General features: G+C 41.8%; 2 protein-coding genes across 6 annotated transcripts; both read left to right on the top strand.

Moving 5' to 3' along the window:
* Nucleotides 1-16,821: 16,821 nt before the first annotated feature.
* Nucleotides 16,822-45,461, top strand: LOC111252779 (mitochondrial sodium/calcium exchanger protein-like). 2 transcript variants are annotated; one of them, XM_086992547.1, is made up of 4 exons: nucleotides 16,822-17,781; nucleotides 19,562-19,597; nucleotides 43,692-43,874; nucleotides 44,616-45,461. In XM_086992547.1, exons 1-4 carry the CDS (start codon nucleotides 17,086-17,088, stop codon nucleotides 44,619-44,621), a joined length of 921 nt encoding a protein of 306 aa, XP_086848673.1. In that variant the 5' UTR covers nucleotides 16,822-17,085; the 3' UTR covers nucleotides 44,622-45,461. The 2 variants fall into 2 exon arrangements, with proteins under 2 accessions (XP_086848673.1, XP_022666941.1); XM_022811206.2 differs by lacking the exons at nucleotides 43,692-43,874; nucleotides 44,616-45,461 and adding an exon at nucleotides 20,845-22,964 and having other exon boundaries at nucleotides 16,824-17,781.
* A 13,821-nt stretch (nucleotides 45,462-59,282) lies between these two features.
* Nucleotides 59,283-63,021, top strand: LOC111252983 (uncharacterized). 4 transcript variants are annotated; one of them, XM_086992549.1, is made up of 2 exons: nucleotides 59,283-61,381; nucleotides 62,240-63,021. In XM_086992549.1, the coding sequence occupies exons 1-2, from the start codon at nucleotides 61,376-61,378 to the stop codon at nucleotides 62,714-62,716; spliced, it is 483 nt and encodes a 160-aa protein (XP_086848675.1). In that variant the 5' UTR covers nucleotides 59,283-61,375; the 3' UTR covers nucleotides 62,717-63,021. The 4 variants fall into 4 exon arrangements, 3 of the variants coding, with proteins under 3 accessions (XP_086848675.1, XP_086848674.1, XP_022667452.1); XM_086992548.1 differs by lacking the exon at nucleotides 59,283-61,381 and adding an exon at nucleotides 61,521-61,547; XR_015329974.1 differs by lacking the exon at nucleotides 59,283-61,381 and adding an exon at nucleotides 61,554-61,873 and having other exon boundaries at nucleotides 62,240-62,379.
* The last annotated feature ends 9,068 nt before the right edge of the window (nucleotides 63,022-72,089 follow it).

Genomic DNA, 72,089 nt, shown 5'->3' with positions numbered 1-72,089 from the left:
GCTTGGCGCGTTTTCGATCGTTTATGAGTAAATCTGGTCGAATTTTGCGCTCCCTGTGTACTCTGTGGAGGTTTAAGTGATACCGAGGCGATTGACAGCACCGTCGTACAGTGTCAACGTCGATTTGGCCATCCCTCGTCCTGCTTACAGTCGGTCCGCCAAGCTTCTGTGCTAGCGAAGTGTATTTAAGGCATCCGACGACGACGACGACGACGGCGACGGCGACGACGACGACGGCGACGACGACGACGACGACTACTACCACCACAACAACTAAAGGCAACAGCAGCTATACCGCGACGATACGTGTGCAAAGCCCAAGTGCTGTGTGACTGGTGCGTTCCTTATCGTGCTACTTCTCCTAGTGTGCGTGTGTTGTGTGGGTCGCGTACGTAGTTGGGTTTCAGTGGTGCTCGAACCGCGATCGCAGCGTCGTTATTAGGCAACGTCGACAAACAATGACCAAGGAGACCGCGTCACTGGCCCTATGCGAGTCCTGCCACAGTGCAGCGACCGAAACCAGCGCTGATGACGCCTGCGAGGTTTGCGAACTGCGGGCCAAGGCCGCCACTCAGCAGGCTCGTATCGAGGAGCTCGAAACCCAGCTATCGGAGAAAATTGGTGGAAAGGCAAGCATTGAGCGCGAAGGTGATGCGCGCCCACATGTCATGATCATTGGTGACAGCCAGCTCGTTAAAATGCGTCGCCCCCCGCACTCGATGGCCGATCATCTTGGCACCCGAACCCCGCGTATGCTGCCGCGCTGGCAGGCTGGTCAAGGCCTGGATGGTATGCTAAGCTATTTGATGACCGGTCTGGAAGGCGATAAGGCTGAGGGCCGCAAATTCCATGTACTGTGGTTTGGCGGACTCCATGACATCACTCTCGAAGAGTACGAACGGTCGAACTATCTGATTAAACTGCAGGAAGCACTGCAAAAAGTGAAAGAACAGCCCCGCGTTCTCAGTGTCAGTTGGGCCACTTTACCCGAATCGGCACAGAATGCAGAGGTTCGCTACATCAATGAGGCTCTTGTTGCGTGGGCTGCCGAGAATGATTGGCTGCAAGTTCTCGATCTGCGCTACATCTCACGCCGTGACGGAACCATGGAAATTTCGGAGACGATGTGGAACCCAAAAGGAAGCCAGCTAGTGTGCGAATCGCTTAAAAAGTTCCTTATTAAAAAACTCGATTATAGCGACGATGAGCTCAAAGCACTCGAGGCATCTGCCAAACGTAATAAAGAGATTCGTGAAAGCAAGGAGAAGCGTAAGCAGAACAAACGAGGCGGTCAAACAAAGACCAATGGCCAGCCTGTCGGACAGCAACAACAATCTCAGCAACAGCAGCAGCAGAGTGGCGCCAAATCCTCTGCGCCAGCGACGAAGAAAGCCGCACAGAACAATGCCCAGTCCGCGAACAAAAAGTATCCGCCGGTTCAAATCAAAACCAAGGTTGGAGGCACTAAAAATGGTCCGGCTCAAAAACAACAAAAAGTTGGGGGCAAGCCACAGCGCGGACAGCAGAAGTCCGCAGTTAACGCAGCAGCATACAATACCGGCAACAAGCGGGCCTTCCCCAACAGCAACGCTCCGGCATGGGCTGGATCAGCAATCGCTCAGAAGCGCGCCAATGGGCAGCAGTCGAAAAGAGCTCGCATGGATAACGGCGTCTACGGACAGGCAGCCCAGGGTTATGGCCAGACATCTCAGGGTTACAGTCAAGCGTCGCAAGGTTATGCGTCCGGCTACAGTCAGAGCCAGCCGTTGTCACAAGGACAGTCTTATTCGCAGAATGCTTACGGTGGAAAATACAGCAATACCAGTAATGGTGGTAACTACGCTTACGGGAACACTAATGATGCATACAACTCAACTTACTACTAATTTTTTTTCTCCTTACACAACAACAAGAGTAACGACACCACCGCTAAAACAACAATACCCTTTGTACTCATGTACTGACGACGCGTAAGAATTGGCGACATCATTGCAAACATACTGATACAAAAGCATATTGATGGTTCATTAGACTACCCTCCTTCGATCCCTAGCACCTTTTGCATTATCTATCGTATTCGGTGCGTTGTACGTTGTAAAATGACAGATGTTGCTGATCCCGTTCTGCCTCCGTTATGGACTTCTCATACGCTGCGTGTGGTCGCGACCACAGACACGTAGTTACGGCTATCTGTTACTGTCGGCCATAATCGACAGGCCACTTAGTGGCGTCTAGGCAGGCAATCATGATATGCTGTAACTAGTACTACCGAACCGTCGAGGAGCGATAATGCACTCACTAAATGAATGATATGGTGTATTTATGGCTATTGGTAAGGTGGTGCGAGAGAAAAAAAACGAAACCAAAACTATTAGGGAAGATGCAACTGAGTTGCCGACGGAATAAGGCATAGGTAGGTAGTTAACCATGTAGTAGACTTGTGTGTAGATTTTTCCCGCGCACAAATGACGCGCGGGATTTTTGAAATAGAAGAAAAAGATGACGATAACAACACAAAGATAACGGGACGTATGGTAAAAAAAGAAAGCACCCTACGAAACCGAGCGGTGGGGAAAGCGGACCTCGAAGCATGAAGTGGTGAAAACTGGGGCTAGGTCACCCTGTACACGTTCATCCACCATTTGTAAACGGGAACACGAGCATTCAAGCAGACAAACCGACAAAAATGAAGAAAATACTAACTACAACAGACTCATTAACACCCTCAGCTTGTACGAAGGACTGAACATCTCATTTACGTACTGCTATTATTGCTGTCACAATTATTACTGATAATATTTTACATCATACATTTATTACAATGCATCATAACAGTGCTACTACCATTGGTGTTCCTACGATCATCATTATTCTTGTGCTTATTGTATTGAAGCTTATAACGAAACCAGGAAAAGTATAGCATCGCATTGATCGATACATACGGTAATAACAGTTGTATAACAATAACAAGGACACCATATTGATGTGGATGGACACTGCTGAACTAGTTCGAAGCAAAGCACTCTGTGAGCTGCGGCTTAATCTCTTCTTGGTTGCAAGGCACAGTAAAAAACGAACGCCATATATATATATATATATATATATATATATATATATATACAGTACACAACACCATAGGAACAGTTTACGGCCGGAAATTAAATAACTCTACGTTGCTTTTGGAAAAAAAGAGCAAATCGGGGTGGCTGACTGGGATATTCCCAACTCCCACTCACATCATCCGATTCATACGCGGGAAGGCCGCAGACGGACAAGGGATGCAGCACGCTCGATGATGATTTTTTGCTTAATTTAATAAAGCTAACTAATGATATTTTTGTCATTATATGTATTGCCAGGAATGGCATCATTACACTATAATGAGCAAACAGAAAAGGAGAAAGTGTACTGTAACCGCATAACGTACTTTTTACACATGCTTTATTTTTCTTTATTCATTTATTTCTTAAACATATCCATTTACTTCACTAAATCTCCAATCAACGATGATAATTAAGAACAATGTATGGGCATGTACCGCTTCCACTTGCCGCTGCCAACCCTTCCGGAATCTAAGGAGATCTACATAGTGTCTGATATTATATATGAAAAAATATTACGATAGCTATGATAATAATAATAATAATAATAATAATAACAGTAATTAACATAGACGAGACACACAAACATTGCATATATGAAATACTTCAACAACCAATATATGTCCTACTACAACTATTACTAGTGGAATATTTAATCGCATGTACTTGCCATTTTGGGTTGCTCCACAGCTCCAATAGCTGTAACTAATGAAGCCAAAAGTTGCCAGGTAGTCGCAATGACGTAGATAACTTCAAAGGCTATTGGAGTATACTTATACTACAACAACAAGAAAATTACACATCTTTCAACAATTTCGAAGCGATCACCCACTTAGCTAACAGGAATAGAAACTAAACAACATAGAATAGTAAATAATCAATTAAGTAGATCTCTAGTGAAGAACTTGCTATCTGCTTTGTACACGTTAGCTGGGAATCCTAGGATGTTTACACCCTCAGATGTAACGGCAATATGTCAAATTATATTTGAGTACAGAGCTAATTTCATATGAGGTCCACGGTTGAACTGATCTAAGAACGGCGTGATGAACAAAACATTAAAGAGAAACGACTGGAGAGTGAGTAACCTTTTGGCACTACAGCGTTGTACAGTATGTAAAAATAAGTAAAACAAATGCTATTATACAAATATGGCGCGATGATGACGAACGAATAAAAATCTGAGTCACATAACCAGCATATAAATGATGAACCAGCATGATGAGAAATACTGATGATGATAAAGCAAATTGCGACGGGAACGACAATAAGAACATCATCAATAATAATGATGAAAATTAATGACGAACGCTGTTCCCTCATAAGTATTGATAAAATAAATAAACAACAACAAAAAAAAATTAGCTATGACTTTTCTTTCATTCTAATAGGAACTGTTTAATTTTCAATGTTTTATATCTCTGATTCTCTCCGATGACGTGTGTACAGCAACATGTTTCACCCAAAAAATAAGATGTTTTAATGACAAGGATACTGGCCTTATGTCGGAAAATGTCAGCTTTATTACTGTTATAATTGTTTTTATCAGTATTATTTTTATGCGATTGGTGGTCGATCATGTGATCAATCAGCATAAACACTTTATAATGTAAAAAGCTCATACGATTATCGCTACTGTGTTACGCTACGTAGCTTTTCCTAATTCTGTTAAAAACAATATATTTTTTGCTAAATAATTGCTTTTTATTAGGATATTTTTTTAATTTCAATTTTTTTTAGGATAAAAATGACCATAATGTTTAAATTAAGCGGCAACGATTGCAATTGCCAAAGTCCCGGTACATACATACAATCTGAATAACAACGCCGATAGACATAAAAAATCATTTATAGTGTATCATTAAAATTTTATAATAGTTATCTCATTCACTTGAACATTGTTACATTGCAAGTATACGTTGTACTACTATTATAGTTTCAATTCTTAACAGCAAAGTGGTGCCTTTTTAGTACCTTCGGAACGGTAAGAACGCACATTACAAAGTAAGCCTATGCCAACTAGAACTAGGGTAGAGAAGTCTGTAACATCCTATTAAGAATTAAAAAATTATTTTCAGCTTTCGTATTGATGAAAAAGAATAGGTCTGTTCTATGCACTATAAGCCGCGGATTTCGTGATCGCCACGAAGCAACGATTTGCAACAAGCAACGGTTCAGGGCAGCGTTCATCTTACTCTAAGTCACGTGCCTACTGGCCATATTTGGAACTCTGACAACAATAGTCTAATGCGTATTTGTTCATTCTCGTCACATACAGTTCTGTTATTATCGCAAAACAATCTGTAGATAAAAACGGTGGTCCTCAATGTTGGCTTTGGCAGGTTGCAATAACAATACGGAGGAAAGCAATATGGCTGCGCCTACAGCGGCTGAAATTCAAATCATGGCGGTATCTAGTCACGCTGCACTATAAATTTTCAGTAGAGCACTTATATTGCGGCAACCACTGATCTTGAAAACTTCTTTATGCTCTGATACGCTGTTATGGTTATTGGCGGATTTATGTATGTATTTTGACATTTACACTTTCAGGGTATTACTTTGCGACCTGCCCGATCTCAGCTGTAGTCGGGTCAAGAAAGATCATGACCTCATTGGTGGGCGCGATGAAATCTAGTGACCACTCGAACACAATATAGCGTTCGATTTATCACACGACATAACCTGAATATTTTTAAGTTTGTTTAATTGGAGCTTAAACATAGGGCAGCGTTATCTTGGCCTTCACTGATTCTTTAAGGTGAACGTGCCAACACAAACTATTCGTGTGACTATGTTGTGCGGGATAAAACTATACTAAAACGACTCGATGAGATAATTGTTATTTCAATGAATGATACGCAAAATGTATACCGAATGTTTGCTTTTTGTTGATAAATTTGAATATAAATTTGTCTGTAGTATATTTTCGAGGTAGATAATAGAAACGTTAACGTATATGTATAATCATGTTTTTTGTAAACTCTTCGACTGAAAAAATTGAAGAAATTTGGCATTAATTTTTCTTTTGAAATGCATATTTAATAATTAATTAACGATTAATAAAACTATATTGATATTATGTGTTGCCTTATATAAAAATTGAGTATATATTACTTTAACAGAATTATTAAAAAAACTGTCGTATCTATACGTTATTTTTGAGGCATTCGATCCATCTTTGTTATTTTTGTTAAGGTGGTGTATATTGCTTATAAATTGATGATGTTTTTTTGTATTTATTTTATTTAATAATATCTGTCTAGTTTTGTCGTTGTTTTGTCTAAGTTTGATTTTTCTAACGATTGGAAGCTTCTAGGTTTTCTAAATCATTAGGAAACGATGATTCCTACATCAGATAGAAAAAATCTGGGTGTTATACAAGGGAAAATAACAGTCTCTAGTAGTATGGTTGTTGCGTCATAAATATTGCAGCATGTACATAATTAAGCACTAACATTTATAAAGCTAGTCGAGTTCATTGTGTTTCAATCAGTCTCTCATCATCTCATTTTGTACTTTGTTCACAGGACAATACAAATATAGTTCATAAATATTTTGGTTTGTAATTATAGCTTGGCGCTTCCACTGTTTACTCCTTAGAATATGCATACTGTTGCATAGTTCCTATTTAAATTGGATTTTTGTCATTGGTTTTATTACACGCCATTTCAGTACATATAATAGGTAATAATAAATGACTCCGGTGTATCTGGAAATTAAATAAGTAATTGGGCTAAAATGAACCTTGATATGTGTTAGAGAACCTATTCTTTATGTTCTACACACTTATCTGAGTGATTTGACAGCTATTAGACAGACCCATTCCTACCATTTGCGTTCCCATAAGTCATTTTTCTGTCTATAAATATTGATAATGATGAATAAATAAGTTTATAGTGAGTTATGCTTGCTCACCAGCTGCCGTTTTAGGAGATGGAAAGCCGCGTAATCATACCGATAGATCGCAAGGACGAGCGGGTTGAAGCCAACGTTAGATACTGCTTTGCCCAATTCAAGGAATAATTGAAGCATGGTGATGAAGTCTCGCCTTGCCTTAAAGCACCCATATTGCGTACTTTCGATTGCCGTGCTAACGGTATCTTGAGGAGTTCTAGATAACAAACTGCACTTATTATTTCATTGGCGAATATTTCATAGAAGCAGCTGCTTTTGGTGTCCCTTGCAAGTACCACCATCACGTTATGTATGAACCTACCCGACACTGCCATTGAACATTTCTCTCCACGCCGACGCCATTCTCACACCTGGTCCCTCTCCGGCTGGCAGTAGAAAGAGGCAAGTTTTTTTTTTAGTGTTCCGCGGACTGCATATGGAATACACCGTATGTATTTCCAACTAGCCTGGAATCAATTCACGAGGGGCCCATTTTTACCCAGTTTTCGCATTTTCAGTATTTGGGTTATGGTTCTGTAACATGGTGCATGTGCATTTTTTTTCCGACAGAGCTTTTGGACATGAAGCTTTTTTTTTTGGTGAAAAGTCTTTTAAATTGCCACAATGCGTCTTTTTTTTTCGAAATTCAATATCTGGTCACTTGCACACGCTGACCTTTAGCACACCCATCGCCATTCCTAAAACGTTTGCATTACTCATGTACTGTGCTTTCGCTTAAAGCCTTTTTTCTTCTTTTTGTAACCTTTGATTTGCAGCGCAGTGGCCTTCGAAGTACAAAAGTTTTAGCACTACGTGTTGATTTTCAAAAGTATGAGTTTTTTTCATTCTGAATTAATGTTTGGGAATAAGCTCGACCAGTTTTCACTCATAACTTAATTGAAGCGAAATTCGTTTGCTATTGACGGGTGGATCGAAAGTTATTTGATTTTAAAGTTTGTCGTATTCGCGTGTAACAGCTGAATATTTGAACTGTTCCACACCACTTGGAATACTACCAGTGTTTTACTTTCAGTGTTTATATATGTTATTATGTGAATATATATTATGTATCCTAATTAAGATATAACTTACTCTCTTTTATAATGACTTACATTGTGTGAATTTTACCTAGAGTAATTTAATTTTGTTACATAACAAACGGGTAAAAACGTGCTTTGAAAAAAAAAATCGTGATTTGGTGTTACCGAAAAGAGCTTTGGCTGAGCGAAGAAGCACGTCGCACATATTGCTGCCTTGCACCCGTCGTGGATCTGTGAACTCCTATATGGACTGACATTATTAGGGAGCACTAAGTCGTTTGAAGACTTTGTATAACAGCAATAATAATAATCATCATCGCGAAATTAGTCCTTATATTTATGGTCTCTAATACCTTTTGCTGCTTACATTCCTTGGTGTCTTCAGCTGCGACTGCTCCGGCTATTTTACATCTTACAATAGTAATTATACGTTTGAGGGCACTCCTGGAGGCGGATTGGTTGGGCCATAGAGTACGAAGAGCTATTCGATAGCCCAGTCGCTTCTAAGAGCGCAATCATGCTAGTGACATTCACTTTGGCGTCATAGAAATCCTGGTATTCCTTTCCCGTTGCGGACGTCTTTCACGAGGACAAATAAGGCATAAGCAAATGAGAACCCTCTTTGGGGACCTCTCATTTAAGATTCAGTAGGAAAACATGAAGGATACGCCGTTACCGACACAACCAGGCCGAAATCAGTCCACGTCGCAGGTCATGTCCATTATATTGGGAACGTTGCCAACTAAAGCACAAATATCAATCTTTTCTTTGCAACCAGAATTCATAGTTATTATCGCTTGTTATTTATTGTATGCCTTGGTAGGACTGTTTTCTTAAATCAGATCTATGGTGGTATGTATTATCGTCTAATGAAAAACAAGTGGAACTAACATCTATGTACGTAAATATCAATTAAAGTGAATGTCGCTAGTACTTGTTACGCTTAAAAGCCGAAAAAAGTCTACTGCAGTAAACCACTCGGCCTTATTATGCTTTTCAGCCTTGTGTGTGTGCATCTTTTATGTGGTGTTATGTTCATGCCTGTTTTCACCGACAACTGAATTTTGTTATCAATTCTACATATATCTGAGTAAACTTCGTCCACTCTTTTCTAAACTGCGATCATACAACATCGGTGAAATGTTTTTATTTTTTTTTCGCTTTGACCAGTATCATAAAGGTCTGTCTAGCTCGATTCTCAAACGAACCAGTAAGTTCTGACTCGTACTATCAAACGCATGTTAGCTCAACTGTTTATCTCGGATGCGACTGATATCCAAATCTCGTTTACTTCGTTTCACTCTTTGAAATTGTTTTTCGTTTTCGTGCCGTTGAAATCCGTCAGTACGCTGATATGGATTCACTGCTGGAGCTTTTTCTACTATCGTTATATCTTCATACGAAGCAGCTATTTTTACTCGGCCGTCCGAACAAGATAGAAATAGTCAACACGAAAACTGCGGAAATGCTTTCAACACAATGCTAAATCTCTTTTTAACGACTGATTTGGACTATCGATTGAGTAGGAGGCACCCGTTCCCTTATCAAACGCTCGTATAAGTTTGAATTTTCAATCGCTGAGATGGGACAACAGTAGAAGGCATGAGGGAGGGCGAAAAAAACAGGATCAAACTCGAATGAAGCAGTAAAAAAAACTGTAACTGACATTACTATTGGTTCTACAAAAAAAAAAACCTCTTTACTTTTAACTATGGTGTTTTTATTGATTGAATTTCTTTACGTGTTTGCATGTAGCACTTTTGCAGATGTGCGATGGGACCTGTGAATAGAGAATGGTTTGAGAAGTTGAGCTACTGTGCTCGGCAAATAGTGTCAGATGTGTTGTTTATAGAATATTTATGATGTCATTATCACTGGTAGTTATAATGTATTGTGATTTTTCTTAGAGAACGTATACAGGTGTGTACAAATCAATTGCTGATTTGTTCTCGTGTTTCATTTTTAGCTACTCGGTATATAAAAGTAAGTGTTTTGTGAAGCACCGTTTTAAAATAAGCAAAGATTCGCAGAGAAAAAGATAGATTTATATCATTTCAAAAAAATTGCACTTGCGACGCATACTTATTGTTATGAGCATTTTAGAGTTCTGTGTTTATAACTGTTCGTAAGTGTTACATTAATTTGTAATTTTGGAGGATATAGTCTCAATAACGTTATGAATAAAAATCCAATAAGGACATTCGTTTAGGGAACTGTGTATGCGCTGACATAGTATGTGTACCTCTCGACTTGTCGAGGAGTTTTTCATAAATGTACAACGTATGTTTTTATTACATAATGGGGATCTACCGTATATTGAACAAATTTATAATAATGGTGAGCCACAGCTAGTGGGAAGTGAGCAACTTGTTTGTATAGGTAGAAAGGTCAAAGTGTACAAAGCAGCATTCAGGCACTTCACGATTACCTGGCCGAATTTATTCCAACTTAAACAGTATGCTGCAAAATTAGCAGTGCTAGAAACTGTTCAGTCCGTCAAGACATTGCCAAAAAATAAAAGCGGAATCCTCAGTGAAACGGACTTTCGATGCCCCAAGTCTTTGTAGTATCTGATCTTCAGGCAAATATTTTCCTTTTGAGGAACAACGCTGACAATCATTTAGATGAATTACCCATCCGTCCATTTATTCAGTCACCATCTGAGACGTTCACCGACACTTTTCCCTCGAATATACAAATGGATATACACTACATAACACTCCGCGCATTGCAATTAATACCTGTGTCTACCTAAACAAACTGCTCGTTGCTGGCGCTAATTAAGCAGAGGCCCACTCTTTTCATCTGGTCCATAATTCACTGATTAATCGCTTCTGCGCCCTACCCAACGGGTCGTCTCCGTGTTCCACCTATCCTCGATCCCCCCCTCGCAACCGCGCCTACTCGGCGGGTTCAGCCCGGGCTGACTATCCCTCATGATGACGAGGTTTGGGCAAAATTGGGTATTTCCCCTTTTCTCTTTAGGCTGCTGAGGTTAAGCTTACTCTACCTACGAGCCGCTTGTCGGCTGCCGGCCGAGACTTGTCTGGACTTAGCGGCTAAGCGATGCCACCTAGCACCAGCTCGCTGGTGGGGCGGGGCAATTATGGCCGAAATCTCAACTTCCTCTGGGCTTCCTTCCTCTTCTCTCATTCCGCCAACCTTCTCTCATTCCTAATCAGTTATTATTATTAGTGTCGAACTTAGTAAAGCAATTAGCCCGTCCAAGAAGCCAAGACCACCGATTCTACGAATAAGGGCTGCCACTAAACGATTGCAGCGCCACTTGTGCCACGATCATACAGCGATGCTGGCCGTCGGTCCGCAGTATGCAAGCATAGGAGCCTTTACGACGCGCAGAAGCGAGGTTAAATTTCTGCCATATAAATGAATGAAAAAATGAATAAACATAAGCGCACGTGCGTTGCGTGCCTGGGCTAGTACGAATCGTCAGCGGCGGCTGGCGCTACAGCAATCGGTCCCTATTTGTTTGCAGAAGTCGGGCGGTAGTGCGGTACAGTGCGTAAATGCTCTGTCAGGTCAGAAGAAGGTGGCCACGACGTAACCCATTTCTGGGTCTGACGCGAGTGGAGACGACGGCGATGTTTGTGGTGTTGCTATGCTGGAAAAATTGACTGGACTTGAAATAAACATCCCGTTTGAAAGAAGAGGCCAATATAGGAGGAAAACGAAAGGAAGGATGCAGGAGTCGAGCGACGGCCAAGTTAATGAACGAATTTTTCACATGAACTTATTTGGCCGCCGTTCGCCTTCACCAGTAACGAAACTGCCGCGCTAGGAACTCGCCATCGCGGAGTAGCTTGGTTCAATAGCATTGTCCGCAGAGCTTTATCCATGTTCTTAGCTACTATGCAAAAGGACGAACAATCTACTCTAAGTAGACCTCGGCCGTCCGAGGAAGAGTGTTGGAGGAGCGTGTCGGTTGTTGACAATGCTCATCAGGTTACTGTTGCCAGTCAGATGCCATGAGAAATGCATTTTATATCTTGTTTATTTCAGTTTTCCCTTTCGTTCTCTCAATCAAGTTCCGCCAACCCATTTATGTATAGAACGATGATAGCCACGCGAATTCATGACGTGGTAGCTTGGAAAAAAGCAAGCTTGAAGACGAGTTTTTTGACCTGCTTATAACTGGTAGCTGTTTGGGTCGTTAAGTACAAATACAATGGTACTTCTTAAGTTAATTAAAAAATATATTAATATAATAATGTAGTAAATAGTAAATATAATAACTGATGAATTTCAAATAGTGTTACTGGAAAAGAAAAGTTGGCTTGAAAAGGTTTCATTTTTTAAAGCTACCTACTAACTACAAAAAGTCTAGACGACACGTCATAACGAATTAGAAAAATGTTTGTGACAACTCGATTTACCTCCACTGACGGAAATACCTTGGAATATCTTCTTATACTGACAGCATGTATATTGCATGTTTTGTTAGCAGAATACATGCACAACCTGATACCCTAGTTCGTCTCTCAGCGACATACCCAGGAAAACTTGAGAATACCCAGTCAGTGAAAAACATTATCCCTGCCTTATTTAAGATATCCATGATAACATTTTTATTTGGGAAGAGAAAAAAGTAATTCGTTGAAAGATATATTGCAGGCCACTTGTGAGCCCATTTCATGAGTTGTAATCTAGAAGACAAGACAGTATGGCCTTGTAAAAACAAAATTCATTGCGACCCAATTCATAACTATGGTGCACGGTCAGGGACCAAGTAAAATCAGAAATAACCATTTAAATGCGAATATTTTAATTATTTAGGTCCCTTTGGCAGAATCAGCTGCATCCTTAACCATAAAACGTAAGAATGATGAGCTAATGGTAAAACTAAAGCTTGAATTGAAGTCAATTTTAAAAGGAAGGTCCAATCTAATCTAATTTTAATAGCCTGCACTTTTTAATAGCCTTCTTGATAGCGCAGTGGGTCAAGTGTTTGCATGATAAATGTAGAGAAATAGTTTAGGTTCGAATACGGGTATAGAATTGCATCGTTTTCCCGTGAAGTAATTAATATCCAACGACCAGACGTAAGGCACGAAAGACAACCGTTTGCGCGGTTGAAGTTCTTCATGCACTTAGCCCATATTTCACGAAATTTTCGTTCTGGATTTGCGGGAAGTCGTTCCAGGACATAGACTGCTTGTAACTGGTTGCTCTCTAAATTGCTTGAAGATTCGTACATCAGTTTCAAATAAACGGGACGTGTATATATACATACATATACACGTTGTAAACAGCATAAATAATATACAATAAAAGCAACATGCAGGTCTGTGTGTCGTCGTGTACTACGACGAAAGCATATACACACTGGAAAGAAATGTAGTGCCCATCGTTTAATCGTTTCACTATGTCGGTGTCCTACTAACGCTAAGATTGGCTTTTTTAGTCGCACGATTGGAAATGCTCGGTCTATCTCTAGAATACGTAACACTGTCAGGAGATTTATTGTGAAGTGCTTAGATATTGACGTTGCGCTATTATTATAGAGTTTTTTTTTCCCAGCTTCCATACTGTTTTTAGGTGTTGTCGTCTTCCTTACATAGAAATATTTGCCCCTTCACGAAAGAATAAACAAATTTGACAAACGACTGGTACATAGATGTAACAGTTCTCGCGATAGCACCTTTCCTGTAACTATTTAAGCTCCGCACAAACATATAATACCAATAAGCGGTCCGAGCAGATCGAATTTATTATTTATTTTCATGGAGATCGTTCTCGTGGAGGTTCTTTTAACTAACTGTGTTATATGCACCACAGATAATTCCCTTGAACAAAGGTGTTTTTGACTTAATTATCATCAGTATTAGACTACAACGGGCTCTGCAAAAGCAGCTGAAAAAAGATACTCGAGACTCTATAGACCCCTGTTACAATTTTCAAGGTCATACCTCCTTGAAAGTTGATAGAATCTATTAAGCGAAACAAAGTTATATAGCACTACAGCTGCGAGCTGGTTAGACATTCTCTGCTGTTTGATAAATAATGCATAGATCTGGGCAGTATGACGCTATGTTGACGCTTCCTTGCTAATCTTGTACAATGTTATGAGTTCCATAATTTATCCACGCTGTTGTGCGGCAGATTATTTGAACTAGCTATGAAATCTTTCTCAGGCGAGCCACTTACTCACCTTCGATTTTTAATGGCATAGGTTACTCCTTAAAGAATATTTCATTCATTTTTTTTCAAAGTTTGTTCATGTCACGCGCAGTGCTCATACGTGACGATTGTAGACAAGTTTGAGTGTAGCGCAATAGAGATTACAATGGTACCTTTATTACTATCGCTGTGCTTTTTAGTAGGTATAATCTGCGAAACAGATAAAAACAACTTATTATATAATAACAATAGGTATATTATAATAATACAATAGGTAATGATAAATGAAAAGCTGGTTAAGTGAAATTCGGACATCATTTGCCTTTTCATTTCTCTTGCGTTCTTTGTCGTAGAGGTCAAGCAGTATTAACGACTCATTCTTAATTTCATCCATTAGTAGTTCTTCACGGCTTAAAAAAGAAAAGAATATATCTATTAATTTCGCAATTAGACGACCTATAAATTCTTGCTTACGGCTTTCCGTGTCTTCCTTATGTGTGATCCCAAACGGGACATAGCCACGCACCTGATTTCGCCCGCTGCTATCCGCAGACAATCGCCAATGTATTTCGTTTGCTAAAACCTTCCTTCGCGCCTCAACCCACAGCGTGGTCCGCCGCTTTTCTCTGCGTTTTCCCCAATGTTTACATACCTAGTGCCCCCCGCCCTTCGGAGGCCTTTCTTGCTTTTCACTTCCTTCTACGCACCCCTGCTCTGTGCCACCTTGCAAAGTAAATTAGCGTTGCACACTTGAAAAATAAAGAAAGAATGTAGCAGCAGTACCGGAACAGAGAAGCAGGCACCAACTACCCGGTTCCTAATTTTGTCTAACACCGTTGCTCTCTTGGTGGGCTTGCTGCTAGCCCGCAGTCTGGCTAGTTCCTTCGGTTCTCTCTGAGCTTTGCCATTGAAAGCCGCTGTGTTGGGCAGGAAGCCGAAGCCTCTTTTGCATTTTGGGCAAGCGTCAGGCCAAAGGCTAAAATGGAGTAAGCAAGAAAGAAAGATAGCAGTTCAAATAGAGTGGACGCGCAATTCGAACCAAGGAATGGGTTTGGAACAGGGATGTGAGTGCGAGGGAATACGGGCGTAGCGATGGCAAAGAAAATGAAAGCTGAATAGCGTTGCAGCACGAAAGAGAAGTAACAGGCGTAGATAGAAACGAGTGAAAGTTGAGTTTAGGGCAAGCTAGAGCTAGGGGACAGGGGCAAGTTAGTATCGGCACTTGCGTTTAGCGGTGGCGGTCGCCGCGGCCGATCGTTACGGCTCGAGCCTGGTGGAATAAGGCGTGCCGTCGAATTGCCAGGGGAGATTACGAGATTGCTGTGCACACTATAGAGTGTATACGTTTTATTCTTGAAGTTCCATCTTGGGTGTTCCGTGGAAGATAGAAAACAAACAACTCACTTAACAGGCGGATATTTGCAGAACATCGGGCGAGTTCACTATGCATACAGGATGAACCTGGCAAAGGAAGAATAAGTGTTATATTGTATTAAATGCCCATGAACAGTGAAGTGGGACAGCCTATTTAATGTGTAATGTAATATAAATAATGTGTGCGCATCGAACTAGATGAATTACATCGACATAAAACTGGTGATAATACAAATTTGTTGGATGCACGAAAGCGCTACGATACAGAGCACTGCCAATTGCAATAGGATAAAGGACGTTCGTATTTTCATGAGAAACGTGTAAAGAAAACTGGTATCTAGATATGATATAAGTCTAATTCGAACTTAAATTAAAAAAAAAAAATAGGTTTACTGAAGAAAGTTGTCTAAACAAATTTCTTCAGTAAACCTTCATATTTTCAGAAAATTTCCCTAGCTCAACGTGTTGCTACAACCTCTCTCATAAAGCCATGGCTATGACGATTGCGAACATATCTTTCATTAGGTTTCATTCATATTATCGATTTTTTTTCATACTTAAACTATCTGAATATTGATTGCTATGAATCAGCCTGGTCAAATGCATTAACTTGTTTTGAGCTATGGAATCCATAAAAGGAATATGTCTATCGAGCTGTTACCTAAATAAGTGCTTACGACAACAGGGACCTACAATCGAAGTTGCGCCACATACAGACATAAACGCGACGTAGCAGTTCATGCTTGCGTGACGAAACAAACGAAGACATATTGGAAAAGGTATTTTCTGACGACGGACTAATGAGTAAATAAACGTATATTCTTTTCATGATTAAAAGAAAGATTTTCTATCGAATACATTGAAAAATACGTATATGATTGTTTATTTTTGCCTATAATATAATAGCATGTGTTCTTTTATCTGACATCAGAATTTTCCTCGGATATTTCGAGCACTATTTTGCTAACATTTGAGACATGAATTCCCATAAGCATTTCCTATCGATAATTAACAATCTATTTGCAAAATGTCGGATTTTTCAAAACAAGGTACTACGAGGCCAGGTCGCAGTCCATTACGGACATATGAGACTTCGTGCACATGCGGAACGTAGTTCGCTTCCACATGTTCAACGCTGGTGATTCGGGTAGGCTATAGGAATAAGTGCATGTTGGCGCTCGGTTCACCTGTGACACAGTAGAAATGCCGTCTGCTGGACGTGTACGTCATCTTTGTTTTGGTGCAATTTCTTTGCGTCGTCGGACAAAACCACCATGTGGTCGGCGATAGACCGGGTGTTATTGTTCGAAGAGAAGTTAACTTGAGGTGTTCGTCTGGACTAGGCGGACTCCAGCGAATCTTCAACGGTGGCCGCCACGAATAGACAGGAACAAAATCAAAGTGCCGGAAGTAAAAAAAAGCAATAGATTATTCGGTTTAGGCAAATCCCAAGGAGAAAATTAGCTAATTATTCACGTATATAAAAAGCAGAAGTGCTAATAAGTCAAGCCGTGTTTGTCACCAGGATCTTTACCATGACGGAAGACGTTACGTGGCTGTTCGGTCCGGAGCGAGCAGGCACGTTGAATAGCAGTGGATCACGGTGTTCTGACGTTTGGGAGGTACCAGCATCCGACCGTTGTACATTCGCACTTACGGTTGCTGATTGTCGTAGCGGGGAAGCTCTTCTCGACTACGTCGAACTACTTTACTGTCGTTGGCAAGCTTTGCCTGTGCCTCCACTCTTACCATTGATCGGTCTATTCTTGTTGTGTGGTGGATTAGTGTGCGCTTTGGCTGGTGGTTTCGTCTCACCCGCATTGGTCTTGCTCAAAAATCGATTTCAACTCGACGAAGCCAAGGCAGGTGCTACACTCCTGACCCTTGGAAATGGTATACCGGATATTATGGGTGCAATGGCAGCTGTCAATATGGGACACGAGGGCCTTGTTGTTGGCGAGGTCCTAGGCGGGACTTTGTTCGTTGTTGGCGTTATCATAGGAACTCTATACACGGTTGGTGGGCGTGCACCACTTGGTCGCGGATTCGGTGGATTGCTATTCTTCTTCGCCCTAGCCGTTCTTTACGTTGGCCATATTTACGTGACGGGTTCCGTGACCGGGACGCACATCGCCATTGGCGCGACCATCTATGTTGCATACTATGCGTATATCTTCAGTATTCCGTCAAAAAAAGAATCACTGGCGTTAATATTGAGTAACTCGGTCAACGTAAGTTTTTTGCTTTATAGAATCTATACGGTTAAGCGGGTCACATATTAAATAATCGATGATTCTATTTTAAAAAAACAGTTACTCTTTGAGCTATATTGCTTATTATATAAAAAATGGGATGTGTACGTTAAAAAATCTTAAATTAATCTTGGAATCTTACGAATACTTTGCGAGGAACAAGAACGTGAAGAGCTACTTGAAGAAATATGTGTATGTGTAAAGTGTATTTGTAACCCGTTGTAGATTTCACATATACGGAGTGAAACAAGAGTATGCAAACAGTTGAAAAAATTTTCCTATATGTATATATATTTCACACAAGTTGTGTTACGCACATCTGTGAACGTAAAAGCCGACAAGCTTTGGCGGGTTTCTTGTCGTAATGGGCATCCATTTGCCCACCAGACTTGGTATTGGAAAAAGCCTGTTTTTTCTAGAATAGAAATAGAGGGCAGCGAGCTCAATATGGTGGAATATGACGCTCCGTTTTCGCAGTTTGAACAAAAATAAACTGTTATTATTATTGAATTATTTTCCTTTTTCTTTTTTGATGATTTATTTGAATGAATGGAAAACAAAACTATCTTTTTGCCCCTAGTCGACGATTTAAGGTAGTTCAACTTCACATGTGGCTTCTGAGAGATGCAAAGAAGATTTGGTTCGGACAGACCGGAAAAGCTTCAATAAAGCTTAGACATGGAGAGCTCAAAAATTCATCAAAAAAAAACTCAAAAATCAATTTTTTTATACACCTGGTTTTTGGGACAGAAATTAACGGCCGTTTTGAATTGGATCATCTGAGTACCTTCAATGCTTAGTGTTTTGGAGACTTTTGGCGCCTTTTAGACTTTTTTTTACCGCTCTGAGCCCTTGCATTTTTTACTTGAATTTTTGGTCTGCCAGCCTACAATGTCGTTCCGTTGGATTTATTTGTACGCAGCGAAATTGCCCGGCACTTTAACGGTACGAATATCGCTTGTCGCTCGTCAACTTTTAAATATGTATTTGTGGATGGAATTTCCGTGAATAATTAATTATAACCGTCAGGATTGACATTTGTTGTACATGTAAAAATGTCATTAAAATATCTATGTTTACATAGAGACGGAGCATAAGTAAAAATTCCAATTTAGGTTATTATTATAAATATGTATATAATCTGTCATCCATCTTGTTCGATTTTTCATTTCACCACGCATTAATGGCTGATTTCTCTTTTTAATAATGTGCGAATTTGTGTTGGCCGGTGACAGCTATTGTCCTAAATTAGACGCGACAGCAGTCATCAGGTTACGCCCTAGGACCATATAATAGCTTATACCGTTGGTCGCGTATAACGAATGAGGAGGCGTGAACAGAGTAGGATGCTTGTATCGTACTTCGTCAGGCCTATGGCCTCGCAGATAGATAACTAGCGAAGCACTTTTGGATGGACATACGACAACTTTCAGCTGCCATCATTGGGAATTATGGCTGAGGAATTATGTGGGGGACCATTTATGTTTCTTCATTATACGTTAAAATGATAGCTGTCTTGGCTCGTGCACTATACTATATGACGTTCCACTCTATTATCAGTGCTATATGCATAGATTATGCAGAAAATTATCAAATACAACCCGTGCGGTAATAAATTAAGGTAAGCTAGTATAATGTATTATTGGCAAGACAAGAACGAGCATACAAGCACATATACATACACAGACATCCACGGTTCGTCTGGACCATATATATGCATTTTCATCTGTGCATGTTGTAACGTCTTACTTTATTCCAGGTAAACGAGAAGACTCCTTTTTTAGCAACGAACAATGTAAGTAGAGAGATTTATTATAGACTATATATATATAGAGTGAGGCAATCGAATTCAGATAAACTTTATTGGGTTGTTTGTTTTAACACTCAACTACAGGTTTTGGCACCAGAGAACTGTTAGTTCTCTCTAGAACAAAATAAGACAGACTCAGTATGACGGAAAGCAGCGTGTCATCTTCCTAATTTAAGCAAATATCAGCCATTAAGCAATCTTTCCACGCGAGATAAAGCTTAATCAAAAATAAAAGCTTCTTTTTTTTGCTAGAAAATCAACATTCTACATTATGACCAGTTTTTACACGCTCTTTCAAAGATCCTGGCATGATTTGCATGAAGCAAATCTAAGATCCTCAATAAAGTTAAGATTTCAAAGATTCCAAAACTTATTAAAATGGCTTAAAAAGCCATTGTTGGTAAACAGATCTTTTATACAAAAATTAACGGACTATGAGCTGCTCATTAAATAATCCAGGCAAGTTCCAACGAATAGCTTTTTTTTTTAAGATGTTCTGCTTCTTTCTTGCATGTTTTGGACTTCTTGAGCCCTTCTTGCATTTTGGCGGCTTTTAGGCTGCTACCAACTGAAACTCTAATTCTGTTCGAACGTTTTGCACGACACTTCGACGAATGTACGTCTACCAATATTGTTCGATGCACGGTTGTACGCATTAGTGAGAAGGGGGAAAAAATGAAATGGGACTATGAGATAAAATTAAGGTGACAAGATTTGCTTTCCTTAGTTCGCTCTGAACAATACTCTTGAGCTCCGATTCAATCTTATATTCCTTTGCCTTGGCGCAATTTAGGTGACGCATGTAGGTAGCCAGGATTTAGGACTGGCTCGCTCTGCTAAGTCTGAGGTCCTTAAAACAAGAAATGTGAGCTTTAACATCAATTCCCATATAAGGAAAATATTCCTATATTATGAATACAACCCTAACGATTCGTTTGTTAAACGTTGCTAAATAATTTGACGTATATCTCAATGTAAAATATAAGCCATGTTTGCAGAGAACGGACGCGGCCCTTAAATTATATCATGTATATGTGTTATTTGAGACGAAAAAAATTTCTTTAAACCATATCGCCGATATTGTGTGTGACATGCGGCAAACTTCATCTCATTTACATGTTGCATCGTCTCTTAATTCTATACATTTACTTGCTAAAGACAACTCAGCGAGTCGTTGTTAATGAAATCTACTCAATATCAGATATACAGTTATTACATCATATGTATTGCAGGTACTTTACATTCCTATCGACTGCTGCAAACATGAGAAACAAGCTAAACCAAAACGAAGTTTATTCTGTTCGTTCTGGATTACCATGTTCGCCTGTCTGGGAGCAACTTTTGAGGCGTTAGCGTACTGTTTCCAGCTGCCATTCAGCGTTCTCGTGCCTACCGTACCTGAGATGGAATACGACTTAGCAGTCAGTCTAATAAGTCTTACCTCTTCTGATTCGGCTGCATCTTCGACGTCGTCTTCGTTCGACAGTTCCTCCCTCTCCGATTGTAGAATGTTCGTCAGCTTCGACTGGAATCAGCCACGATTCGTTCTCTACCCATGGCTGCTCGTTACCGCATCCGGCCTAGCGTCTGCTAACGACACCGCGCTGTTCGCTATGCTCGGCCTTCTTGCCTTTCTTATCTATCGGATAATGTGTTGCATAGTGCCTCGACAAGTCATCGAGACACTGACCACGTTCGCAGGCTTTATTCTCAGTCTGTGCTTTCTGCACCGGCTTACAGCTGAAGTGGTGGCCGTTGTCCGCGCTATGGGATTGTGCACCCGACTCACTGATGAGGTAATGGGTCTTTCGATTCTTACGTATGGCAATTTCGTCGGTGACATTTCGACGTACATCGCTGTGGTAAATCGGGGTTGCCTTCGGATGGCCCTCACCGGATGCATTTCGTCGGCTATGTTGGCGTTAATCTTCAACATTTCGCTGGCGTTTTCGATGCAGCTGGCATATCGGGGCGTATGGCTTTGCCCATTGACGCGTTCAACCGTCACCACTGTGCTTATGGGTGCTGTTGCCCTTTGCCCAGTTCTTTTAGCGCTATTCGCCGCAGTGTCGAGGTGCCATTCGAACATGACCAGCGGCATCTGCCTTCTGTTTTATTATGCGAGCATCATGATTCTTCTCATTTATACACAACTTTAGGGACCACCCGCATCGTCACCCGCGTATGTCTGGTGTAACCTGTTTGCTGGGTGGCTGGGCAGAGCTCACTAGTAAATCTGATTCGTCAGGGAGCAATGAGTTAGACAGCAGTTGTCTTTCTGATCTTCCTCGTTGACGGATATATAATGATTACTGTTGATCACAGATATGGCTACGAAACTAATTAAGCGCAAATCAAGTACTTAATTTTACTTTGTAGAGAACTTGCGTTACCCCCGCACAAGTAGAGAATATCAATGTAGTTGTACTGTAATCCCACTTTCTTTAGCTTCGAATCAGGTCTGTGTAATTTACATGTGTAACCTTCATGTTAAGGCGATCGATTGTATATGGAGTCTGCATGTTGCTTATAACAAATGAGAAAACTGCAACGGGAAATTAAACATTATTGTTCGGACCCGACTTTTCGTCAGCGTGATCCAACGTGAAAAAAGTTGACGAACGACCTCGTATAACCTAGAACGTACGTAAAATGCGAAATATTTTACGACGTTATTTGACTGAGGTGCGCGCTGGTCATCACAGTCCGTACTGAGTTCACATGAGACGCATATGGTTATCGGGAGCCCACATGCAAGCGAATTTTTAAATTTATTACATAAAAAGGGTTTAGCCCTTATATGTAGCAAGGGCAAATCTAGGATATGACTCGAGGATTACCACGACCACCCTTGTATGTACATAACTATTCACGAGAAAGCTACGTTGAAGTATGTGAACATATAGAGACGTACGAAAACGTTCGATTAGGCTCAGAAAATTAAAAAGTTCCCAAACAATTTTTTGTATATGTATGTATGTAGGATTTTTATTTCTTAATACTGCTTGCTTTTCTATCGATATAGACCTAATAGGATCATGTATATATGATATAAGGGATGACTGTGTTTTGACATTCTACGTATATGGATCGCAGGGAATAACAACTACAATTTGTCTTGTCACGTAACAGTAATATGAAAGATGTATTTGTCGCGTTGGTGAGTTTGTTGACATAGAGGCAGAGTCGGCAGTTGTTGATTTCGTTTGTTTGTATGCTGTCTACATGCGATTAATAATAGATACCGGATCCTTTCTATGAACAGTGTGTAGTCAGCGGACTTGACCGAATAACCCAGTTTATAAGCAGAAATATACTCGTGTTAATAAATTATCAGTTGTCACACAAAGAATGATGGCCAGCTTCTGCTATGAGTTCGATCAATTTGTAATTATATCTCTATTTGAGAAAAAAAAAAATGTGTTCGTATTGAAAACGACTCGGTTTCGTGACGGTCAACAGTTATATAGTCGAATGTATCCTTTCTACGTACGAAAAAAATACGTGTAGCCTTTTGTTTGCAGCATTGTTTCTATATCAGGGATGCGTTTATACCGCATCGTCTCCAATACACTCTCTGCTAACTTCTTCTTTACGATTGATAGTTTTATTGCCGTTATTATTCCGTCCTTCTACGTAGTAATTTTTATCGCAGTCATTTACCGTACCAATCCAGTGTTCACAATTATGGCGCCACTCTACCGATAACAAATTCAGCTTAGTCCATTTTTATACTATTAATAGACGGTCAGTCTCCGTTACCACACGGCATAGTCTCTATATAGATATAGTTTTCACAAGCTGCCAGATCTAAGCGGGATTTCTCATTAGGTTTTTTATTAGCTGTCACTGCTATCTACGACCCATTTAATGATAACGCTTCTAGTTTATCCTGCCCTAACCTTTATCGTCCACTCCTGCAAATTTACCCGCCTTTAATAGAGCAGTTCTCTCCGTCTTTTTTTTACCGACTTTTCACGGTATGCCTATCGCTTTGATTCTCGTTTCTTGCTTAGGCAATCCAAGCCCTTCTTCAACAATCTGTGATGTGCCCGTATAGTCAGCTAGCACCGCGAGCGTTGTGCGCTATCTGCATGCTGTCCTCATTGTATTGCAGTCAATCATTATTAGCGTATTTGCCAGTTTTCTAGTAGTATAGGCACGTTCTTCTCAATTTGCACGATACGTCAGACCTATTTCAGCTCAATAGACTTTGCGTTTGTGACAATTCTCGGCTTTAACTCTATCACTCATAACCTTTCTTGATCAGTATTCACGAACCCTATTTCTAATCTCTTCTTGACGCGCTTTCATGTACAGCCAATTACGTCCGTAATAAGACTATTACGTTTGCAAGCTTACCTTGTTTTGGAAAAGGGTCCAGTTTTAGAAACAGCTTCTCCACAGGTGTCCAACTGTTGTCTCAGTTCAAAGGCCCCCCTTTTGCTAGAACCCTAATGTCGTTACTGTTTGGTGATATCGATTGTCTGAAAGCAGTATTTTTTCTGTTCGACTCAAATTCTATTTTGAAACGAAAGTAGCTAGCCGTTTTACTACAGTTTCTACATATACACATAGTAAAGCATGGCACTTAATATTTACTTAATTGTTGTATCTGTTTTGCCTAATCTGAATCTGGCCTAGCTTTATCCATGGTTGCAAATTACGCATCCGAACTCAAAATCATTTTGTAGCGTGCGCTGTTTGCTTGTACTGCAGAGACGTGAAATAGTACGTTCCTTTGAGCGTGCCTCCCTATCATATACATGTACTTGGCGTGTACATGGGTAACTTCTGTTTATCTTACTGTTCTAAATTTTTGTTCACTGGTGGTCGACATTTCTACGTTATATTCTACGTTATGCCCGTTGTAGGATAAGGCAATGCCTTTCAGCATTCGGCTTCCACCATTTTGCTCGAACTATTGGATTGTATTCCGATTTCGGGATTCAAAGTCGGCTACGCCAAGTGAGAAAGGGGTCGATAGCTAAAAGACGATAAAAAAGAATTTAGGATATTCGTTCCGCGTCCTGATAGGGATTCCCTAGCTGAAAGGTATAGGTTCATCTGGCAATTATTCTTCGTCGAGAGTGGCTTAAGAAGATTTTCGTCGAACTCGAGAAGTGAAATATAGTGCGTTTGTTGGATCGAGGATGCCATCTTGGAGTCCGCAAATCCGTTTTTGAATAGTACTCTCTGTTAGCGAATCTTCGTCGTCCACGTGACACACACTTCGTTTATTTTAGTTCACTCGGCGATTCTGTGAAAAATAAATAAGTACTACGGAAATTGCCGTTTTTGCCACCCGACTGATCTTTAGTATTCGAACCGAGGGTAGCATTCTGTGACTAGAACAAAGCGATATCAACAAAAAAAAAAAAGCTCTTTTTAAAGTTAAATACGACCGTTATTCATTCAACAAGCGGAAAATTAAAGTAATAAACAAAAATGGCCACTGTCTAGGCATTAAGCTAATAGCTAAGACTGGGCCGTTAGATCTGTTTTGATATGAGGTTATTTTAAAGAGTTTATAATAAAGGTGTCAGACGGTATTTGGGTAGCTGCGTCGATTTTTCGAAACAATTTAAAAACGAAAATGAGTAATCGAAGTTAATTTTTGGAATCTAAGGTGTTTGTCGCAGATATAATGTAACGTCGTGTCGCCTCTCACTAAGAAGATTTTTATGCAAGATAGTAGCTATTCTGTATCTCCTCTATCTAACAGTGGTATTGATCGCCTTTAGCTTTTGTGGTATATTGCTTTTATCCGAAGTTCTATTTAACATGCTAGTTATTCATTTAATCGAAACGTAAGCAACAGAGCTCTTTACCAGCAGCTCTTCACCAAACCCCAGAGGAACAAATCGGACACTGCCATAAAGTGACCTTTTGTATGGCGTCACTCTACTGGTAAAGGCCGGCCATTTTGCAATGATATGGAAGCGTTAGAAATTGAGTTGCTTTTTCCTTTTTTTGGCCGAGATAGGCGCTGAGTCGGCGGCGCACTAGGCACCAGCCTGGATTTAGAGGTCCCTCGAGATAGACTCTCAGGTTACTTTGCAGCGGGCTTGGCCGTCAGCTTTTCCTATCTGGCGTTCCTTGCTGCTATTTTATTTGGGGACCAACCACTATATATATAGAAGAACATGTCTTTAAGCATCCGTACATAGGATACAACTTAGTTAATATATATCTTGAATCCCTTGCACAGAATGTTCTAAGACATACATTATTATAAGCCGAAAAACTATATGACCCGTGAACGGAGTTTGACTCCTCTACAGAAATTTGTTACTTAAGACAGCAATCGGAAATCCATCGTCTGTCGATGAAGCGATGTTTTCATCACCGTGAGTATGGTCATTAAACTTACAATTGATATAGACGAGTAAAGTTAACAAAACGACTGTTCTATTTGTGATCGATAGCCGCTATACACACTTAAAGAAGATGTCTATCGCAGGCCAATTTTACATCCTGGCCTTATACCTATAGCGCTTTCGCCGTTCTTTTGGAATCATTGTCAAAGTGGATCTTAAACTCGGCAACTTTCTCACCTTAAAACTATTTTAAACAAACCTGGCCAGTTTATGCAAGCGCGAGTATGATCAACTCTATTGCTGCATCTATAGATTCCGACACTAATTTAGCAAGGTTTGATAAGTTGAACAGCTTTTAACGTGAGGGAAACCGATGAATATATCACACGGGGAGCACATGGGGAGTGGATTACCTTAAGCTTGTTATTGCTGATTCAATTTTATAGCAGACCTAAGAAGACCAATCTCTAATGTGAGTTCCCACTATAGCCCAGTTGCTTTTCTATAACATTCTTCGCAACACTCCCTTCCGCTTTTGACACACCTGACCTTCCGATCCTACACTGCACGCGTTGAAAATATATCTCTCCTGTCTGAGAACTCACATACGCTTGAAGGGCATCTTCGTTATCGTGAACTGTGCAAAGGAGAAGACTATTTTTTACTCCAACTAGCGATCTTGATTACAAACATTCGTACGGGCTGACAGCCTTTAGGGAAGCAGGAAAGGCGCTTGCTACGCGTCAACGGTGAAATGGGTACAGTAACTGCAATCGCAAAACAAAGGTAGATTTCCAAATGCAGCTTAGATCCCAATATCCATTCCCTCTATTCGTGTACAAACAGCTCAGGCTGGCCTGTGTATCTTTCGCACGAATGGATGCCGATTCGCATCGTAGCATGTTGACCAAAATCAGGAACTCCAATGACGAAACGCGCGGTGAGCATTCTGCTGATACAGTGCTCTATGGAATGGCTATCCCTGTAGACCTATGCGTTGGCCAATGTTTATGACCAACACGATCTATAAGCGCGCTTTGCTCTCTCTGTCTTTCGCTTTTGCGCCATTTCTCTGGTACTTCAGTCTTATTATGGTTCATCGAGTACAACTGCCTCGGATCTGACCTAGTCCCTTTGTCATTTAACGGACGAGCTTGGAAATGAGGAGAAATCGAGTAGTTGAACACAGGTCGGCCTGTGGGCCGGCAGTGGCCAAAACGCTGCCCCGTGAGGGATTCCTTGGGGGGTGTCCCTCAGGGCAGATAGGTCAGACAGCCGACGATCAAGACGAAGAACTGAACTCGCCGCGGACGGCCGGCGTAGTATTCGTGCCGAGTAGGGGAGAGGTCAGTAGCTGAGAAATGGTCTTGCATCGTGCAAAAACAGCGGCTGTATGCGAGATGGAGGGAAACGCTTTAGGCAACATAAGCTTAAGGTTGTGACGTAGTGAGTCAAGTGGAGCATAGGGATGCCGCTAGGGGTGCATTGGTCCGATGATAGCGAAGTTGGGAAAAAGGGAAAGCGGGGTGCCTGCATGAGAAGGATCTTTGTGCAAAAGCTCGAGTCGAAGCTTGGTTGTAAGCGCTGGCAGGTAAGTGGTCCGCCGGGCGCCGTACATCTGAATTCAACCTTTTGATTAAACTGCTTTACCAACGCGCCCTTTGGCCAGTGGGAGGATGACGAAGGGTTGGATGAAACACCGCTACTTCCATGCAATGGCACAACGAAAAAAAGGGAAAGAGAACAGAAAAGAAAAACGTAGGAGAAAGACGCTAGAGGGACGTTAGCCTCGTCATTGGCTTAAAGAAAGGTGATATGTAGGGGTCCTGGAACTGGTGTACCTGAAGCATAAGCTACCTACTTGAAGTAACTTCAAGAGAAGGGCATAGGAGGAACGGCTAAGTCAGGTGGCCATCCGCCGGACAAGCTGGCAACTGTATGAAAAAGTACCTACTTTTATCCGACAGCGGTAGCACAGCGTCGTTATAGCATCTCGTCCAGCTGTGCTCGATGGTTGTGTATAATGATGTGGCCTTTTTTACGTTTTAGTCTTTCCCTGTTTTTCCCTCCTGGTCTACTTCCCTTTCAGAGTTTTACACGCGAATGATTTGTGATAGCATGGGGGCAGTCCGTCCTATATATACGTGGCACAAAAAAATAGGAAGAAATTGGGAAACCGGCCGTTGTCGAGCATACTCCAAGATAAACTTTACCTTTCCTCGAAAATGACGGGATGCCGACAACCAAAATGCGTTGAGCGAAGAGTTATAAAAATAGAACAAAGGTAGTTACCATAAAGAGCCGCAAGGAAAACGAAACAGGGAATAGATGAGTTGGTTGTCGAATGAAGAAAGGATGCGTTGTTAACAAAGATGAAGCAAGCGGATTTGTAAGCAGAAAAACGCTGTGCAAAGGAACAATGCCCGTGGATAATGAATGAAAGACCAACTGACTGATGTAATGCCTATGCATATAAACTCATTTCTTTGACTGGTTCACTGCAGCTACATACGAGCAGACGATACAAGGATCAAGCACTTTTCACCCGTATGCTTCTACTAGTAATATTAATAACGGAAATTAAGGAAGATAAATCTTCCGTCTAAAGTAATTTAATCTTTAAGTATCTTGTAAATATGAAAATAATGTTTAGGACCAATCTTGTGGTTCGCAATACACAAATGAGAAATAAAGCTGGAAGGTCCTTGTCACGGACGACAGTCGACCTATAAAATATTACACTGCCGTTAAGGCACATGCTGTCGCGTTGGATAGATTATGTACAAAAGGGAAACGTTTTTCTAGTTGGTGCATGCTGGATAATCGGTTTCAACTTGTTGCAAATGAAGTTTTTTTTTTTGAAGGAGCCAACTGATATTGAGTGCAATAATTGATCCAACTCTTATGTGAATGAGCTTCATAATAGATTTGCTTTTGCTACTGCAACTTCCATTTGTTTGGCGAACTTGTATCGATTGTATTGTGTAAATTGCATCGATAAGTTTTACGTAGTTCCTGATGTATTGTCAGCTGAGTGACTTTAATGCTTCTTGGTAGAGCACTGGGTTCATTTAACGTAAGATTCGATAGAAGTTAGTCGTCGATCGAACTTTCGTGGCGCACAGACGAACGCGTCAAATCCTTCAGAATAAAATCCGACACTGTAAATGGTATAAATGAAGTAAAGAACCGAAGAGAATCTTGACTTGCACCTCACTTTAGCCGTTGCAGTGTTCTTTGCCCACTGCAAATAGGCACTAAGGGCAAAGTGGCTATATATTGGGTGAATTGCTTGGCGTCGTTTGGTCAAGGCGTTTTCGTGGCTTACTGTCTATCTGTCGCTCTTCATCTCGGGGTCTTCCACCCCATGATCTCATTGTGCAGTCTGCTGCGATCCATGAAACCATGTGTACGGATGCGGCAGTGTCCCGTTGCTGCGTCAGCACCTCACTATCGCAATACCCCCGTATACTATCACTACCCCACCAGTCCCATACGATCCCTGAGCGTTTCTAGACATCAGAGGGCAGATAGCTTGCCGGCTGCTCATTTGTTGGCTGGCTGGCAACGAGTGTCCCCGACGCCTTTCTCCGCTAAGCAAACTCTAGGTGGGAGCAGCCAACTGCGGCGGACGCAAACCACTGTTAGCCTCTATGTCGAGCCAGCAGCCAAGCAGACCACTAGCGATCTACATAGGTGGTCAGGCGGCGTACATTGAAGACGAAGGCGGCGCCATGCGGACTAAGGCGACTAGCAGGATTGGTCTCTTTTAGGCAGTTGGTACTCGCCAGTGCTGCTACGAAACTCGTCTTCTGCTTTGCGGCAAGCGTGAAGCAACGAAGTCCCTCCGAGTGTGGCTAGTGTCGAGCGTCTTGGATACCTTGCCTCCCAGATGCCGTCATCTCAACGAAGTGTTTGACCCTTTATTCCGTACTATTGGTATCCTGGCTATTGCTGGACCAGCTGAATGCGCAAGCGTCAGCAGCAGCATGTGGCAACGCCTAACACCCCTATCCCGGTTGAGCTCACTGAACAGGCTGAACCGCGCGAGCAGCCTGACCATTCTATGCCCCGAACCTGCCATCCCGCAACCGTTGTCCTTTTTTCCCTATTTCGGCCCCATTTCTCCCTCAGATCTTCATCTCGTCTCGCGTTCTGCGAGCTAGGACCCGAACTACCCTGCCGACGCTGCATCGCTTGGTGGGTTTCAAATTTCATGCCACACATGTCTTTGCCATAGCAGCGTATGCCGCGCGTCTCTATGATTCCTCGGGGAATCCTTCTTTCACAGTAGATGGGATGAGCCAAAAGGACGTTATGGAGTAGCTGTTCCTGAAGCTTTTCTTTTCCATAGAGTTCAGCATGAAGCAGTCCTTTACTTCTCGGCTAGGCCTGTACTGCAATAGCGCAGAGATAGACGCCATTTGGTGGTCCTTAAGTGTCCTAAAGTCGTCTTGATTGGCAGCCGTTGTCTAGTTGGGTCTGTTCGCGGAAGCTCAATTTATTTTTTGTGCGCCTGTATAGCTTGATTTTCGTCTTTCTATACAAGCTTTAGTGTATATGCTATGAGCGTGTATATAAACTTGTGCGTACCAACCAAGGACATCGTAGAAAATAGCATATGTTGAGAAACAACTCGTTTTTGCTTTAAGAAAATCTCAGTGCGTAAGAACTAAATTACTACTTTCTATATCATTCGATTGAAAGCCTACAACAGCTGTATATATATATATATATATATATATATATATATGTTGTCTATAATATTCTTGATAATGAATATTAATTAAAACTATATATAGAAATTATTGCTGTTTGATGATAAGTAGGGTACTTGCAGTTCGGTCGAAACTTGATGGAAGCTGGTTTTAAAAAATTCACATTTTCAATTGAAGCTGGTTCCTAAATCTATAGACCCCACTTATAGACATCATCAGGTCCAACTCAGACCTTTACCTGAATAAATTGAAGCTGGTTGATTGTACCTCCAGGTGTCCTTCCGCGGAAGAAACACTGAGCTACACTTGAAATCCGTCGTGCAACCGTGGTAATAATGAATTCCTGTTCCACGTTTTTGCATTGCTCCGAGCGCTCATACTCGTACTGTAGGAGACAACCTCTTTCTTCCAGAAAAAGCTATATTTCCATAGAAAAACACATTGTTTAACGTGTTTTACTGTTATTTAAGATAATTCATGATAATTTCACAGTTTATGGAATTCGAGTAGCTTAAGGATCCGTTCGTTATAGCTATCTGTTCGATACTCACCTTGCGCATTAAATAATATTGATAGACCATTCTCGGTGAAGTTAACCGCATACTTATTAGCTAACACAGCTAAAAGAACTGATAAGAACGCGTCCAAATTATTTGTTATCACACGTACTAGTTCCATCATCACGAGAAAGATCAACGTCATTACCTTCTGTCTAAATCTAGACAAAATCTGGCTGAAATAGTAAAAAAATATCACACGTGCCATTCTAGTGCCATTCGATCATATTGCACAGAGTCGTAAAGGTTGTCGTCCGTAACATAGCAGTTGTACAAGTTATTATAGTAATAATGTTTCACCATCAAATTATTTGATCTATCTTCACCCAAACAGACATCGTAAATTAGTGGTACGCGGACAGGAGCAGCGAGCGTGACGAAGAGAGGAGGCGGACTAAAGAGGACATCCGCGTTCCGACCAGGTCCTTCGTCCTTAGCAACGCCTTTATCGGAGCTTAAGTAGGTGCCAGCGAAGGAGGAGGCACACGAAATCCGAGACAGCAGTCGAGCTAGCCGGCTCTTACGTTTGCGTGCGATCAGAGTTAGAAGTGCGGTGGAGGTTCTGAACGAGCTAACGATTTCTGCCGTTCTGTTGATGTCGATCGGAAGAAGGGGGATAGTGGCGAATGCGCCCCTCACCACAGCGACGACAACAAACTCTTATTGCCTCGAATTACGTTCCTTCAGTAGGTTCCCCTGTAAGGAGGCAGACCGCTCTCCCACGCGTGCTGTAGACGTCTGTTCGATAACAGCTTGCAAAGCGATTACAAGTTTCCGTGCTCAGCATTGGATATTACCAGTTTTTTAGTGAGAAAACCCGCTATTTGAAAGGCATTTAATGTACCAATGATGATGACATTAACGTCGTTGCGTGCTACTAATCTCAAATCAACACAAATTCAAGAACTACTTGATTGACTAGAATACTATAGCGTTGGGTAAGCAATGGGCGTATGACGTAAAATTTCTACCCACTCTATACAGTCTGCGCCCTAATATCTGCAATACAAGATGAAAATAAGACGAATCATGAACTACCACAATTTAAGACGTTGATAATTTTTCTGAACTCGATATTGAAAATCATTGACATTTTTAAAACGTATGTATACCACTATAAATGGATATATATGAAACACGCACACCCACCATTTTGCCGCTCGAATTTAAACAATTATAATATTTTCTATGGCAATACAACAGGGAGAGGCGAGGATTGATCCCAAGTAGCAGTCTTTAACGTGGTCAACAAAAATGGTATATCTTTGCCGGAGCTTTACACACGACTTTTAAATTGCAATCTATTATTATTCATACTATGCATGTGCAGGTTCTACTGCCTGTCCATCTAGCTAGCAGGTAGGCACTTGATCACTTTTTTATACCATGGAGCATTTCTCCTGCTGTATGGTATTTTCAGAAACAGGACAAGGTGCGCTGGTTCACCTATCGTTCGAGTAATTTCTATCGCCACAGCCTCAATTCCCTGATCATTTTCACGGTCCGATCAAGCTCTTCCTCTTCCCATTTCGAATCATCTAGAAGAGTTTCGAAACAACACGAAGGAGAAGAAATAGGAATTGCCCTCGAAGGAGTTGTCCGAAATAAACCGGCGACGGCGGCGGCCACACGCCCTGTCGCTGAAATACGTCCATGGGAACGTTGTTTTAACTTGCCGACGACGGCGAACGACAGTTAAAAAAGTTATACATTAATTCTAACATGAGACCATAGTGCCACTTCACCGCTACTTTGAGCTGCTTTTTCCGTAAAGCTGCAACGGCAGCAGGCGAAATCGAAGCAGTAGACAAACCAGAACTTGCTAGCGTAAAATATCCAACGGCGTATCTTTGACAGTGAATGTCGAACGAAGTCGCCATCCCGGCAGCCTGCGAAAACCCCAAACAGAAGGCGGACCGATAGCTCCCGTAACAGTTCCCATTGCGAGGCGCTGTGTCCTTTTCACTGCCCTAGATAGTGGGTCTCCGTAATCTGCAAGTAGAACGGACGAGCAATTTAGTCGGATTTATATGTATGTTGCTATTATGACTGATTTCAGCTGCACGAATGCTTTTGACCTGGCTGGATGGTTGTCAAATAATTTTGTTGAACCTTTTCAAATCCAACCAATGGCAAACGGATTGGAGTAATCAATAATAAGGGAAAGTTTGCAATGGAAAAAGCGTGAGCAAAACGTCAATCGTCATGAAAGTTTCGGAAGCCTCATTGTTCCCATGCCGTAAATGATCAAGTGTTACACGTATAACATGCTAAGAGATTTCAATGTAACCAATCAATTAATCTGCGGGATTAACTAATTGCTATCTAACACGCTCTGTATCGTGATCTATTTAATTGTGTTTTTTTTTATAAACGCTACTACGAATTTCTAACAACAAACATGTCTGCATAACCTATACCAAGGTAATTGGCTTACCGTTTTGCATGCCTCCGCGTATACACGTGAAGTACTGTTATCATATGAGGATGTAGCTATAATAGCGCGGTAATGTTGGACAAATAGCATAACCCTTTCGAAGGCACTACTTGTAAAAGCGAATTGTCTAGCATTATCAAATTAGTGTAGCAGTAGCAGCATCTCTAGTGAAATGAGGAAAAGAGGAGGCTAGCTGTTGGATAATGTCTGACATGTGTTATCTTCCGCGTGCTGGAGGCTACACACCCCACAACCCCACATGGTCCAGGCCTAGGCTCAGCTTTTCACATCTGTAGACAGCTAGCTACACGCGCAGATTACACAGTGAAACTACCAGACCCCAGAGGAAAAGGGGATGATCGGCCAATGGCTTCGAACCTACCAAGAATTGGTCGACAACTGTACACGCTTTTTGCTTCTTGTCGACTTATTCAATAGTGTTAAGATGGGGTTGTGGGTAAACCAGTAGACTAACTGGAGTGCGTTCGTGTAACTTCGAGCAACGGCACAAGAAAGAGCAGCCAACACAAAGAACGTTACCGACACAGACTCCAATGTCGTTGTTGTTGCTGTTGTTGTTGTCGCTCTTGTGACGTAGTGTACTGGCGGCAGTCGTGAACGTGGTAAGTAATCGGAAAAAAGGCAGCCAAAACGGGTCCTACAGTCGACGCAGGTGATCGCCGAGGGCATTCAACTTGCTGCAGTGCCTATCTGTCGACGGCGAACGGATTCTCACCAAAGGCCGAGAGCGGGCGGTGGGGAAAGAGGAGTGCACGAGGGAGTTCGGTCAGCTCTTCGTCCTCACGAGTCAGATGGCCAGTCATTCTGCGAGGTATGGGTAGATCTGCGAGAAGAGAGAAGCAGGTTATCAGGCCAGGGGCGAAGGCAGGAACAAGACAGCTACGGAGCTGCAAAGCACATATAGGCTTCGCAGGCTACTTGCTTGTCATGGATCACTAGCCAACTGCTACTCACTGCGTATATATACTATTGGTATTTACTACATCGAAGGATCTACTATTGCTAGCAAAAGTGCAGACAGATACAGACTTTTTTCGAGAACACCTTGTACGTGTGTGTGTGTGGGGACTCACACGCAAATCTTCAAGGCTGCCGCATGCTTAAACACATATCCAAATATATATGTATATATATATTTGGATGAGTCGACCTGATCGGCAGACGAAGACGGAGCTAGCCGGCCGACTCTGGCAGAGGGTTACCAACTCCTCTTCCCGGAGGTTTCCACCTCTCCCCACACATCCCGTGAATGTTTAAGCTAACTGAATTCTTGGTGGGAAGCGTCTTGACCTCGTTCTCTCGTCTTCCCCGTCCGCTGGTAGTGTCTCTAGAGACCTTAGCCGGTGGACAGGGGCCAAGCTCTTCAGCACCAGAGGCGAATTACCCAGTGCCCCCCATAGCAAGTAAAGGCAATTGAAAGCCAAAGTGAGTTACACTCGATATTGAGAGGGAGAACTCAACGGCACCGAGCGCTCTGATGGACACTTACCAGCTACCCCGTTTCGACTAAACTTACGAATAAGTAGTGCCAGTGGTGAACATGAAGCCCGGTAACTTGGGCACATTTTTAGTGCACTCTCAGACATACATTGAGAGTAGCACACAGACACCCTCGCTCCGATGCTCCAACCTACTCGGTGGACGGATTTCCGGACAGGGAATTTCATCAAAATGCAGCATGATTATCTACGTGGCAAGAATATGGAATGTCGTCGCCTCGCAGCCGCAAGTGCCGACGAAAGCCACCGATCAGAAAAGGTAGAAAAGTCGACAAGGTTCGATTCGCCGCCCTCTCGGTTATTCGACGAGTTCTGTCCTGCTCCACGGAGTGTTCTGCCTTGTGACCCACTTTGCTCTGAACTCATAATCGTAACTCGTGGGTCGGCCACTTCAGGGTGCAACGACCGATCTCCGACCTTCCGCTGTCCTGTAAATAGCTTCTTCAGCAGCGCCTCACGTCAGTACACTCATCTGTTAGGCATCAGTCTAGACAGACTGGCGTAAAGGCCGGTCAAATCAAAATTTAGCGCCTTAATTCTAGAAAGAGTCAATGCATTCTATAGCAGACATAGGGGAGATAACAACTTTAACTAGTTAAAGCCTGATTATCGTCTGAAAATGCTGTAGTGTGTGCTTTATTTTCTACTAATTCTGCCTTCTGTTGAGGGAAGCGAATATTTAACCGCAGGCGAAATACGTCAGGGGAACAGGAGGAGGAGAGCAGTGTTTTACGTAAAAATTCTGAGTGGGCATGCGGCTGGTACGGCAACTTCGGCTTATTTCAAGGGCAAAAGATAAAGTGACCATCAAGCTATAACGAGGGGTAATTGTAACGAAGGCTGTGCTGAGACAACCTTCCCCTGTTTAAAAATGGCTTTTTTTTTTTAATTTCCAACAGACGACCTGTCGTAAAATAGCATCGCTGTAAGTAACTACTAAAGCATTTTGAAGTTTGGCGATTGGACGTCTTTCAAACCTTTACATTTTTAGTTCTGAAAAAGCTTACCTGAGAAATTGAATAAGCGTCTATAACAGGATGGCAATGATACCTGTATGCTGCGTGCTCGAAGACCATGTAGACAAGATTAGTACTAATTTTAACGGTAGAGCTTTAACAACAACATATATATATATATATATATATATACTATTTTTTAAACTAATCGGAGCTAAAGTTGCGCGCACATTAGAACTTAGCCTTCACATAATCAAATTACTCAATTAGCTCTCTATGCAATAGATTTGTTTCTATCGTATTTGCCGGTAGGGAAAGTTTCTGCTAGAAATGAACACCGCTCTCGGGGGACCACACATTGGGAGAGAACCCACAAGGAAGTCGTGCGCAGGCGAGGTTGACTCTCGGCACTTAGCCCTTAATGCTTAAATTTCCGATCTATTTCAATCAATTTTAAAGGGATTTTTTTTCACAGGTATGAGCAGTAGGCACATTTCTACCTATTCGGTCACTTCTATTATGCATATTGTAAGTGTCAACCCCTTAACGCTATGCGTTCATACGCGCTGGTCTCATGCTAAAAAAGGAGCAACACGTACTATAAACTGTTCGACGAGCTAGCTGGGAAACTTTTCGTCTGCCTAACAGTCCACTCGTTACAGGCGCGCATCTGTCGTTGATGAGCCCCCGCAGACTGATCTATAGCGGGTTTTGTTCGAAAATGAATGCATTAGCTGTTTTAAAAGCTAGCGATCACACCTGTCAGGGTCACAGGGGACTTCACGCTGCTCTTACATTTTAGCACAAACTACACTTCACCGGCTATCAGCTCCAGGCAATGACCTCCATTCAGGCCAAATGAAATCATTCTCTTCTCGCTGTTACTCGCTCATCCGTCACCCAACAAAGGTATCGGCTGCCTTCCACTGAATACTTACTACACTCAATCGAAAAGGTGATGGAGAATGGAGATCGTCGAGTTCAACCCTGGAGGAAGATGACTAAAGAGCGGGCAACAAAGTGTGCAGACTAGCTGACAATTTGGTCACAGACGCGACAGTGGCCTTACTCATTATAGGCGAAGCAGTATCAACATCACTGAAGCCGTCTGCCGTCCCATCGCAGCAGCCGTAGCAGGCAGGTCAATCATGAGGGACATTAGCTGCAGTACCCAAGTCACGCTGGTTCACGCCAGTTAAAACAAACCAGAAGCCGAGAGTGGATGGCTAATGAAGAGGAAAAGAGCAAGCGTAGAAGTGTGCGTTGATCTTCTTTTCCTTTGTATCTGTGTGTGCCCAACTTCCTTAATTAGTCCCTAATTCTCTTTCAGTTCCTCATTTTCCCCTTAGGTCCGTCCCGTTTCATTACTGTGCGTCAGTCTTTGACTCTTCCACGACGATTTTCTGTCTTTATTTCTGCTCGTCTCGGTAGTTGGTAAGTTTTTGCTCTTGCTGCAATAATGTTCCTATCGACTTAGTGACGCTGAACTTCTCAGCTTCTTAAGCAAAGTAAGAGGGTTGTATCTGTTGAGCGTCCCACGTCGCCACACTGTCGACAACCTTTAACCACTCTATCAGCATTATGTTGACAGTACTCTCGGTGCCTTTTGTCATTTTCGATACTGCCATCGTTTGTAATCAAGTAGACGTAAATCCGGCAGACAAAAAAATCTAAAGCCGAGCGATAGCAACGAACGCTTGGTCAAAGAATACAGGGCAAAACGTTTAGATATAACAGTGGTAGATATTTGGGAAAGGTGACATTTAGCTGATAGGTGTTGGTCGCTGTGATTGTCAGGCAGAGATAGACCATTAGAGTCATCGCGTGAGCTCCCGTCAAACAGTCGCTAACATATCTGTTTGGCAAGGAGGTAAAATGTGGGAAGGATAGCTAAGTCGGATTAAACACATATCTTGTTGCTCTCCAGAAAAGTTTTCAGAACGTAGACTACAATAGGACGTCGAAAAGATTATTTCGTAAAGTTTTAAGATCACCATCGCTATACAGACAAATAAACCTATTTACATTATCGTAGTTACTACTTTTATGTTCACCAATTCGTTGCTCTCCTCTAAGGAGGAGCGTGTACGGGACTCACTTAATTGATCTATCAGATCTATGTACACATGTCCAAATCTCCAACCCTTAATAAAAATGTACAAGCTATCCATATAGACACGCTGACGTTGTACATCCAAACTCATAACGTGATGTTACTACACAGGGTCACTGGATGCAGCTACTCAGTTATATCGTATTTTCTATCTTGACGCTGTGTCAACACAAAGTGTTCAGGTGCGTGGCTAAAGCGAGAAAAATGTACAGCGCCCTTGCGACTTAAAAAATTTAAACGGCGATGTGGAGATAACAGGGGAAAAATGATGCGAAGGGATTTGTGAGGAAAGACGAAATACTTTTAAAGAGGCGCCACCTGGCGAAATCTGTCGCCTGCGCACTCCTGTGATGGATTGCCAATCAGGACGATCAGACCAGTGCGGATGGCTTCGAGAATTCCGTCATTCGATAGTGCCATCAGCGCGGTCGGTTTGCCTTGGTCCGATCATAGTCGGGTATCGGATCGATGTTAGAAAAAGCGACAACGCAAAAGACAGTGGACAAGACAAGACTTCAAGGCGTAAAAACGCTGTCGTCTACGAGCCGCACCGCTGGGAGTTCATTCTTCGACAACACGATCATGGCTTGAACTGAGGCAGCCGCTTTTGGCGAAAGTGGATATAAAAAAACACCATCGTTGACACGCTCATTCAAAATACATTATTTAGTGATTCGTCAAATCAGTGACTAGTGCACACCATACTAACGTAACAAACAATGTCAATAAACGGTAGGTATATATGTATATATATCTGGAACTGACAATACCTGATTTTACCGCATTGTATCGGCTTACCTGAAGTATTACCTGAAGCCATGTGCGCCGTAAAAGCACTTTTACAAGGGAGCACGGGTCTGTTACAGATAGAGTTGCGTGACCAGTGCAGCTAAAAATGAGAAAATCAGGTAGCTTACATGTGCGTACACGTGTACATAAATGAACGTTAGTAAATGTCAGTATAGTAGTAAGGAGTCCCCGCATGACGTTAGAACTGCTTGATACTTAACTAAAGGATATAAAATCCATTGTAACTTAACAAGTTCGTATAGCCTAATCAGTACAACGTCAACTATTAGGTTGCTTTAAATATGGAAGGCATCTTTTTATCATCATATCGAAGTTGGAACAAAAGTGTAAATAGACGAACGTGATTACTTACTTCCTTGATTTCAGGAGAACTCACTAAGGAGATGGTTATCGGGCGTTTGATGGTTACAATTTTGTGATTTGATACTTGAGTGCACAAAATCAAGTTTCGAGCTGTACATCTCCGGTGTACATAATTGAACTGACTAACGAACGCTTTGCGTGACGAGCGTAAATTGACGGCGGGGGAACAGGGGGGGTACTTTTAGGTTCGTCTGCCACGAAGTCAAAGTGTCCGAGCCTATAGGCACCTCTCGGCCAGGCAACGATAGTCGAATGCGCAGTGCGCTCCCTTTCTTTCGAAATCGTCGACCATATTCTCCTAGATGGACTCAATGGATTTGAAAAAAAAACTCAATTGCAGATCGCATGGGGTAGGGTGTCTATGGTACACATTTGTCGAAATAAAATGTGTGTATCTAATTGTAAAGTTTTTAGGGAAGTCTAAACAAACATAGCGATTCTACCTCATTTCAATCTACCTCAACCAGGTAGAAATCAATCTTCAATAGTCATGTCGATATGAGTGTTGTTACTAAGGGAATTACAATGGGTTGGTTCATAGCATTCAAGCACGTGTACGTTGTGAAACATTTTAATTTCGTACACAGCTGTGCACTATACTTTCTGACGACCGAGCTTAACTTCCACTGCAAATTAGATAATCATATCAAGCATCGGAAACAATGCGTTTTATTCAATTAATTCAATTATAATGCTGTTTAAATACATTTACACGGTTAAAACTTAGCCGCAATTAACCACTGATTTAGTCCTATGGGCTAATTTTAAAAAACGAAGGTTTTGTGTTTTTACAGCAGCCCAAGTCACTGTCGGCGTTATGTATTGTTTGTCCGTACTTCACTTAATTGCAGCTGTTTTCACTCGCTACTTTTTGGCTCACTTCGTTGCGTAACCAAAAGGTCCCTCTCGCGTAAGCTGAAACACACGCGTACACTTGAGGCCTTTTCAAAAGTCTTGACAACCTTCCGTCCACAAGGTATTCATGTGTTGCACAAGGTCTCCATCAGAGGCTCTGCTAGCAAGACGGCTTCTTTGTACAAGGACCAACCAGCATGTCCTGTGAAGGATCCTCGCGTTGGACAGAGACCGGACAGAAAAACTTCAGGACAAGGCTCACTGGTGCTCTGAAAAGGGAGAGTCTGCAAAAACTTTTAATCTACGAAAGGGTTAGCGGGCTTAGAAAAAAGCGGGACTAAAGATGGGGACCGGCGAAAAGCCGGACCGTTGAGTTCGGTTAGACGAAGAAGGAGTTGAGCTCCTTGAAGAAGAATGGCTGTGTAAAAAGTCTTGTGAACGACTTTGCCCCAGTGTGTCGGGCAGAAACGGTAAATTGTAGCGAACTAAATAGTTTTACGAGGAAAACGAATGAGTCAACGTGTTTCCGATGCCGGGATCGACTTGCGTTGGCGTGTAGACGCCACACCAGCGTTGAGGACTGCTTGCCTGATGCCCTTGGCTGGCTAGATATTTGCAAACGGAAATGGATGTAAAAGTGCACATATATAATATAGCACTGTATGGATCTGTAAAGATCGTTTGCGATGCCTGAACTTAGATAGCGAACGGAGATATGACTCGTTCATCATTAACGATGAAAAAAGTTCCACCCTCGATTGGATTTATTGATGGTAAACTTTTTTTAGACTTGAAAACTCAAGCCTAAAGATGTCGATGCCATATGGTAGATTATGGGACTGAAATTTGTATGCTATGACGTGTTCGTCATCGTAATATTATGGCTACTTTCAAACCTATTATATATTACCTAGTGGTTTTTCTGCTAAGGTATCGAATGTTTCTGATTAAAGCGATGATTAAGGCGACCGTGATTCAAACTGGAACAGGCGTTTAAAATATGCTGCCATTCCGTAAACTTTCGTTCTGTTGTGCATATTCAGTCCTATAATCAGTCGACCCTGCGCAGGTCAATATGTGCGCCATTCCCTCCACCATGTCTTGGCAAATGAAGTCTTAGCGACCCAAAAAGTTTCGTGCCCTAACTATATATTCCAGCTTCAATTAGTAGTTATGGCTGTCTCGTTATGGTATCGCCATTACACGTCACGTCGTGTTTTTCTGGATGCCAGCAGCTCCTTGTTGTTATTAATAGTCTTCTCGTTCGCCTCTGGCGCCTACCACGAATGACAGCATTATCACGGTTTTATGAATTCGTCAGATTCAACAATCCTCATAGAATATTGGCCCACCATTCCACTCACCTTCTAAACGACGGTCTTTACTTACTCGTCGGCAGAACAAAAAAATTCGAGAAAAAATGCTTAGGTTAAGCGGCTGTATTGGGTGTGTTCCCGAAGACAACCATTGAAAAGTTTTGCCTCCTCGACCATCCGTTCTCCTGTCGAACACAAAACACAAATTCTCCCAGGAGAAATAAACATCAAATTTATCTGTTGCGCGTAATTGCAAACGCAAAATTGGAATGAACAGTTTCACTGGACGTCTTTCAGGTGAGGAAGGAACTTCGAAGTCATGTCGGTGCCAGAAATCGTCAGTCTTCAACAGTTGGTAGAGCTGCCTGCGGCAGCTTCGTACAATGGCCTTTCATGAGTACACTCTGAATCCAGCAGTGCCGCTAATATTACTAACACTCCTGTTATGATTGTGACTATTCGTTGCCTCCGCTGGCCAAATTTCTATATTTAACATAGGGAGCATTATTTCGATCTTTTTTCTTCGTGTTATTTTTATAATATGCCTAACGTGTGTGCGGAGGATATAGACTTTCGAGTAGAGTCGACCTTTTCTGTCAAATTTGTATCGTAATTAATTTTAGATAGATCGATTGGAGAAAAGCAAACGATAGAATCAAGCCTGTTTCATCACAACTTCCATTCCAGACAGACAAACGAAATTAGGGAACATTGGAACTAAGATTTTCAAATAACGCTGAAAATCCTGCTGCGCCTTTGAGCAATCCTGTTACAGGATAACAATAGGAACGGTTAAAATGCGCTGTCGCGTTGAGGAATCGTTCCAATGTAGAAAACCTATCGACAGTGCGGGTTGAAAAAAACGTCTAAGGGCTACACATCCGTTTAGTGGTAGTTTTATGCTCCTGAATTCGACCCGCAAAATGAAGAAATCCTCAGCAACTGAATGCCAATGAAATAAACATTTGCCAGTTTTATTGACGAATATTTGCCCTATGATGAGAAATTGATTAATGTATCTATAATAGTGTTTCAATGCCGTTCTTGCTAGCTAACAACAGTCGATCATTGGGACGGCAGAGGAACCAGTGTCTCTATATGGTATTTATGAAATTTACTTCACTTATTCTACATACCAAGCCGAGACGCTATAATATTAAATATATCGTTTAGATTTAATACTGTGAGCCATTCTCTTACTTACTGGAATACGTGGGTCACCTTTATCAGTAGTAAAGAGAAAAGTCGTGCTTACAGCCGCTGAATGTCAGAGCCTGAAAAAAAATTAACTACAGTTTTAAATATAATAGTATAGATTTACGTCGCTTAAGAATTCCTCATATCATACTCTCACATTTTTATCATTCTTAGTTTGATAATCTCTCTAGGGTAGGCCTAGTTCATATACGCTTAGTCGAAATACATACATACACCCGTAATAATTCCTGAGTCCCGCATCAGGTGGGTGACTACTGGATAGGAACACTGACTGTGGCCTTAGATTCGAAGCGGGAGTTAGTTTCTTGGCTCCTTCGGTGTTAGTGATGCGCGGTCCTGTTCGGCGTTTGAAAATGCCTTCGATGCCTTCATTGCCATACTTCAAGCATCCATCTCCACAATGGCCGCTATAGACGACGACGACGACGATTGGCTGTGTGGAATGTGCATGCTAAGCTGGTTTCGACAAAGAAGAAATCGGGAAATCGTATTAAGGGAATAGAATGCGTATGAAGAAGCAAAGGTCCCGAAGATAGCGGTGCAAATGGGGGCGAGTGTTCCGGGAGACCATGGTAAAACTGAGAAGGAATATCGGTCGGCGTTCCATGGCGACAGGCCAATAACATTCAGCATTCCGCTGCACCTGCTCTCTTCCCAGATCACAAGCGCCTTCTCCGGAGTCTACGCATGTCTCCGAGTCATGTTTTCGCGCTCGCTCTCAAGTCGAGCCTCTGTGTTCTGCGTTTACTACACCAGCATTTCTGTACTACGACTTCCTGCCCTTTGCTGTCTTTCTGCTCAAACACTATCTGAAGTCCCCGGCTGGAGTCGATCTCTTCTTTCATGTAACCTCACACTGTGTCTACCCCATCCTTTGTTGGCTTCCCATTCCACAGGCGGAGAATGAGGATGGCTCGATCAGAGCCTGTTTGCCGCTGAGTATCAACGCCCGCAAGCCACTTGGTGGTTGCAGCGTACTAGAGGCAGGAGGCTCAGGTCGACGCGTTTGTCTTCAACTGAGCGACCACACTCGGTTCAAGCTGTCGGCCAGCAGAGAGAAAAAGAGGAACGGACCAAAGGTGAAAGGAGCTGCGTCTATTACTTGCTTCGGCTGCAAGTTAGGTAACATTGTCTGACTCATCAGGCTCGCTGCCTGCTCGACACCTCGCCGCCGGCGTCAAAGTGAGCTTTGCCCGCACTAGAAGGACAGAGGGAGTGCGGAAAGCGGGGACTGGATGTAGGGAATTTGGACAGCGTTAGCGGGCTAGTTTGGCGTGGTCCTAGTACTTGCATCGGGCCTGCGGAAGATTCAAATTGGGATCAATGTATTCTTGATACTTTGCGCACCTTCAAACACAACTTTGACAATGTGAGCACAGCTGCTCTGTACCACAGATTATACGATACTGTACCACAGATATAGTAGTAGATGCCCGTTTTCTAACAAATGTATTGTCCGATGCGGACAATATCCCGCATACCTGCGCACATGCATAATGGACTTCTTCACGAGAAAGACTCAGGATCGATCTATTACTTTAAACACTTTCATAGCTTTCATCGTTAGCCCTGTAGCCAGACAAAGCCAACTGCAAATGTTTGTCATCCAATAGGTAAAATACCGTTAGCGGGCGTAGAAATCTATCCCGCGTCCATGAAAATTAAAATTTCAGTGTTAGTTATCAGTGCATCAACCACCTCTACAATATATACGTAAGTAAATAAATATATACGAAATGAATTACCTGGTGCTTGCAAACAGGATGATCATATAAGAATTTCATAACGCTTTTTTTTCCTAATGTATATATTATTTACAGCCATAAACATCGAGGGCAGTTATCTAAGCGGTGGAAGCAGCCAATTCCGGAGGAGGGTAGAGGAAATACATATTATTATTATTGTCTTTATGTATCTTCAGCGTGGTTCTTCATGATGCAAAGTCATTGAGTTACCAACTGGCCCATTAGGTAGCAGGTAATCTGCTCAGCTCACGTTGCCAACTCTACCGCGATGAGGGTCACCCAAATTCTGCCTTGCCTACTTGACTAATGTGTAGACGCGCACCGATGCTGCTGGGGCCGCCGCCGCCGCTGCTGACTGCTGGATTGCATCGTCCCATTTGTCGATTAAAGGATGAAGGATACCAACACCGTCGCAAGCAGATGATTCGGGTGTGCTTCAGTGGTGGCTAATATGGCCAATAAGGGTAACTGGCACAGGTTGAATTGCGGGGAGAGACGAACGGGCACAGCCCCATGGGAAACGGATACCGGGGTGTGGCGCTATAAAGAGGCAACTCATCAAAAAGGGAACATGCTACACAGAGAATGCGACCGAAAGAGGAGGGGGCTAGGTGCGGATTTGGGTTGAGGGAAGCTATCCCCTTTTAAAGGAAAGTGCAGAAGTAAGTATGCAGCTCTCAAAAAGCGTCAACAAATTCCGAGAAGGTAGCGGTTATTTGAATCATAGATTTTACCAGAATTTAATCAGAAACCTCACGGGATTATTTGTGAACGTCAATTATTCATAAGCTTTTTACCAAAGACTAAATAGCTAGTTTTGTGCCGGTAGACTATAATATTATTACTAAACATACTTGCTAGTGACGTATTTTTATTTCACGTTTCTTTACCATGCATCCGATGCGCTTTATCAAATACTAATATCATTGGTTTTATTACTTATTCTTTAATGTTATATTGACCAGTGGAATTCAGCCTCTGCTAGAAGCACTTACATTTTCAAATCATTCGCATGTACGGTATTGTTACAACTTTTATCCTGTACGCTAAAAGTGTGGTGCGAGATGATACAATGATTTTGCTTGATTTGTGGTTTTGCAAATATAGACCCGCTTAGACAACCACAACAAATCGGCTTCATAATTAAGTTCACTGGTATAAGTCAGTTGCTTGGACCATTCGAGGTTGGTCGTCCTCACCGAGTCTCTCTCCAGGCCAACGTATTTTTCTAGTTCGTGCCTCATATCGTACCTAGGACCGTCTTTATATTTACAATACTAATACTTTTCTAAAGATTATTTTCTAAAATTAATAATACAAAAATAGTGGCTTGGCTCCTCTAGGCGCCGGCAATATATCTTGAATATAGAAAGAGTTACATTTCTCAAAATGTATATATATATATATATATATAATATCGTACTTCCTTGACAATCTGCTAATAAATGTTCTCTTGCGAGTAAAAAATAAAAGAGGAAAGTTTCTAACGAGTTCGCTTTCTTCTAACAGGTATCGTTTTGTGCTAGCATACTTTAACAGCCCTCTATGCAGCTTTGTCTTGATGAGTAGCATATTTCATGCTATAAAAAATGTCCGAGAAATAGATATATTATTTCTCTTCAGAGATCATGACGAGGCCGACTACATCATAAGATTCTCCGCAGTGAGCATCCCTGTTCCACGTCTCAGGCTCGATGACTTAGAGGCCTTTAAATTATTTTTGCTGTCGATTAGTGCTGTCCTGAACAGCTGCCTCAGGCCAGGCTGAAATGTGACATAATAAACGTAAGAACATAGCAGAAAAATATTGCCCTGTATCACATGTCGCAAAAACGCTTATTTCTGAGCAGGTAGGGCTTAACACGAGCAGTCCCCTCGATTCCTATAAGAATCATGCAATGAGGTCGCTTTTAGGAACGGGATGTCTTGGATGCTCTAAGGTGAGGTACTTGGCAGCTGAATCGATACTACGTGTGTATGTAGCAATGACGTCGCTATAGAAACTGTACAGACGTCCGTTTTTTTGTTAGCGTTGCGCATGTGCAATAGTTGCTCCATTTAGCGTAAAAAAACTCTATAGCGTGGCGAAAGCGCTTAGTCAGAATCGGAATTACACGTGCTATACAAGTTTTTTCTGTTATTCGCTCGACGTTTTTATCTCTTGGTTGATTTTTCGATATTTCGTCCAAAATTTCATACAGCCTATGCCTGTTCCTGGACTTTTTGGAACAAAACAAATTCAGTGCCAGGATGACAACCTATGTAAACAACAGAACGCGATAATTTCCATAAATCGAACAACGGGTATCTGCGATTATACCGTTTAGCATGTATTTTAGATATATGTCTGCAAAGAGTTTATTTCAAGACCAGGCTCTGGTTGTCGATCGTAGCGATATTATACTATATATCAGATATATAGATTTTTCATCTAACGGAATGCGTGATTCATCACCGGCCGGCGATTCCTGGCCTTTCGTGGTCGCAGAAGTGATATGAGGCCGAATAAGCGAGCTCTAGGGAATTAAGAGATTCGTTTTCCTATCGCCATCTTGCTTGGCCTAGAGTTTGCTCGCCAACTAAACGGTACAGGGTACAACTGTATCTTATGGCCTGTTATCCATAATACACTAAAAACATCTCCATATGTCGGGTTCACGAAGTTTAGACAGCGAAATACACGAAGAGGCTCGCAGAGTAGCCGCGGACGTTAGTTACACTGTGGCCGCCCGCGTTACTACCATCGGCCGTGTCACGGAGCCTGCATTGCATCATCTATGTAAATTCATCCAATGATTTCCATGTTAACGACGTACATCTCTTTCGAACAACAGCTGAAAAACGTCTTTAGATACGCAAATTGTACACACAGTATTATTCAGTGATACTGGCTTTTTCAAAAGTATAATAAATGTACTTTTATTGAGATTTTTTCTGCGCACGAAACATAAACCATGCCGCCACCGCTGACTGAACTATATCAGGGCTGTCTATATTGTGTGTTTGCGTCAATTTAATTATATGACTCTTTCGATTCCTTCTTTGTCACTCAGGAGTCCATGTGTATTGTCGAGCTCATTTGAGACTTTGTCGTCATAAATCGTCCTTAGCTCCTGCGTTGTACTAGAGAGCAATTTAGTTGAGAGTAGAATAAGATCCTTATTTCTCCTTTAGCAACTCAAACGAACAATGTACTATAGACTAGGAGATTGGAATGGTTGAGGATGCGAAGGCACACGACTCAACATCAGGGTTTGCGCGTCGTACAAAAATCGACCTAGCAAAAAACCTATACACAATAAAACTGGGACTCTCGAGCTGTTGCCCGTGCCCGCAAGAAACCCTGAGCAGACCGCGCCTTGCTTTTTGAATGGCTTTCGTTTGACTGGCGAAATGAGCGTTAATAAAAATGCCGACCTGTTCTGAATACTGCTGTATCAGAGTAAAATAGTAGACCTATTAGCTTCAGCTCTCCTGTTTCACTTTTTACCATACTCAATTTTATCTGAACAAGGAAAATGTTCTTTATTCTAACTTCATTCAGGCTCATTTGGAATGAGCCTTGGAGTGAGCAAAATTGACTGTTAAAGATTGTTTTTTTTTGTTGAAAAACTAATACTAGAACTGGAAAATGCATCTAAATTAATGGGAATAGGCACGTGCATGCTAACGCATAAAATGATTTTTTTAAAAGACATTTGGACTTAGGTCAGCGGCATTAAATTCAGCGGCAAGTTGTACTAATGACCTAGTAAGATCCGCGTACGGTGCCCACGAAAACCGATCGTGAAGAGATTTTGCTCCTTTCATCCTTTCAGGACCAGTCCTGTGGAAGACGTGATTGTTTGACAATTGCAATAAGGATGCACGTGGTACCAGACAACAAACAGGATTTGATTAGAAAATCATTTTTGTAAATTTACTTCATTTGTTCTGTAAATTATTTGACAGAGTCTAGTAAATCTTGCAGTTATTTTACGTCAAAGAAGCTTGATAAACGCCAGAATTAATTTCTTCGGCGAAGCCGAACGTGTGTGTATGGCGACTTCCCTCTTTCCGCAGATGAGATCCGTAGCTAACTAGAATATCAACCATTCGACATGGATGAGAAATGATCGCGTGAGAGAAAATGTGTGCATGTATGTTATGTGTTCGCGTGTGTCTATGTGTAGGTATGCTGCTTATCTCTATACCCAGGAATACAAAACAGCCATGACAATTTGTGCAGTTCTTCTGCCTCGTGGTGCAAGGACGTGCTTTCCGTTATTCCGTTCTTTGCTGTAGTGCGGAGCTTTTGCCGACCATTGTTGGCGTGCCAAAGTTACTATGACCCCTAAATGTAAGTTTTCTCTTCCGCCGCTGACAGCGCGGTCGCTGCCGCTGGCGATGCTGTCGTTCTGGTGAGCGCTGTTTTGCGGTCGAGAACGCTTGACGCTCGACTGCTGATGGAACCTGCTAGGCCCCCCTTCGGTCTGAGAAACAGGAAACCTTCTCTGAATCCCATTGCGGCTGCCGCCGCCGTCGCCATTGTTTCCACTGTAGTCAGACGCCGGCTTTCTCTTTCACCCGGGACAGGCCGTCCAGCGCCGGTGGTGATAAGGACGAAAAGCGAAATTACTGCTAGCGCTACGAAAGCTACGAGTATCATGTAGAACGTCCATTTCAGCAGCGACCGCCACATGGCTGCGTTTGACCAGCACGATCTGGATGGACGGGCAAACGGTTGTAGAACGTCGAGAGCGGGGAATGAAGCAATATGAACGCTAGCGACGGTCGGGGGTACGATCTAGGCGATGAAAGAAAGGACGAGAACGATTGCCCCTTGCACTCGGACGAAGGCTGATGAGGGATGGCGCGCGTAGTTTGTTTGGGCTAAAACAGGGAGTCAGAGATCTGCAGCGTTCTCGCGGAGCGATTGCAAGATCGCGGCCGGCAGACGGGTGGCAGCGCGGCGGGCGAGGGTGGGTGCATGACGAATGAACAAATGCAATTACGATTTGTGTTTTCGACCGCCTCCAGTGGTCAGCTTCGTTCTGTTCCGTTCCGTTTCGTCATCGTACTTAGGGGTGCGCGTACAAGCGCTGTGGCCCTTCAGTCTGACGCGGCAAAGAGGTGGAAGGAAAGGAAAGCGGTCACTTGAAAACCTCCATTTGCAGTCTTCATTACACAGCTTTTAGCTTTGCCGGATGTTCTAGAAAGAAAAAACATTTATTTGTTTAGTGTTCTGGCTTATTAGACCTTGAGCAACTACTTGAAGTGATTGAGAAATGGGAGCAAGCGCGCTAAGGCGATTCGACTCGTTATAGGTGGGATACTGTTGTTAAATAATATTGGGCGCATTTCGAAATTAAGTAACTTTCAAACTATGCTCCGTTGGCAAACGAAATTTAACTGGTGAATATTTCAGTCTTCTAGAAACTTTGTGAGTGACATTAAGCAAGGCGGCTTTAAGCGAAATTACAGTACATAAATAATGCATATGTTTTGAGAATGAGTATTGGAGTGTTGAAGATCAGCCAGGAGATGACCAGATGTCGGGACCTGAAGGACAAGAGCGCGTTATCACGATCGAGCAGGCTTTTGACGGAAACAAAGCTTGCAGCTGAAGGGCTTTGTCCGCTAAAACAGGCGTTGCACGTGTAACTTGTTAGCGATTTATGATCCAAATACTGAACGTGCGGAAGCTAAGTAAAAAATTAGCTCCCGTGAATCGACTTCAGGTCAGTTAGAAATACGTATAGCATACTTCACATACAATTCGCAGAAGCTTAATGAACAAAAAACCCACTTGGAGTGTACTGTAGCCATTGATAAGACATGGCCAGCCGGAATGTAGAGCAGGCAAGAGAATGGCATCGTCCTGGACATCAAGGGCGTGTGCTACTATGAGATACTCACTGAAAGTAAAACTATTAATGCAGCCCGCTATCTTGAGTTCTTCAAGGGACTCGTGGACCGTTAGCATGGCAATCGAAAGCATGCCCTCATCGCCATGCTTTAATTACTTCCTTAATTAAGCAAAGAAATAGCCAACGTTGGCTTCAATCTGCTTATTCTCCTGATCTAAATTCGTGCAGTTACGGGGTATTCTATGCCCTAAAAAAATTGGCAATTTGTAGGCAAGCACAGGAACCATAGACAGAGGAACTGCGTATAACAACGTGAATGGCAGGTATATGGGTATCCAGAAGTTGCCAGAGAGGGGGCAAATGTTTAAAAAAAAATAAAGGAGGATGCCTCTAACGTATATTCAAGTCATCACTATATCCCAACTAGTTGAGTACGCCGGATTTTCTTGTAATAACGTAATATGTATTTTGTTGTGTTTATGCTAAGTAAAAAGCCATAAACAATGATTTTTCTTCTATTCTTAAAAATGCATCCGTTACTCAAAACAAAGCTGCGTTCCCTGCTACACTCTTATGCAGCCGTTAGCCCCGGACATTGTAGATGTGTGGAATCTCGCGTTTGCCTCAGCCCAATGCGCCTCGCCTATGGATTTAGTAACCCAAGAATCACTTCACCGTCAAACGCGGCTAAACTTAAATTGCTAGTAGATTAAGCAATATGCCAGTGTCACTTTTAATGAAATGGTTTCGCAAAGACGATGGCGGCGGCGGGGGGGGTGATAGCGAGAGTAGCAGTTAAGGTGGAACCACTAGATTGACGAAACCCGATAGATCTTGTCAGAAAATTGCGAGTGGTGACGGGATGTTACACAACGTACACGAAAATAGTGCTTAATTAGTCACGTCGATGATGTAGTGGGTGATGGCTGCGTCTGGCGCTCGTGGTCAACATTAATTTACTACGCAAACAAGATGCATAAAGCAAACGAGGCATAATTGTACTTATTATAAGTATGCCCCTAACTTAATCGTATCCCTGTGCATGGACTACGTTCAGTCAGAACATCTTGACATAATTCACTTACAGCTATATTTTCCACGAAATATAACAATACATAATGAGAAACCGTCGATATAGGTAATTTGTCACATGCTATAAATGTTTCAAATGTATACCTGTATTGTTTAGAAGTCCGGACGCTTAATTGAAAAAAAAAATTAGAAGTGACATTTAACAACAAGTTAAACGAGCGAACTGCCTACATTGGGTTGTTCTCGTTTCGATATTAGTATTTAGCTTATTTTTCCTTATATCGTCGTCATTCGAAATCGATACTGTGGTCACCAAAAAAACGTTGGCTCATTACATTTGTACTACCTACGCGCAGCTGCCGTTCATGCGGCGGCCAATTTTGTTTCGATTCTAGCTAAATAGATCACTTTAAGTTCAACTTAGGCATAGCCTCTTTGCTTTGATACGTGTCATCCATGTCAGTATAGCAGAAACACGCCCACACTGCTGTGCTGTTTATTGCATAGGATATTCTCGCTGGCGTAGTTGTCCTTAGGTAGGCACAAGAGACTGCGTCAAGGGTGCCAGGTCTATGGTGCTTCGGAGCGGGGTAGCGACTTGCCAGCGGTCCAGCTCAACGCATTAACAAATTACCCCGAGGCAGGCGACGGCAAGTTGCCGGTTAGGTTTCGACGTAGACGACTAACACCGAATCAACCGCTGAACCACCAGCAGTGCGCCTTCGGCTGCTTGCTTTCGTGCCCATCATGCATGGCGAATGGTGATTGTATTTTATCGAATGGATACAATGAACAGTGACCGTCATCGCTGCCGCTGACGATATCAGCAAAAACAACCCCATCACCACCGTGAGTACGATGTCTCGTTGGACTATGGGCGCCTGCAGCTATGCTGGCAGCGCTATTGACATTGAGACTGAAGTTGACAATAAGCTCGCCACGGTAACGCCTGCGTTTATTTCCCCTTGTGCCTCTGTTTGCCCGTCTTTTCCCATTTATCCTCGCCGAGTATCACAAGCACCGCCATGTGCGTAGTGCAAATCTATTCTGGTTCGAACACAGTTTCACTAATATATCGCGCCGGCTACTCGGTTATTAAACCTAGTGCGTCTTCGGTTTCGTTCTGTTGACAACGTAGGCAGGTGCGTGTCGCAAAAAACCTAGCTATGAATGTACTGTTGGATACGGTTAACGGGCAGGACTCCCTCATCCACCTTTCCGAACTAGACCACACTCATTCTCTTTATAATAGATTATGTCTAATAGTAGAAATCATGAGGAACGGAAAGAACGCGTTGCCACATACTGAATAAGGGACTAGCCGTATTGGCGTACGCGTTAGTGAGCGTCCGACTAACTAGTACCATCAAATATATATGATCGATCCTCAAAGTGTTTGTACTCATTGGGTACGTGTTCAATTTAAATTTGTTCTTTCACGCTTTGTTTGCTCACGTATTCGAGCCTAGTGGGCGTACGTATAGCTTCAGACTGAATAACTCAGCTGATGAGAGGATCGATGTCGATCATGGACGGTTAGTTCATCGTACGTGATGCACTATTGAACCGTACGGATTACCGACATGGCAGCAAACGCTGTCGTATATGATTCATTTGTCGGAAATTAAGTGGCAGAGTAACAGAACAGTAACAAAAGTCGCTTGACCTTGTCTATGTTAAAGGATCGTTGCCTGAACGCACAGGAACAAAGCGCAAAAAAATGTTAGCTATAGTGTTCTTCTCCCTATCTAAATAATCTGCAACTGCTAATAGCTCTTGAGTTTGACTTTTGATGTTACTAAAGCTCTTCTATTAAAGTTAGCAGAAGGTAATTCTAAGACATTGTCAATAACGTCTTTATGGTTTCAGGGCGTTTTACTCCATAACAGGACAATTAGCAGTCAACATAAATGCGTTTTCTCACTTTACAATTAGCGCACTGACCACCTGGACCAAAGTTCTTCTACCTCGGTTGCAGTAAGGGCTCCCGTTTGATTTATCGCTTGACTAATATCAATTACGGAATCGATAGCGACTAGCGATACGACTGTACTTTCGGCTGTTTCTTGTAGGCCGATCTCATATTATCTCACGGTCGAGCGAGCAGCAGGTCTCGCAGCAGATGTTCGCTGGTGCCCGTGGCGCCAGGGTTGACTTTCTCCGTCAATCTTGTCCAGATGACTGGTCGCTGCATCTGCTTGCCAACGTCGTCAACTAGATAGTTGCCCAACTAAAGGCAGTTGAATTTATCCGTGCTTCACAGGTGCAAATATGCCCATGGTAGGCGACTTCCTTGTTCAATCAGACACACGGATGATCTGCTCGCGTCAAAATATTTTCATTTGATGGAGGATTATTTTAGCACTTATATATTATGACGGTACCTTGTTGGATTCCCTGGAGCTGAACAGTCTGCTTGCTAGCTGATGGGACGTTTGTCTAAACAGGGGAGACCTAGAAGGCATGAAGGGGTAGAAGTATCAGGGGGGCCGCTAGCGAGGCGATGCAGGCTATCCTGTGTGTGTAAGATGGAAAAGAAAGCTGGACCACGACCAGAGTGCTAAGAAGTAAGGGACGGAGTGCAAAAACGCGTTATCGCTGGACGTTGAGCCAATATGATCGAAGTGCAGAAGCTTTTTCCTGGAGCTGCCGAAGGGGGACAGACGCACACAGTACGATGGGGTGTGGCATGGGGCCTAAGCGAGTGATGGGGAGATCAGGCTACAAAAACAGAGGCAGAAACCCACAGGCTGGCAGTAGACCAATGGGCAAAGGCAAATGAATTCGCATTGCTCCGAGTCCTAGAGCCGAGGACCCCAGTAGTATATGTTTGGCAGTGGGCGGTGAACGTACCCAACCCTACAAGAACTATCTTTCAAAACATCAGCGAGACTACGGCGTAACTCCAACGAACGAGGCCAAGCCGAAGAGTAGATGAATGAAGTCAGCCGGACAGACTTTAACTCAAGCCAACAATCTCCAAATCAATGTGGAGCTTTCTTCGCTTAAATCGCATGACTACTGTTCCAAATATACCATTGCATGTCTCGATATGACATTGTTGGATAGGCGACTCCCGAAACGCATGTACAAGAACGTAATCGGATGACGTCTACGTATTTGTCCTAAAGTTGAGCCTTCGGCCAGTAGCAAGGAATGAACTGGACGGCGGATGGCTAGTCGCATAGGAAATTTCGGAAGCAGTTGACCAAGCTAAGAAGTCCGACTTTGTGTGGAGTTGGATAGCAGAGCTGGGAATAGTGCGCAAATGCATGGGACAGGGAATAACTCTCAGATTTCTCCATTTCTATGCTAATAGAAGATAGTGGCTAGACTCTTTCTTCTTTACCCCTATGTGTATATATATATATTGTGAGTTCGGTGAAGACGAAAGCATTTTAGGGACAAGACTTATGCAGTTTCGTACAGTTTCAATGCTTCCGTCATCAGACGTTCATGTTTCCTAAAAATAAACAACAGAAAATTCTAGCACCGTACACGTAAAGTGGATTACCTTCAATGATCGATGTGCGTAGTTTTTATTTTATAAACAACGGCTTTGAAAAAATCAGTAAATTTACTCAGTACCATAAAAGTCTAGCTTTCTAATACATATGCAAGTGCTTCACCAATTGTGCCATATTATTGTGGAAATATTTCAGTTTCAATGGGTATAAGTTGCTTTATCTTATTGCTGATTGTTATTTCATACCAGCAGGACATGTTGTCCTTGTCCTTGATACGAGCCCCGGAGCAGAGGTTAGGTTTCCATTTGTAGCGAAAGTTACACGCTAATTTTAAAGTCAGTCTAGTTGCACGATTATAAGGTAAGCGGAGTCAAAGGGAGATTTTTCAGAAACATTCTCATAATGAGATACTGGCAAAATTCATACTCTAGCCGGTTCGAGTTGTCGCAAGACTACGGTACGCGAATCCACTTTTCGTACAATAAACTGTACATCTATGTTACGGATGAACTTGATATCTGAATATCGATACCGGAAACAGGGAAATAAAAAAAAATCGAAGTTTAGAAAAATGAAGTTGCTAGTAAGTTATAAGTTTCGCACAAACGGTCAACAGGCAGCTAAACTGCGTGACTGTGAGAATTACAGGTGCATTTAATGTCTAGACTAGAAGATAATGTAATACATTCTCAATGGTGCGAAATAGGTAATTGTAGATTTGCGTATATACTATCAGTTTATATATATAGTCAGATTGCAACTGACTAGTATTTTAATAAATGTATATACTAATATACAGTATATATACAACACCAAAGCGTCAGTTCTGATCGTCCTTTCGTATCTATATGAACGTACAGTTACCACATATAGTACTGAGAACGTCTGAATTATATTTTAAGATTGCTGTGGATTTTTCCTTACTTCTCCGAAGGCTTCCGGAAGGTTTCCTTACTTCTCCGATTGCTAGAAATATCACATACGGACAATTCAAAATCAGCCAAGCTAGGCTTGAGCGAAAGTTTTTCACGCAAGCTAAGGAAATCATTAGGTAGTATGGATTTTTCAACAATGTTGGTCTTTTTACCCTTAGTTTAATGTAATTTTTTTTAATACCACACTTTTACGTGCTAGCACTTTTATAATTATTTATAATTACTTTCTCTCGAAAGACTCAATAGAGTATGTATATATATATATATATATGTTATAAGAATACAACTGTTAGTATGACTACTAGTGCTAACAATCATTTACTCATATTGTTGTTGATCCTGTGCTAATTACAAGATCACTCAGTCGATTTAGAAGTCTTTTCCCATCAACTTGGTACGTCAGACACCTGACAGAGTTGGCACCTTCATGGATGTTCCGCAAAAAACAGGGACTATGCAACGCGTTTATAGTGTGATAGGCTGTAAGTAGAAATAGGGCTGTCTCCAGATTATTCTAATACCTTTCTGCGAAGGAACAAACCGTCTCACACAGTAGTAATCTGGCTACTTGTTAGAGATAAAGTTGACTTTAATTCGCAAAGGCCCATTTATAGATGAAAGACATTATTGGTTTTTGGAGGAATATGCCATTCGCAGAAAGCTACGAGGAAAACGGCCATAATTAGGCTACAGAAAGGTCCCAAACTATTGCCACGTACCCTTTTCAAAAGATTTGCGTAGTGCCAATCTAGTTAGTCCAAATCCAAGAGACGATAAATTCAATGATGATATAACAAGGCCCTAGATGTCTACGAATCAGTGTAAAAGAAACTGAAAAAAAAAAGCATTAATTTAACACGTGCTTCAGCCGTTCTCTTTTTTCTATTCATAAGTTCTGTTAACTACTGCCCTTAACAGAGTTAAGAGCAGTAGTTATTAGTAAAGTAGAGTTATTAAAAGCTTAAGAGTATTTTACGTTACGTCTCATCGTTTATAGCTTTTTCGTGTGGTCTTGATCAAGTGGTCTTCCCTAGGAACGGTCTGAATATTCGACGCAATAGATAATGGTGTCCACAAAGACGGCCTCTGGAACCTTTTGCACAAGGAGTTTATCACTCGATACTCAGTTGCTCATTTTCGAGCTGTGGCTCGCCCCTGTCGAAGTCTTTCGGATGCTCCTACCACAACAACGTTTATTTATTTTTTTGCTTTCATATTTTCTTCGCAGCGTCGAAAGGCAGCTCTTGCTTTGCCCTCCTTATTGCACTGACGGGTTAAGCAGGGGTCTGAAAGGCACAACTAACATTAGATGTAGACGACCCCCTGAGCAGCCGTCGCAGTCGATACAGCGAGTGGTGAATAAGTAGGGGCAAAAGCGGCTGGGCCTCTGCCCATAAGTGGTCCACGCCCTTGTAAGTCCATTACACTGAGCTTTCACTACACCTGCCCCAGGCGGATACGAGGGCAGGCAGACTGGTGCGCCGCGCCTCGCCTCGAGAAGGGTAATTAATTATTTATTAAAATAATCTCAATAAATTAAAAGGAACTTGAAGTCAATAGATGGCCAAGATCGCGTGCAGCAATGTTCACGTGCTTCGCAGCGAGTAGCCAGCTGACTGGATAGTGGGCAACCAAGCAAGGGCTGGTGCCTTGACTAGTGTTCCGCTGGTGCTGCCCCTCACGGATCAGGTCGAAAAGGCCCAAACATTGCGCCACAAGCAGCCTGAACAATCTTGGCCTAGCTCACCTGGTCATGGACAAAGATCCTTTCATAGGGAAAGTATGGTCCTCTTTGACATCAAACCCATCTGTCCCCTTTCCTTTGTGCCAGTTCCGATCTCTCTATTTAAACGCTAACCCCCTCGACGGAACCTTGAAATATTGAAATGTTCATGTCAAAAGGATAAACAGCGGGTGGAATGAGACTCATAATTAGATATGTTCATTGGCAACGATAAGCGTTTTGAACATCTTATTTTCGGGTCGGTGATGGCATCGTGCAACGACCGAATCATGCTTTTTATATAGGCGTTATTCTTATTAATAGATTTAGGTCAACGAACCGCACGTTAGCATTGTCTTTCAACATTACTATTGAATATATGTGATGTAAAAATGATTGAATAACAACATTTTAGTTTGTTCTACATGCAAAGGTTTCTTTTGGACTGATCACAGTAGATGTGCACCTCATTCATTAAATAATAGACACTTGGGAAAATAGTATTCATTTTTTGGCCGTTTTCTATGCGAACTTGCCTCGAAGTGGTAAAATACATTTACGTGGTAATCGGGAGGGGGATTAATGACGATAAAAAAATAAGCATGATAGCTTGTTGGAACCAGTGATCGTTCTAACACGGTAGATGTAGGGTGAAGGACCTATGGTAACCAAATAGATTTGCATTTCAATTAGTGTTCAATGAGATTAGATACGCACAAATCGACTAACAAACTTTGCGGACGGGTCACTGTTAACTTTCACACAGAAAGATTTGTTTGGGTTTGTATAAAACACCTTCAAATCAGGAATAATTATATTTAAGGTAAAAATGGAATAATTTCGCTTGAAAACAGAAAATCTTGAACCGACATAGATAGCTTTAAGGAAATTATAAAGCTACGGGGACTCGATGAAGTCACTGGAAATTCAAACTCCGAACTTATAAAATGAAAAAACGAAAAGGAAAAACATTCGGCGTACGTTAAAATCACTAGGGCATTTGAACGTGGGAACGATATAATTACAACAAAGCAACTAACTTGATGCACTGAAATTTTTGAAAAGTTACAGCGGAACAACTTTAAAAGCGTAGATTTCACCTTGGAGCTATTGTGTTGGGTGTCATGATTCATTGGAATCGAGTTACTTAACGGCACACTTAGAGCGTGGCTAAAACAAGCTAATGGAGCAAGTTAATGAAGTAACTTAAGCTGGCAGAACAGCTGCATGGCAACAGTCTAAAGCAACGGGATAACTTCAACAGTAGACACCTGCAATTTGGTAAGATTTAACATGAAGCATATTCGTTAATACTAGAATAAAGCGATAAAATAACTTAGCGGTGAGGTGACAGTATTGTTCAAACGGACCAACGGATGAATGGAGAAACTATAAGGGATCAGCGAGATTGCTTATTCCCTGTTCGAGTAACCAAGAATAGGGAAACGAGGCTAAAATTTGTTGAAAAAAAAAGGTGATGTACAATTTATATAAAATTTACGTAAAGGATTATTCTCGATACTTGTAAATGCAAACAATTAAGATGACCTAAGTTTTATTATAATGCGTATACCCCCCGTACTCATCACAAAAAACTAAATCTAAACTGCTACTATCATGAACATGATCTAGTTATGTATTAACTGATAGGATCTACTCTGCTAAGTAATAACGGGACTTAGACAAGTAAACATTGAATGTTACATTTGATGAAAAGGTTCGCATGCTATGATACGTTCACTTATAAGCCGGCTACTATGGGATTGACTGCGCAGAAGAAACGCAATAATAGAGCGTCGAGCGTTGATGATGGCGCAAATATTTCTCACTTTCCAAATAGACGGGCAGATCAGAATTAGGGGTTTGCCAACAAAGTCGAGAAACAAGGCTACCTACCCCTGAAAATATCGAGGCGGAGTTTTGGGTATTGCATTATAGGGTAGATGCATACGGGGCAAGTAAGAATGGGAGCGAGTGTGGGGCGAGGGCAGATGCGACAGCGATAATTCGTATTTCTGATAGGTGGAGATTCAGGCCATGTCCAGGTGGGCAGACAATAGCTAAGCAGCGCCAAGAACAGTAGCAGGAAGAGAAGGGGAAACAGCGGGAAAGTCTGGGGCTAGGCAAAGGTGGCCAAAAACTAAAGGTGGATGGTTGGCCGAACGGGACAACTCAGACAATTTCACGCTTTGCTGATGATCGAAAATCATCGTCCCCCTTGGATCCGTTGCAACAGCACCAGCTGTATGATAGTACAGCGTGTATCCTTCTTTCTACTCGACGACCGCCATCCCGTTTAGCCTGATCTCTTTCCCTTTCGCTAGTTGCCTTCTGTTTGAACCTAACCCCAGGGGGGTACCCGCAACTTCGTCAGCAAGCTAGCCCGCTATCGCATGACGTGGTGCTGCGTGATCTGTGGTCTGTTCGCATAGGCATCCAGCAGGACAAGCTGGGGGTACGGCTCCTACCGCTACTGCTTCGTCGGTCGCCGTGACCGTCCTCTGCAACCAGGCGATCTATGAATTTACGTGAGTAGTTTCCCGTTCGAAGCAGCAGACCATAATCGCGTTGAGAACTTAGTGTATCTCCCTTCGTGTGTCTGACCCAACTCGCTGCCGCTGCAGCCGCTGTCTATTTCCATCGCACGGCCCCCGATTTAGATACACCGTTTTGCGACAAAACATGGATCTCTGTCTGTATCGATGTGCATAGAGGTTGCAAGCTATCCTGGCATGTATTCGGTATACAATAACCGATTATAATGCTAAGTTTTCAACTGTCTCCAAGCAAGTGGGACCCATTGAGCCTTAAAACGGATATCCAGGTAGACGCCTCTTGTTCATCCCTGAGCAAGCGACTGCTGCCTCTTGGCAGTGGCATAGTTTTTTTCATACTAAGTTACGCCTCCAAGCCTGACCAGTTTGCCCCGACGACTAATGAAAATTTATCGGACGAAGGGTGACCCGGAAATGGGCCAACCCACTATTTTTGTAGTGAGAAGGTAGTACAAAGCCAGGCAGATGATACAGCGTACAATTGACCGACGCATTTTGCCAGCTTCGCTGCTGCTACTTTAGCAGCAGCAACAGCGTACCGTCATACTTATTTATTATTCACAAGAGGTGTTTGTACAATTTAGATCTTTCGTAGACGGCAGCGGATAATGTTTCATTTTCAAACGTGCTAAGGGGTAATCCAACACGGAGGTACACTTTTTTCACGACAGATGGACTCCAGGAGATGCTCCAGGAGGTGACTATAGGGGCTTGCCTAATAAATGGCTCGTACTCATAGGGATTATATGTTCGGCATAACGATAACATATCATCATAAATAATGCTTTTGCGCTGGATGAGTTTTTGCATTCAAGGTGGGTGGTCGCCATTGTATCGTACGTTTACAGACTTCGTCGTTGGTATTATTCTGAGTCATTGTTCTGTATCATTGCGCTGTTTTCTGCGATTTTCTTCGGTAGCTGAGCCGTTGTCCCTGGAACGATGCCGGTCATTTAAATCTCGCGAGTGAATCTCTGATGTACATCAAATCAGACACGTTATCTAATTTATGACGATATGGCAATCTCTAGTATGCCCTTATAAATGCCGTTATCCTCGAAAATCTAGTTCGGTACGACACAGGCACCGATTGCTTATGGGCCTGCTTTAGAATAAACTACAGTTACTCTAGTTTGCAATTAAGCCCTATTTCTATTTTTCTAAATACTTGTTCTTACCAGCTTCGAAAAGAAGCTTATTGGCAGGCCTAATAACCTTATTGATATGACATCTATATATCGAACTCAACGACATCGTCTCCAGGTTTCAGTAAAATGAAGGTAATGTTACGAACGTCATTTTCCTGCTCGATAGTCAGGTAGTAAACATTTAATTTCACTTAAAGCAGAGCAGCGCACTCGTATAATAGAAAATACTATGCAACAATTCCGGATTCACGCCAACCTTTGTACTCAACGTTGATCGGAGCACGATATGCTTGATGCTGTGAGTTTAAAGTATGCTTTCTGTGCTGCAAAGTCAAATAACAGATATTAGCTTATGCCAAAATTAATTCAGGAGTTATTCTGCACGAACACGAATTGAAGAAACGTGCTAATTTAGACTGCTATGCGGGTTCTATGGCGCGCAATTTAAATTTCTTCTAAAAAATAACGGACTTTAGTAGCAATGTTACCTAAACGACGACGCTTGCCAACGTACTTCGGATATGAATACTGAATTTCGACTAGTAGCTAATCAGGTAATTGTCTAAAAAAAAAAAAGGGGGTTCAGAAATATCAGGATTACATAGCTGATTCTTAGAGAATTCTGTAAGTTTCATGACACGCGTTATGTTACTACCTCCATTGATTTTATTCTGATTCTAGCTTGTTTTTACTTAAATTATTAACAAAAACAATCAATTTCGTTTGATATAAATACAAGGAGTCAAAAGAATACTCTGTAAAGATGCAAAATTACAATTCGATATCTTTTTTTTTTCGGAAAAAATGAAAGATTTGACATTTTTGGGGAAAGAGGGGAGATAGGAACAAAATATTTCTAGGTTATTAAGATCTAGGGCTGTGAGTAGCTTACACATAGATACACTAAGCATTATCACATCTGGCAATATCTATAAATTATTGTTATGCAAAAGTTAAACTTCGACATTAACCTCACTAAGTGTTTCGCAGGTCTTCTTGCCGTCTGACATGACGCTCACTGGGGAAATTTTTCTTCAGCACGCCAGAAAAACTCGGGCTAATGCCATCAGCCTTCGGAAGGAGATAGCCAATTACTTTAATCGCCAGCTATGCCAGGTTTTCGATAGCGATAACGACACGGAAACAGTGACGTCGACTGCTGTTAAGCAATTGAGACAAGTAACCGAAAATCCTAAGGATCCTAGCGAGGTCTTGCCAACACCTAACCAGTCAATCTCTGTAGATCGACGACATCCTGGATTATGCAATTTGCAAAGACACTCAATAGAAGGCATTTCGCAATTTGCCTCAGTCCGTTTACTGAGGCATCAGGGAGCGGTGCCACGTCGTTCGGTACCACGCTCAACGCATTTGTTTACTCCAGCGTCTCCAGTTTCTAAACCTCTACGGCGCAGCGAACAAGACGCTTCTCTTTCGGACCCATTGGCAACCAAATATGTGCAATGATCTGTCTATCAGCCGGTATAACACTGAGGAAGGCCAATGAAGGTATTATTGCCAAGTAACCACCTGGGTCCGAAACGTAAACGACGACCGCCTTCGGATAAGTATATTTATAAAGAAAAGTCACCGAGCAATCGCAAAATTTTGCTGACGCCTGATAAAATGATTAAGCTGAAGAATTGATCAAATTGAGGTATTTATAGCGCAGCTATAGTTTGCGATAGAATTTGAAGGAAAGCGTGAAGAAGGCCTTGGCAAACGAGTTATGACGAGTCATTCGGGACGTGGTAATAAATGTCTTACTATTACTTTAAATGTCTTACTATTGCTTTACTGCTTTCGAGTCTCAGTTTGTTTGATGGCAAATCGACACCCTGAATCAGTGGCAATATTTAAGTCTATTTTGTATTTAAAGATATCTAAGAAAGTGTGAAAAATAGAAGCTCCTGACACTCAGCCTTTTGAAGGGGAGAAATGATTGAAATGACAGTACCTATAGGCTAAACCCTGGTACTATTGTAGTATAAATTTTTCGTGTTTTTTTAATAAGTGCAATTGGCGTTCCCATATGGAATTTCACACGGACCTGGACCGAAACAATAAACTGATTGAAACAAACGTTAGCTATTCCTTCGCACATAAAATGACGGTCGGCTCTCGCGTTGCCATCAAATGATCAGGCTACGTGCGACCGATCGCCATGCGAACAGGCCATGAGCTTTTGGAGGACCGAAAGATAGCGGGAAGATTCAGCTCGTACCCTATAGTAGGACATGTTCTTAAGTACTGCCATCGCCATCTGTCCGAACCTGCGCGATACCAAACTCGATTTTTTTCCAGGCCGATGCCATTATCCAGTCTTACCCTAGTAGCTGCTTAAAATTGAACTACGACCTATTTATGGCGAGTTTGTTGTTGAGTTTGTAAGTTGAATAGACGTACTTTCAGATGATCTGGAGCCAATCCATGGGGTTTTATTCAGTTTCCGCATATTCTGTATCTGAGTTATAATTCTGTAACACACTGATGTAAAATACCAGTTGTAGTCTAGAAAATCCGAACTCAGTGCTCAGCTTTCGTGACAATTTTTTCGCTTGACGCAACGCGTTCCAGTTCTTTGAGTCCCAACACCTGGTTACTTCCTTGCTGGTCTTTAACAACATTTCAACCTATACTCTTGAGAAGTTTATGCTTTTGTTTATAACCTTCTTACCTAGTATCTTCTTCGATGAAGCTTCGCAGCTGTGTGACCTTCTAGGAACAAAAACTTAACCATCTGTATTGATTTTCGAAACTAAAAAACGTTTTTCATTCGGAATTAATTTTTTCTGGTATAAACTCTCTTGTAAAAGCTACTCAACTTCACACTTGTAACAGCCTAATATTAGGCTCTTACAAGTTAATTCGGCGGGCTTTAAACCTTAATTACTTTTTAACTATGTACCGTTAAAAAATGTATTGCTGGTAGATATTCTGGCCGCAAAGAAACCTTTCAATAAAAGCCGGGTGAGTTACCTGTTACAGAATTGTCATCAAAATCCTAAAAATACAAAAACTGAATAAAGAATGGGTTCCTCGCGAATCGGTTCCACGCTGCTTAGGGGTGCGTGTAGTGGATTTCACGCGCAATTTGGGGTACTTTAATCAACAAAAAAAAATTGACATGGCGTATACAGTCACCACAGACAAGGCGTGCTTCAATTTCTACCGCCGGCCGAGAAGGGACCAGGCCAGAAAATGGTGTCGCCCTGAAATGAAATGGAGTCTGGTGACGGTGTCGAGTGGGTCAAGACGTAAGGTAATTACGGTACTTACAATGGACATTAAAGACATCTCTATCAGATACTCACCGAAAATATAATGGAGCCCGGAACCTGAGCTTCCCGAGGGACTCACGCACTGTTGACACGGTAATCGAAAGCACGCAGTCTGTTATGACAACGCCAGCCTTCATCACTGTGCTTCAATTACTTCATGAATCAAGCAAAGAGTACTCAACGTTGGTTTCTACCCGTTTATTCTTTTCCGATCTAGGTCTGTGGGTACCTGGTGAGCAAGCATATCCCACTGCCGACTCAGTTCGAGAAGTTTTAGATGGAAAAATCACATATGAAGACGTCAACTGTAGGTATATGGCTGTCTACCGAGTCTCCAAAATGCTGGGATAAGTGTGTAAAAAATAAAGAAGGGTACCTCTAATACATATTAAAGACATTGTTCTAGGCTAACTATTTTAAAGGTTTTTTTAATTTCAAAGTCTACTCTGACAGCTTTGGTCGTTGCGTTATGTTATATGAATCACTTCAATGTTTCCTAAAGTAAATAAGGGTTTCAGAAAAACCCTAAATAAGGAAAAAGCAAAATTTAGAAGAATGCTTGTATATATATTACAAGATAATCACATATATATTATTTTGCCGCCAAGCAGACGTAATCACTACGAAGGGCTCAGATCAATGCGTGCTAATTTCTGCCAGGTTAAAAGGTTTGCTAGAGACAGCTTAATATATCGCAATACTTTGAATCACTCAGACTTGCTTTCGTGCATAACGAAGCGCACATACATGATTTGGTATGGCATCCTATACATAGGTATAGATCCTCATACTACTTCTACCACAGATTAAACGAAATTCTATTCGAAAATCTAAATTCGAAAAATTAAACGAAAAGTGGTCTGACATACGAACTAATGTACGATAATCCCAGGGTCATAGTGTTGCCAGTTTTTTAAGGCGAGCAAAAATGATAAAGATCAATCTTGACTAGCTGACCATAAGATAGCTTTCAGACAACATACTGTGACGTTTGTTTTAATTTTTTTGTTTTGCTTATTTATACAATTTGATGGAAAAAAAAAAACATACAAATGATACATACAGACCAGTTACTTCGAGTCCGCTAACGATACAGTTTGTGTGGATAAAGGAAGCTATTGCATAAGTATTTTATATCCAATTCAAGGTAATATAACATCTATGACTCCGAGCTCAGTTACGTTAGCTTTTCTCAGTTATCTCACAGAAGGGTGTGTATACTTGCGTAAATTGCAGCTTTACATATACACAATTCCGGTATGGCCAAACATATATACAAATTTACATTATGTTAGTTGAGTGGTTATGCGACATTTTGCAGTTATCAAGAGCGTTTATCTAATATCATAGAATAATTGCGCTAACTTGTTGTAGAAGTAGTTCATTGTTTTCTTGTGGCATGTAGCATCACCAGAGTAAAATCTGGTGAACAAAGACTCTTCATTGAAGGACCTGTTATACGTCTCAGTGTAGTACGGTATTTGTATTGTATGGTTAATGTTGGCTTTCAGATTGTTTTGAGGACTAAACCGGAAAATTTTTCAACTGTCCAGTCAAAACGAAAATACGTGTAGCGGCTACCAGTCGCTATATCGTCGGCGTGCTTTGTCTCGCTTCAACACTGCCAAAAGGTAAGAACAGCTTTGTTATCAGGTGTATGACTCTCGCAAATATCTTCTTTCCTTTCACAAACTGCTGTAATATCTTGGCACGCTTTACAAATTACTGTCCTCTCGAGATTACTATAGCCCCACTGATGATATTGAAACATTTGCCTGCAATGCCCCTGTTCGCTAGTTTCGTCTGCAGTTCGTCTGCAGCAGCGCCGCTGCAGACGGAAACGACACTTAGCGAACGCGCGCATTACTACCGACCAGTGAGAATTTGGGAGTTGTAGCCATGTGGATCCTGGAGGCGATTAATGAGGGACTTTCCTTGTACTACCGACGTGCTCAATGCAAACGAACATTTATGTGGGCAGAGTGTCCTGACGCTTTCCTTCGTTGATTTAGAAATATTTCGCAACAGCTACGCTAGAACAAATGGTACACGTATCGAACAGGTATGACATACAATATACGTATCGTTTGTTCCTTACAGTAACATGTACGGCTCTGTGCGACATTTGGTCTGCTGTATTAAGAAACGTGAAATAATCAAATACCGCTAATTCTGTCCACAGGCGTTGTAGTTACTACCCTACTATAACGGCTATCGTATCAAGGTGTCACGTATAAACGTACGTGATTGGCTACAATCCACTGGGAAAAAAAAACTAGCTTCGACATAATTAGCTTATCTTAAAAATAATATGAAGCATGGGCTTTTACTAGAAAATGCTACCATGTGACTATCTATCGGTGTTGTCAGTTTTTTCGGTGATCAAGGTTTTCTAGCGACTTCAACCTAAACAAGCTTGAGTGCGCAGGGCCACTGCAGACTGCAACGGAACTCAAATACATTCAGTTAACTGCGGAATTTATCTCAATACGTCCGGGACGTTGTGGCAGGCACCGATACTACTCATTTTCCTTAGATATTCGAAAGGACATAAATATACCGTTTAGTGGTCCTTTCCGCGTAGAGTAACTTTCGCTATTTGACAAACCGTTGATGGGCGTGCCAAACGCAATGTCAGGGTTTTGAAAGCCTACGGTATATGGTTCCGACGTCATAACGTACTCAATATACTTGTAAATGAACGTGGCCTCTTACCATTATTAGTGAATCTGCATGCTCTCTTGTGTGCTCCGTAGGCATCCATATTACTCCTTGAGAGGTTCTTGGAATGATATCGACGTAACGTTTATCACTAGCGATGTCTTATCTACCCAGACGTCTGATCTAGGCGGCTAGATAAGAAAAAATTATAAAGTCCAGCTCGTAGAATTTACTCGTACGGCTTTCTCCACGCATCTTTAACACAGTATATTTTGAGAAAACCGCGATAGCGGGATCTCACACAACGTTCGATGACCACCAACAGCGCTCAAAGACATTGTTGAAGACTCAATGAACGAGTACAAAACTTTGGATTTGCTCTGGATGTCAATCGCCGCAGCAGCAATTACAACTTCGAATGTATCTATTGTTTAACAATGTGTGAAAAAAAAAATGTTCTACAATATAGAACAGATTTTATTTAAAATATTAAATAAATATCCGATAACATGTACTCGTTATTGTACCATTGAGATGCTATTTCTAATTCTTTGTACTGCATTTATTTGTCTAAATTGTAAATAAAATAATGTGATTAATATTGCTTGTATATATATTGTGTACTATAACATTACGAATGGAAATGCGGACAGATAGTTGCCAACATCCGATGGAGAATCTAAATAAGTTCTGCTCAACTTACTTGTTGGCTTAATTGGCGTAACATAATTTGAGCATTTCGACTGATTGAAATTCACTCAATCATAAAGGCCACTACTGTTGGTAACGGTGTGGGTAATCATTGGGACAATGCTTATAAAAGTAATGATAACTTAATTTTCGAATTAATTAACACACAAGTTCAGTAAATTCAACTAATCCGTTTGCAAATTGGCACAATATACAAAGAAGCACTAACTTAATTTTGCCTTCAATTTTAAAGTTGACAAACATCCTAGTCAAGTCCTAAGTACACTAAACGTTTCATTAAAAATTAAAAAGAAATTTTACCAAACTTAACTTTATTTACATAATTTCGACTATACAAACGTTTATTGAAATATGAACTAACAGACTGCTAAACTAATCTTTGTGTCGGATTTTTTTTTAATGTTGACGTAGAAAAACAAAGTATATGTCAATTATTATTCCATAATTGTCTTCAGAAAGTCCACATGGACCAGCTGGCGTTCTGATTAACTATCGCTCCTAGTAACAAGAGGATAAATTCGGGCGATGTCTCAATTGAGACTTCACAGAAAACGGTGCAACAGAGGATGCGATGTGACGTGCTATGAACGTATCCTTGGCATTTTTCAACATGTTCCTAACCTGACGGCGGGAACGTCTCTAATAAGGCTAATTCGCGAACACAATATTTTCTGATTCTGATGATCCGATCATCTCCCTTATTCTTAATCATTCCGCTAACGTTTCTAAGGTCCGCTATTGACACGGCCAACGATTATAAAAAAGCCACGAACGAAGCTGCTGCGGCACCCTCGTTATTGCGCGAATGCTCCAACGACCGTCCTGGAATTCCTTTCGATCCCTTGGATGCTCCGATACTCCGCTAAAGGATTAAGGCTCTGCGCGATGTCCCGCTGATTTTCGAAAGTGCAAAACAAAGGCAAACAAAGCCTAACAAATTACGTTACAATGTCGAAGAGCTATATGCAAAGAACAGTACTGCAAAACTGATGTAGCGTTAAGATTTCTAGAAAAAAAAAAAAAAAAAAAAGATGTTCTTGCTTAATTATAAATTTAGCATTTCTTCAAAATGCTTCATAACCGTACTTAAGCCGTCTAGCTGAGCACACATAACGTTCATCTACAGTCTTGATAAATATAGTTTCATATGCATCTGCATACTCAACCTACAGGATCGCTTTTACTATTGTAATGCGTATCAATAGGACGACTAAATAGATTATTAGATAAAAGTATTAATTAAGCGATTGATAACTGTCTGTGAAAATCGACTTTTACAACAGGCTTGCACAGTCCCTTAATTTAGATATTGATGACATGAATAGAAAAATCTTCTGAAGGATAATGGACGTTTCCTTTCTATATCTGTTTTGTCCACGGCAAGCGTATCGTCAAGCCTTTGAATTTATTGAACAATCGCAAAATAACAATGACGTGACATTCTGTATATCTTTCTGTATTATTAATTATTTATTAATACTACATTCTTCTCATCATGTTTTATGCTGTAATCTATTTTTATGCCGACAAATTACATAAACAGTGACGCTTTACGCTATTACGCAGAAAGCATTACGCTATTTTCTCTTTATTTCATACGATCCTTCCATGAAGCTGAAAGATGCCTCTCGTGTGATAGTTATCTTTGCGAAGGTCGCCTGGATGGTCCTATCGATGGACAACTGCACCCCCAGTCACATCCCACCTCGCTTGGTAGGTACATCGATCACCCCACTGCTCGGTTTCGCTCTGTCTGGCGTCTGTACGGTATCACTAATTCCCACAAAGTTGATGTTTGGCGAGCCGGTAGCTAAATTTCCTTTACTTCCTGAACCCTACTAATTATCCTTTCTATTGGTCGCCAAGAGAAATTGGGGACTGAATTAGGGCAGCCGGAACCGTGGCGAGCAGGCGTGAGGTGAAGGCTCCTTTCCCCTGTTTTAACGGCCTGATTTATCTTCGCTGTGCTCGCCTCGCAGCTTCGGGCTTTGGCTCGACGTACCACCTTGACGCTTCCCTCTGGCGAGTGGGTGCTTTAGCCGCGCTATTATCACCACTAACCCCTCGAACCTTGTTCTAGCACCATTCCCCAACTTCGATAAAGGCAGAAAGCAGGATTGCCCTGTTTATCCTGCCCGAAGTATCTGGACACGCTTGTTTCAACACGCATGTTGGATACAGGACTGTTCGGATCAAGCACAGTAGACTACAACAGGATTTTTCTATTTTTTTGGTGCCTGTTATACTCACAACCAGGCCAGGGTTCCGATGGTTCAGTGGTCCGTCGGCCGGTCGTGCAAAATCCTCGTGCATCACTACTAACCCCAATATTATTACCGAGATTACTAGGCCTTACACAGGGTGTCACCTACTTCGATGAAGGACGGGTCCTTCAGCATTAGGCTAAGGTGGTAGCTGCCATTAAAACAAAATTACTGTCACTAGACAGTGAATACACGACGGCGCAGTAAACCTAGGACTTACCAAAGTCAATCTATGCTCTCTATAACATGTTTTCCATGCGATTTGATAAACCGGATATCGTTTATCCATTAGTTAATCGACAAAATGGTCTCTCTTGTTTAACTAGTAATAACAGACTTTTGAGAAAAATGAAGTTGTGAGATAAGTGCAGCCCTTCATTTGCAAGCTTTCTGATATAGATCTATTTCTGATATTAATTCGGTATTTTGTTTATTAGCACATTTACCAGCAGTGCTTAGTTACAAATGCATGCGCTCAAATCGCACGGATGCTGGGCTTATGTTAAAAGATAGGAGCCATTCTAGTACAACAGCAATTGTATTATAATATAAGCATGAAATCAGTCAGTCGACTCCGGCATAATGTCACGTAGGAATAATGGTAGATGTAGATGGCAATAGGGGCATGCTTGCCTACACATGTCCGTTAGATAGACCGGAGCGGCAATGGATATAGGAGAAAGACTTTTTGGAATTCATATCTCTGACCCTTCACTAGAGAAGTTCGAGCTTCGTCATAAGCAATCACAGGAAGCAATGTTCGAGCGCCACATCCCTTAAAACTTCGTGACTAACTCAGGCAGTTACGAGTTCGTGCCAGGTTCTTCGTGAACATATCGTAAAGCAGCCGGTCAGTGAGCAGGAAGCAGCAACGTCCGCTCAGAGTAGAACAGTGTCTATCCCGTACTCGGTGTCCGCCCACACCAAACTGATAGCATACCTTTATCAACCTAACCTCATCCGGTAGCTTTCCCAGGTTGCCATCTGGGATAAAAGGGAGCTTTAACTAAATCAAAACCAACTAGTACGTAACAGTACTGCATGGATCGCGGCGCTGTTCAGGGGCTGGTATTCCTTATTAGGTAGCTATACCTGTTAGGCCAAAGCTTTTGTAGCTGAATCTCGAACTGAGTGTTTTACGATGCATCAGCAAATATTAAAAATAATAGTCAACGAACAGTCTCATCAAATCTAAACAAAACATTTGTCAGTATAGCTCATCTGCTGTTAAAGGTCCGCATATTAGCTAGAAATAACACAATAATAAGGTTTAGAAGCCTGAAAACTTTTCGTTGTCTTCGTCAATTCCGCAAATATTTATGCTACCAGCATTAGAAGCAGTGAAACAAGAACGGAATAAATCTATCGAGGTCAAGTTGATTTGTCAGAACAGAAAACGTTATGGCGTTCAAGCTTAACATATCAGGCTTAGTCTATTTCGAAACATACTTCTTGATAAATTTAGTTATCAAATACTAAATAATTTATTTGATCCGCATGACTATTATGTGTTTTGCGCAACCTATACGCTTATGATAGACACATTCTAAATTCACATCAGACTGCTGATATCTGGTCATTTTATTGAGCACTTTCCTTTTACAGGGATTTAATGCACAAGTGCTAAAAAGGTCATATACAAAACCGAGAAAAGTAAGAAGCCGTTTGTCCTGGTGGCCTCTTGAATCAGGCGTCGGACAAATGCGAGGTATCGGATTCGATCTCATGCTGATATTTTCTAATTACAATAACTGCTCACATTACGCACAATCTACTCAACTGCTAGCACAACTGACATTATTGATTACATGGTTCCTTGCCCTGAGTCCCCCCAAACAAAAGCGCCACATAGAAGCCGACTATTAGTTAATTCTGAAGTACTAACTGTTTAAGCCCTTGTTTAGGTCCATATTTTAAAGTGCA

This window comes from Varroa destructor, unplaced genomic scaffold, assembly GCF_002443255.2.
Source record: "Varroa destructor unplaced genomic scaffold, Vdes_3.0 BEIS01000006.1, whole genome shotgun sequence".
In the NCBI taxonomy this organism is placed as follows: domain Eukaryota; kingdom Metazoa; phylum Arthropoda; class Arachnida; order Mesostigmata; family Varroidae; genus Varroa; species Varroa destructor.
This window is presented reverse-complemented; position numbering and strand designations above follow the sequence as displayed.

Coding starts and splice junctions, on each gene's coding strand:
- LOC111252779 (XM_022811206.2), top strand. CDS start 17,086: ATGACGGAAGACGTTACGTGGCTGTTCGGTCCGGAGCGAGCAGGCACG. Junction 17,782..19,561: donor TATTGAGTAACTCGGTCAAC/GTAAGTTTTTTG, acceptor ACTTTATTCCAG/GTAAACGAGAAGACTCCTTT. Junction 19,598..20,844: donor CTTTTTTAGCAACGAACAAT/GTAAGTAGAGAG, acceptor TATGTATTGCAG/GTACTTTACATTCCTATCGA.
- LOC111252983 (XM_022811717.2), top strand. CDS start 61,771: ATGAATACTGAATTTCGACTAGTAGCTAATCAG. Junction 61,804..62,239: donor TTCGACTAGTAGCTAATCAG/GTAATTGTCTAA, acceptor AGTGTTTCGCAG/GTCTTCTTGCCGTCTGACAT.